Source organism: Mastomys coucha, unplaced genomic scaffold (assembly GCF_008632895.1).
Source record: "Mastomys coucha isolate ucsf_1 unplaced genomic scaffold, UCSF_Mcou_1 pScaffold20, whole genome shotgun sequence".
Classification (NCBI taxonomy): domain Eukaryota; kingdom Metazoa; phylum Chordata; class Mammalia; order Rodentia; family Muridae; genus Mastomys; species Mastomys coucha.
This window is the reverse complement of record NW_022196903.1, coordinates 43,327,358-43,397,461: the sequence shown is the minus strand read 5'-3', so window position 1 is coordinate 43,397,461 and position 70,104 is coordinate 43,327,358. Positions and strand designations below refer to the sequence as shown.

Sequence of the window (70,104 nt, the reverse complement as noted above, 5' to 3'; positions counted from 1 at the left end):
GACTTGAAAGCAACCAAGACGCAAGTGAGTGAATAGCAAGTTGAGTACATCCCAACAGTAGAGCATTATCTAGGCACAAAGAATAAGGAAGAAGCAACTATGAGAGCACTTAGCAGTGTGTCGCTGAGCAGAGCTTACTAGTAAAAATGTTGTTTCCTGATGAACATTCTGGAAATTTGAAATTATAGAGACAGTACAATTGTCAGTAGTTGCCAGGGATTGGACAGATGGTATAAGTGAGCTGAGCTTAAAGGACTTCTAGGACAGTAAAATGTTTTGTGTGATACTCTATCAGTGTATATATGTTCTCATGCACTGTCCAGGTCTGTAGCACATACACCAAGAGTGGAACAAGTGCCAGTTGTAGACGTCAGCTAATAATTCTGTATAAGCTAAGTGATATCACTCTGGTGGGTATATTGACAACAGGGAAGGACATGCATGAGTGAGGGTGTGAGAGATCTCACTGCCTCTTCCTCTCAATCTTATTAAGAACTTAAAACTTCTCTTTTAAAAGCAAGACAAAACACAGGGCTTATAAATGGCTCGGTGGATAAAAGCACTTGCCTCTCTTGCAGAGCACCTGGGTTCAGTTCCCAGCACCCACATCAAATGACTCACAACCATTGTAACTCTAATTCCAGTGGAATCCAACATACTCTTCTGACCTCTGCAGGCTCTTGCTTATTACAAACATACATGCATTCACATAAGTACAAATAAATAAAATGTCTTTAAAAATAAAAATTCAAAAGAGAAAATCAAAACTAAAATAAAACAACAAAACCAACAACAAAATCAGAGCCTGTTGGTACAAGCCCTATGATCCCAGCTACTTGGGACACTGAAGCAGGAGAACCACAAGTTCAAGGCCAGCTTACAAGGATAGAGAGAGTTCAGGGCCAGCCGGGCAACTTAGTGAGTCAGACCCTTCCTCAAAACACAATTTTTTAAAAGGAACGAAGGTGAGCTCAGAAGTAGAGTATTTGTTTACCAGGCATAAAGCCCTAGGCTCCATTCCTAGTTCAGAAAACAACAATTGGAGAAGGACAAGGGGAGTCTAGAACCATCGTCAAAGATGATGACCTAGTAAGGATTTGTGAAAAATTCAGACTACAGGCAATTAACTCAGGGATCAATAAACCTCTACACTACCTGCAATAACCAACTCAGAAAGTCTGCAGAATGAGGGAAGATCATAGAACCTGCTAGTGACCTAAGTGGGCCCATGACCCATGTCATCACATTGTGTGTAGCCTTCTCTCACACAGTGATGGGCTATCTCATTAGCTCTCATGATGCCTAAGAGGGGAAGCAGGTGCCAGCATAGAGAACTAGATTAAACTTTGGAGTATATGGATTTCAATTGCAGGGTCAGAGGATGTGGTTCAGTTGCTAGAGTGTATATTTAGTATACAGCAGGCCCTGGGTTATCTCCAGCACTCCATCAAACACATATAATGGCACATGCCGATAATCTCATCCAATCAAGAAGTGGAGGCCAGAGCAAACAGTTCAAAGCCACTCTGAGCTATGTAGCTAGCTCAAGACCAGCCTGGACTAAAGAGATACTGTCTAAGAAAGGTGGGAGGGAGAAAATGACTGCCATTCCAAAAGTCCTCTGTATTCCCTGTCCATTTGAAGTATGTGAAAATGCCTTAGAAGATGATCATGTGGTGGCAGGCCCACACGAGGAGTAGCTTTCACACAGAGACCGTTGTTATAGGAAAGTAGCTAAAAACCAAAATGTCCCTGGAGGTAGATTCATGGTCAGAGGCTAGAGGTAAAGACAAGCCTCTGAGAACTATTCTTTACCTCTTATGGTACAGCTCTTGTTGTGGACAAGATATCACAACATGTGACTGGGGCAAGAAGTCTTCGATCTAAGGTCTCTTAGATCTAACAGGGTAAGTTTTGTAGTGGAGACATCTTTCTTGCCACCCCACTGGTGAGAACTCCTCTAGCTTGAAGTCATCCGGCTTCCTCTCAACACCCTGAACTCAGCTCAGGAGGCTGGATGACTTCTGGCAGGCTCCGCAAAGAAGCCCATGCTCACAGCAGAAACAAAGCAAGAGGTGGGGGCCTCCCCGAACTCAGTCAGAGTCTGTCCCAGGAAAGGTGAGTCTGCACCAGGGAAGGATGTACCTGGGAGGGACAGATCTGAGTTGCACAAAGCCCTCAGCACCACTGAGTGGGTGCTGAACAAGTCGAGCTCGCTCAGGAACAACTGGTTCTAAGAGCAGCAGGATCTACAGGATGGGAAGGGTGCTTTGAGTTTCATAGGGTTGGTTGCAACAGCAAGACAGTTTTGTAGTACAGGCATTCCTATGGAATATGATTCCTGCACCCACACCCACCCCCCCCCATGAGTTAGATGAAGCTTCGTAGAAGTACTATAGAAAGAACCCCCTCCCCCGCAAAAAATGGCATACATTCCCCAAATACAAACCACCGAAAATGAAAGCTATTCCTGTGTCCTAAGTGAGTCAAATCTGGGGACTAGCTAAAAAGTGACAACCCTGAAGCTGTGGCCTCTTCAGCTCCAGGCACATCAGTGTCTCTCTGGAGACATTGAAGGGTACCAACGTGGTCTTCATGTTCTTTAAGTTCTTCCCAATCCAAGTTGTCCAGAGTCCTCTGATAAGATAAGGACTTTTCTTAACTTTGGAATGGTGAGGGAACCAGGAAAACAGATTCCCAACCTGAGGTCCCTGGTCCAACTGCATCAGAGACACCAGGAGGCAAGAAACACTTACTAAACATAAAGCTTTGTGACTAACTGTGGAAAACAAATGTAATACTAACACCAGAGAGGTTGAGTAAAGAGATGCAGAAGTCCTTAGACGACATAGGCTGTATAGTGAACCCCCACCCCAAAACCAGTGAAACAAAACAGCTATAGGAAGATGTTTGTGAATCAAAATCTATATGAAAATTATTTTAACTGTCCATAGATAATTCCCAAAATTTCTGGCTTGGGGAAGCTTTGCACTAGACAGATTTGGAGATGCCTTGGAGATCGCACATTGTCAGATCTTACATATTTGACTCCCTCCAACAGATAGTCCAAGTTTTATCATCTATGAATGAACTCTTTTCAAGAAAAGCTCCTGGCTTAGCTGGGCACATCCAGGTGTGTCTGTGTGCCAGAGGGAATGCAGTGCTTTCACTGCCAATATTCTTCCTCACAAATCTGTCCCAAGGTTTTTCTGGATCCTCTGCCAAACACTTTCACACTCGCCTCTTGGACAGGACTCCAAGATTCTGCTAGATTCTCATTCTCCAAATCTTGTGGTTGTTTCTTCATTTCTGTTGTCAGTTATTGAAGTTTGGTAATTTCCACATACAAAACAGTTAATGACACAGGACTATTGGGTAAGTCCTACTGAAGGCTGTGGGGAAGGGGAGGAGGTGTGTCCATGCAGTGTACTCGAAGACCCTCAGCCACAGACAGACTCTCAGTGTAGTCACTGAATGCCCCATCCTCTTCATATTGTGCCCACTGGAGGGATAATGGGAAGGAATTTACCTCCTGAAACAGTCTGAGCTGGGACAAAGAGGTAGACTCGGAAATGATGGAGAAGCACACGTGTAAGGATGCAGATTGTAGCCCTGGGATCACAGGAGAGAAAACTGGAAAGATTTGGAGTCTGTTTTCAGGTGTAGTTAGCTGAATGAAATTGGGGCGGGGGGGAAATGAGCTGGAACAACAGACTAACGAGAAAGTGTGCATTTGTGCTCAGGCACATATGACCAGGGAGTGCTCAGTGGTGTTTGATGAGTGTGAGGATCAGGCATGATCAAGACACTTATGAAAACCTCAGCTCTGGGAAAAAGAACAGCAGAGGTGAGAGGAGGTACTAGTCCTCCCTAGAATACACACCATACCCAGATGTGTCTTGCTTTACTTGAAGACACTGCTTAGAGGTCGATCCCTTTTCCAGTTCCCCAACTCTCTTCTTCCTTGTTTCCCTATGGTAGGTAGGTCCCAAAGTCACTGAATAAAGATTACAACTCTCAGGGTTTGGTCAGCTTCTCCTAGGGAAAGCTACTGTATGTAATTTCTGTTATGACCTAGAACCTCAGGGAAGTTTTACATTTGAGCTAAAGAGTGCATGAAGTGAACAGTCCAACATTCCATTCCTCTTTTGTACTTGGAGCCCTTGAAAAGACATATCCAAGCATGCTCGGCACTCCCCCAGTGTGACTCTAACTCAAGGTAGTATGGTTGTTTCTTCTGGTGCTAGTACTAATAATCTAGATGTCACCCCAAAATGATTGACACAATTCAATATCAGACAATGTGCCTTGGACTTTGCCTGATATTGTAGGTGGGTTTTGCCCAATTGCAGAAATGAGCACATGAATGAGGAAACCAAAATTGAGAGAGGCACAGGGTTTGGGAGAGGAAGATGGTGAGGGATGAGAAGGTTCCTACAATTACACCCCTTCTCTACGAAGCATCCTGGCTGGTGTGTGAGCTCAGGTAAGAAAGGGGTGGAGTCTGGAAGCCCCTGGGATGAAACAGCAGGACCAGGGTCCTGCATTTGGCCATGTCTCTGACCCTGTCTTCCTGGGAGCTCAGAGCTTTGACCAGCCTGTCACTGGTTCCCATAGCATAAAGGGATGACCATAAACCTACTCTGGTTTCCACAAAAATGACAGAGGATAGGTAATCCAGTCCTAGAGTGGCCTTCACTCACCAGGTCCCCAGTGTTGGGAGGATGGGGGACTAACTGGGTATCAGTATTTGGAGTCAGGGAGATGACTGGGTGGGTAGAGGCACAAGCTGCCAAACCTGATTTCAACTCCTGAGCCCACATAATGGAGGGAGGGAACCGATGCCTGAAAGTTGACCTCTAGCCTCCATAAGACATGATTGTATGCCCTCTAAGTAAATAAAATGTAAGAAAATATTAACCATGAGGAGGGGTATTCTCTTTAGGGAGCTGGCTTAAGACAGGAGAGATGAAAGAGGGAAGAAGGTGAACCCTCTTCTTTAACTCTCTTGAACAACCTAGAAAGCCCCATGTTATCTCCAGTTTCGAGATGTGTTCTAGACTGAGCACTTCGTGTGGTTACCCAAGGAGCACATGATAGGCTGCAGTCAACCTTTGTCTGAATCAACCTCTGTGCTCCAAGGCCAGCACCCTGTGGGGACATTAGGGTCAAAGCAGCATCCGGTCAGCCTGTGTGTTCAGGACCAGAAACCCTGGTAAACCCAGGGGTTATAAAAGAACACTTTGTTTATAAAAAGTAACGCTGAAGGAGAACCTTCAGGTATGCATAGAATCCAGATGCAGAAAAGAGAGATGGGGAGAGTCTGAGCTCAGAGAGCCCAAAGTGAATGGGAGCACAAGGCTTCCAAGGGGAGCAAGCCATGGGTCCTTCCCATTTATACTGTAGGCTAGAATACAAGGTGAATCTCAAAGAAAAGCCTTTGTCTCTGACACAATGCTGCCACATCTGATCCTCAGACTCAGAGGAGGACTCTTGAGCCCCGCAGGAGCCCCAGCTGAGGTTCATCCTGATGGGCAGGACCTGGACAGGCAAGTGTGACATTGGCAACAGCATCCTGGGCCTGAAGTGCTTCCTGTCCAGGCAGAAGGCTGTGCCTGTCAGCAGAACCTCCGCCAGAGCCTAGAAGGTGGGTCGGTTGGCACATGGACGTGGTGGACACCCCAACATCATCAGCTCTGAAGCCTCCTTGCCTGCTGCTTCATGCTGTCAGTGCCCAGGCCACACACTCTGCTGCTGGCCACCCAGCTGTGTCACTTCACCACATAGGGGCTTCAAGCACTGGCCATGGTGAAGCAGTGTTAGGGAAGCAGGCAATGGCATAGTGGTGTTCATGAGCAAGGGAGGAATTACCTGGCTGGCGATCCCCACAGGGACAACTGTGCACTGAGGGAGCTGATAGTGGAGTGTGGGACTGTGTGTGCACTCTGGACAACCCTGCCACAGTCAGTGAGCATGAGGCACAGGATGAACAATTACCAGGCCTATTCCTGAGCCTTGCGAGGGAGCTCGGCAAGGGTGGGGTGGAGAGCTCACTACTCCAATGAGGAGTATGAGTTGGTGCAGGACCAACTCGCCAAGGTGGCAGAGATGGTACATGCAGAGGCCCCTGTGCACCAGGCTTTTAGCCCAAGCTGTGGGAGTGGCAGAAAACCCCTAGGACCTGTCTGAAATTAGGTGTGGCTGTCCTGCTAGGGTCCTCCCTGCTGTTCTAGTCTCTGACCTACTGGCATCTACCCAGACCTTTGCCAAGATCAGTTCAACCTGATAAATTGCAAACCTACTTTGACGTATCTGCTGATGGCCATCTAGTGTCTATTTTGCATCTTGGGACTTAAAGATTCTCTTTTCCTCCCTCACCTCACTAGAATCAATCAGCTGGAACTCTCAGCCACACACTCACCCACCTCCCAGTTCAGTCAATCTGCCCTCTGCTCTCTTTTCTCTGCTGACCTCAGAAGGCCTGTCTTTCACAGGAAGTTTGCATCTCCTCTATGGAAGAGAGAGGAGAGGGGGGCTTTGTTCTCCCATCCTCTCTTCCCCCCACTACCTAAGACAGTTTAGGGTGTGACACTTTTTTGGCCCAGACTTGATTCTGTTCAACTTAGCCACCAACACCATCTGTGAAGACAATGTGGTTGAAAATAATAAACAGGAACTGTGTGTTGCCAAAGGGAGATTTGCTAAGAATAGCTAGATTTTTACATCCTTCATTTATTGGGTAGATGCCGTGGCTATTGTCTTATAAACATCATCCTGCCTCTTGTGAGATGTGAGACCCGAGGCACATTAATGCCTTGGTCTTAGGGAGACAAGCAGTGAGGCAGTGGGAGAGACAAGGTTCACGGTGTCAGGACAAACATGGTAATGGAAGGAAAAGCAGGAGTCTTTCCTGAAACGGTGGCAATTGTATTTAAAGTAGTAAAAGAGGACTCATAATCGAGTGGACTTGAGATGCTTCTAGATGGATGTTTATCAACTTGTGGGCTTTGACCATTGGGAAACACACATTTCCGATGGTTAGGAACCTCCAATAATGCATTCATATTTGTTGCTACTTCATAATTGTAATTTTGCTACTGAGCTGTGTCTCAGTTCCCAAGACCATCGGAAATAATGTTTTTTGGCTGGCTGGTGACCCACGGGTTGCAAACTGAGCTGTTCTAGATTCTTCTTGCTTGTAGACTCACACAGGCCGTGCCAGCACTGGACCTCCTTCTCTCTTTTAAGGATTTAGCCAATTTTCAAAGCCTGCTTAAGCTATACAGGCCAGAGTCTTCAGGATTTCTTTCTCAGGGCAGGAAGAGGGAGACATGAAGCCAAAGGGAATTCTGTGAGGAAGGACAAGAGGATCCCAGTGTGAAGAATAAGCACATGCTTAGTGTATCAGCACAGCAGACACTGTGCACCATTAACTCCTCCCACTCTTTGTTCAGGAGAGATCTGTACTGTGTGGATGCTCTTCACCATAGAACCTGAATCCACTTCATCCAGTATTTCAGCATCAGCACTTCTGACATTGAAGATCAAGGGTTCTGCTATAGAGGACCCATTCAGTGAATTGTCCAATGCCCTCTAAGAGCTGACTCTATTCCAGAAGTCTACCCTCTACAAGTCAGGAGCATCACAACAGAAATGTCTCCAGGAAAGGCATAATGTTCCCTGCAGGGCAAAACGCACCCTCATCCCCGCTTCCATTTGAAAACCCACTGCATTACAGTGGTGACATCATATTGAAGAGTTAGGATGTACAATAGATGGTCAGCATTCTGATGCTTGAGAGAGTATAAGAGCAACTCAGATTGCCAGCTCAAAGGGGAACCCTTAGTAAGGATGGGTGCTACCTCCTAAGATGCAGGAGACACTGAAACAACGACCTCTGTGTGACCTCTGTGTGCCACTGTGGCCCCAGCAGGAAGAAACCTTGAGAACCAAGAAGCATCAAAAGAGTCACATCCGCTATCATTGTCAATTATCACTGTAATTTGTGCTTTCAGTCCCTAAGCTCTGTGGGCTAGATTTTCCAGCTGTAACAAAGTTGTCTGTGATGTTTAATATTAATGTCAGCTTAACAGAATCTAGAATCACATAGAGACAAACCTCTCCGTATAATGGTGAGGGAGTTTCTAAACTGGGTTGAGGTGAGAAAGACCCACCCTAACCATGGGCTGCAATATTTCATGGGCTGGGGACTCAGACTGAACAAAAAAGGAGAAGGCGATCTGAGTACCACGGTTCATCATTCTCTGCTTCCTGACTATGGTCGAGACGTGACCAGTTGCCTCCTATTCCTGCCACAATGCCTGTTCTGACAATAGCCGATGGAATGTGTGTTCAAACTGTGAGTTCTTCCTTCCCTCCCTTCTCCCTTCCTTCCTTAATTTATTGCTATCATGTGTTCAGTCACAGCAAAGGGAAGAACTAATACAGTCCCACTGAATTCAGCTATGGCTGCTGCCAGGATGATGTGGCTTCCTTGTGTTCACAAACAAGCAGGCATGAAGAGAAACCTCACCCTGCTGGGGTCAACTAGCTCTGGGCAGTGAGAGGAAGTCATGCAGCTGTGGTACAAGAAACACAGAGGAACATATGTGGCTTTCCATCCCAGGACCAACTGTCCCAGGAATGAGCAAGAACAGCCACCTCAGCCTAGGAGGATTATGGTCACCAGGAGCTTGTTCCAATCTTTCAAGAGTAGTGATTTCTGTCACTCCAGCAGAAAGAACCGAGATGAACAAAGGCGAAAGCAGAAGGTCAAAGTCATTGAGAAGAGGAAATTAGGGAGGAGGGTACCTAGAGCCAACAGTAGTCAGAGTCAGATGGAATGCAGTGCTAACAACTGCAGTCCAGCCTGGAGATCTTTCCTCAGTTTCCCCCAGGAAAAGGAGAATCCTGAAAGAAGGGATCCCTAGACACATGTGAGTAGTAAATGTGCATAGATCATTCCAACTAACAGTGGCAGCCTTGAATGTTCATCAAGAAGAAACCTGTTGCTCAGCTCCAAGGCATACAGCTAGCTGGGAGTCACCAAAAGCAATGTTTTCAGGACTCACCTCACCTTTTGACATGAAACTTATTCCCAGGAAGCTTCAAGTCTAAAGCTGAGCACAGCAGAGATACTAATGCATCTCCAGTGCAGGACTCATGACTAACCAGTCTGCCCTGCAGAGCTCCTTGCCAAGCTGTTATGGGCTTTGTCAGCTTCCCGCCTCTCTACGATCCCTTCAAGAGAACACAATACCACAACCTAAAGCTTTCCTGCCCTTACTCTATTCATCCCTCTTCTGTTCTCTACAAGCATCATCCCCTTGTAAACCTGCAACTCTCCTGTCTCTTCCCACGTGCTTCTCAGAGCAACTGCCACAGCAGGTGCCACCCACTCAGAAATAGACCTAAAGAAACTCTATAGTGTATGTTAGATCCTACAATAAAAATATGCCACACGGCTTATCCTGTGCATCCTTCCCCATGCCCGGGTCCTAGTGTTACCTCTTCAGGCTGAGGTTCCTAGCAGGGATGTGGTTACTGCACTCACACAAAAGGGAATCTCAGGGAAGAGTCACAACTATCAATCATCCAGGCCTGAATCCTCCTGATCCTGGTTCAAAGACTGTTCCCATTCATTTTTCCTTGGTGTGATAAGATGTCTAAGGCAGACAGTCCTAGAGTTGGCAAAGTCCTATCGTACAAGTAATTTAAAAGACCCTTGGCCTTTTAAAAGATGTGAAAAGCTCACCTTGGTCAAAATACATAAACATTTCAGTGGCCTCTATAAATAGGCTCTTTCCCTAAATCAGAAAATTTGTCATCAGAAAGTGTAAAGTCATAATCCAGTTTATCTTTATTATCTGATTCAACTCATATTTATACATACATTTTCTAGAAGTTAATGTGTTAAGAAGTATATGGCACTCAATGGTAGTTGGATTATTTCTTGGCCTCTTGGCAAAGATTAAAATACAATATCAAAAACATATTAATTCTCAGACTTCATTATCAGTAGGTTGGAAGATAACTAAACACATATCCTATAGATCTTACCCTCAAAGTACATATGATAATGGCTGATCATCAAAATCTTCTGACCCTTAATACACCTTGGAGAAGACTTTATATTCATCATCTCACTGCAAGCAACTTCCAGTAGATCTTCTCAACCATGTACAGAACACCAGGAAAGAAATTTCATATACCCACGAAGCTGGGCACAAAGAGTGAAGTTGGAATGTTGAGGTTCACAACTACCTTTACCATGCTAGGCATGAATGTGAGTGTGTGTGTGTGTGCATGCGTGTGTGTGTGTGTGTGTGTGTGTGTGTGTGTGTGTGTGTGTTTAAATACCCTGGTTCTCAGGGCACTATCTTATTGGGCTTGACATTGACCTGAGCCTTGGGAACAGTAACAACCCTCACTCTATCCAACTTACACTGGTAAAGTGTTTTGATCCTTAATATCATATTTAAAACATTTCCAATATTCTCTTCTGTATTCTTTTTGTCTTCTAATTCCCTTCTGCCTGGCTTAACTTGACAATTTATCTACCCAAATATCTACATCATCAGATGCATTTATCCCTCAGCCTTCAAAGTTATGAACCTTCTTTGAGAGGATCTACCCTACTAGTCCTTCCTCCTCTCATCCACTCCCACCTCTGTCTGATGGCATCCCTAAATTCTCCCCAGGCCTTAAAACTGCTCACTTGAGCTCATTTTAATGCCATAATTTGCCTAGTGTTGATTTGAATGGACCCACCCATGAATTTGAATGCTCATCATAGTTCTTTTTGATACTATTGGCTAATTTCAACAGATCTTTCACCTGGGTCTCCTGGTCTACACCAGTTTCTTTGTTATTAAAAGCACAAACTCGCCCCTTGCACTTTTTAAGTATTCTTTTAAGGGCTTTGTTCTTTGTGTTATTAGTATAATCATAAATGTTCCCATCCCCTAGGTCTTCCTTCCGTGTAAACAGCACAATCATATATTTCATAATGTTTTCTTCAAAACCTGCCTCCAGTTGCTCCACCACTGCCTCATCTTCCTGGGTGAACCGTCCCAACTGGAGCACCAGAACAAAAATTTTCATGCCTTCTTCACAGAGAAGCAAACAGTCCTTGATCTCCTCCTTTAACCTGGAAGGATCCTTTGCAGTACCAGGCATCTGGATGAATGAGGGAGTGTCCACAACCACAACATCCTGCCAGTCCAGTGTCCTCTTGCCACTCTGGCTCCTGCTGGTGACCGGATGAGCTCTGAGCTGAGAGCAGAAGGCAGGTCTCCCCAGGATAGTGTTCCCAGTTGCACTCTTTCCAGCCCCACTCCTTCCCAAGAGGATGATGTTTAAGAGTTCTGTTGCAGAGGAAATTGGGAAGGACTCATGACTGTGGGATGACGCAGGTTCACCTTTCCAAGTTATTCAGAGCAATGGTTTCCTCATTAAACTCACAAGACATCACTGAGCTGGTCTACCCCTCCCATGAGTCTGGCTTCCCAACTCATGTGGCCTAGGGACTCAACAGAGGGACTTAGACAATTCTCTGCCCAGTGCTCATCTATGAACATAGCATATCTCCCATCTCTGAATCTACTCTGCTCCCTTCTCCAGGACCTCTTCTTAATCCCTGGTACCTAAGAGAAACGATGGCCTCTTATCTTTGCTAGCTCTGCTCCATACATTTCATTTCTATTTTCTGTCCCTTCTGTGACTAAGTCTCCCTGTTGCCAACTCCTGATAACTGTAATGTCTTTACAAAAGGTCTTTGAGGTATTTGAAAATCAAGTCTATACAATTGGATTTTCAGGAAAAAGCAATCACATATTCTATCAATAGAGTACCAATTGTGGTGGTTGTCTCATACTAAAATTCATTTAAAGCATGATGAGCCTTACTGTGTCTTTTACTAATGAGCTGAAGGAACTTCCTGGTTAAAATAAATGCCTGATAACACTGTTCTTTGTGGGTTTGGTGATGGAGGAAAGGTTTCCCTATAAATGGTATTTGCAGATGCAGAGAGATCCGATTACATTTACTCTTTTGGTGGTCCTAATACCTTTTCACTTAACCATGTTTCTTCCCAGTGGTCCTCCATTATGAATTCCTTGTCAAGTCGCTATTGTCTACTTTAAACCAAAGACAAAGGTGAAAATCCCATCTTGACCTTCCTTCCAGGAACAACTAATAATAAGCTACTTGTGCTGAACCCAGCCTCAGAGTTTTGCCTAAAGGTTTAAAATAGAACAATTATCTGAATCAACATATGCAGGCACACTCGCAGGCCTCCCCACCCACTCCCAAACTCACATTATGTATTCCAATCCTTACTTTTGTACTTATAGAAAAGATTATGTTGTCAACCCTCTCTGAAATCTGATCCAACCTTCCTGCAATTTTAAGCCCTATTTCCATCAAGAGGCATGCTCAGCCATTCCTATTTCATTCTTGAAGCTGCTAATGTATTCTCTCTTTCTTCCCAGCCATCCAAACCCTACCTACTTCCCAAAACCTGTTTCAAATTGAGTTTCTGCAGATGCTTTCTCCTGGCCTTCCCACTTCCCTGCACTTCTTTAGGTGGCTCCCTGCTCCCTGGAACATGGCCCTCCTTATGAAAGGGCAATAAACAGCGATACCCACTTGGAGTACTGATCTTCCTGCATAAGAACATTTGAGTTAGAAGAGAACAAATGAGTGGTAACGGGAAAGATGAGGTCAATAGGGAGTACTGAGAAAATGAGCAGTCCTTTCTCCATAGGAAAAGAGCTGGGATCACATCATCAAGCACCACATACTGCCATCTACCACAAACATGGAAGCTCTGTCCTTGTCATGTGTCTTAGCTCCTAACTCTCTTGCTCTAGTTTCTTCTTTTACTTTCTTAGTACACATATATAAAGGTGTTCATGTGTGTTTAAATGAACATGTGTGTATAGGTATACATATGTATATATGGCCTGCATGAAGATTCTGGAGAACAACTTCAGCTGTCATTCCTTAGCCATAGTCTAAGTTGGTTTTTGAGACAGCCTCTCACTAGCTGGGAGCTTGCTAAATAGATAAGGATAGCGGGCCAGGAAGTCCCAGAGAGCCATCTGTCACTGCCTCCCCAGCCCTGAGAATGCAGCATTCGCCACCATGCCTGGCTTTTCCGACAAGGGTTCTGGGGATCAAACTCAGGTCTTATGCTTGTAAGGCATGGCGGTCATCATCTAAGCCCTACTTATACTTTCTTATAGTTTCCCATCTCCAAAGCAGTAAAGAACAGATAACCCAGAGGGAGTTCTATGTTAAGAGAATAGAAAAGCAAACCAATGACTCGAAATTGTCATCACAGAGCTGAGTACTAAGTCCCAACAATAGCAGACTGCAAAAGCAAGAAGACTGGGAGAAGTTTCCATGCAAGAGAGGTGAGGTAAGGGTCAGGAAGAAGAAATTAAAAGCTAGTTCTAAGAGTGTACATTAAAAAAAACTCATAACTTTAGGACAATTTAAAGACAAGACCATACTATACACCTGCTGGCTGATTTTGAGACAGAAACAGGGTCACATAACTAGCCAGGCAGGCCTTGAACTCACTAGTCAGTCAATGAACTTGAACTTCTGGTCCTTCTGAGTCCCAAGTGTTGGAACTACAGTTATACATCACCATGCCCAGCTGCTGGCCTACTGGGGATCAACCTTAGTGCATGCTGGGTAAGCACTGTGGAGTTATAGCCCAGCCTGGACCTTTTCTCATGCTCTCCACATCCTTCAGCTCTAGGTCATGCTTTATATCACAAGCACTGGATACAAAACCATTTCCTATGTTCAACCATACCTTTCTCTCTGATGACACAAGGCTTGTTGCTGTGGCACTGCACCATGCTCTCGATTTGGTTCAGTAGTTTGTCCACCTGGCCCTGCTCCTCCTCCACAAATGCTCGGTAGTTGAAGATTGTGTATCTTCCTTCAAATTTCTGGGTGAGATTATAGAAAGAATCATTTTCCTTTTTAAATTTATCCAGAGCCTGACCCACAAAATCTTCTTTCCTGTTAAAGAGAATAATTGTGAACCTGGTGAATTTTTCTCCAAATATACGTTTGATGATGCTGAACACATCGTCATCACTCTTTAAAGAAGAACCCAGTGGTGTCACCAGCAGAAAGGCATGGGGACCTGGAAAGGTGTAATCCTTGACATCAGACTCATCTAGCTTCCATGATGAGATCTCTGGAGAATCAATAATCCGAACTGTCTTCCCTTTCCAGTCCCTGCTGTGGGATGCGAAGGCCTCAGTGACCCGCTGCTTATCACTGAATTGAGTCTTAAAAACCTGCTTCCCTAGAATGGTGTTTCCTGCTGCACTTTTCCCAACACCACGCTTTCCCATGAGAAGGACCCTCAGCTCTGGCATTTCAGTTTTACAGTCAGGTCCTGTGATCTGAGGCTGCCTCTTCTTTGAACCTATGAGACAAAAAAAATAAAAATAAAAATAGATCCAGCATCTCATCCTGCAGTTGAATACAGTTGTGAACAGTTCTAAAAGGCCTCATCCCTCTGATGGAGGAGGACTCTAATCTCAGGCAGAACCCAGCCATCCAGGTAGGAGCCATGGAAAGCAGGAATGAACTAAGAGGAATACAGGAAGCCCAGGATTTTCCAGGAGAATGACTACATTAAATTGAGCTTCCGCTGGCCCTCATTCTTCAAAGGTCTTATAGCATGAGGTCATTGGCTAAGGCAGCAGCTGTGAAAATCTGATTATAAAATGCCCCTTATTCTTATAGCCACACAATAAAATACTCAGTTGTATCCTTAGTCATCAGAGAAATGCAAATCAAAACAACTCTGAAGTTCCACCTCACACCAGTCAGATTGGCTAGGATAAAAAACTCAGGTGACAGCAGATGCTGGAGAGGTTGTGGAGAAAGAGGAACATTACTTCATTGCTGGTAGGATTGCAAGTTGGTATAACCCCTCTGCAAATCAGTTTGGCGATTCCTCTGGAAATTGGGCATAGTTCTACTGGAGGATCCAGCTATACCACTCCTGAGCATATACCCAGAAGATTCTCTAACATGTAATAAGGACACATGCTCCACCATGTTCATAGCAGCCTTATTTATAATAGCCAGAAACTGGAAACAACCCAGATGTCCCTCAACAGAGGAATGGATACAGAAATTGTGGTACATCTACACAATGGAGTACTACTCAGCTATTAAAAACAATGAATTTATGAAATTATTAGGAAAATGGATGGATCTGGAGAATATCATCATGAGTGAGGTAACCCAATCACAAAGGAACACACATGGTATGTACTCTCTGATAAATGGGTATTAGCCCAGAAGTTTGGAATACAGGAAGAACAACCCACAGACCACAAGAAACTCAGGAAGAAGGAAGACCAAAAGGTGGTCCTTTAATTCCTTCTTAAAAGGGGGAACAAAATACCCATGGAAGGAGATGCAGAGACTATGGAGCAGAGACTGAAGAAAAGACAAGCCAGCCTAATATAGCTATCTCCTGAGAGGCTCTGACAGTTCCTGACTAATACAGATGTAGAGGCTCACAGCCATCCATTGAACTGAGTACAGGGTCCCCAATGATGGAGTTAGAGAAAGGACTGAAGGAGCTAAAGGGTTTGCAGCCCCTTAGAACGAACAACAATATGAACTAACTAGTACCCTCAGAGCTCCCAGGGACTAAACCACTAACCAAGGACTATACATGGTGGGACTGATTGTTCTGGCAGCATGTGTATAGTAGAGGATTGCAAAGTCGATCATCAATGGGAGGAGAGGCCCTTGGCCCTGTGAAGATTCTATGTCCCAGTGTAGGGGAATGCCAGGACCAATAAGTGGGAGAGGGTAGGGTGGCAAGCCTGGGGAGGGGAGAGGCAACAGGGGCTCATTCTTGTTTTTGTTTGTTTGTTTGTTTGTTTGTTTGTTTTTGGAGGGGAAACTGGGAAAGGAGAAACCATATGACATAAAATAATAACTAATAAAAATAAATTTAAAAAAAAGAAAAAGCTAATCCCAAGGACAGGTAGGATTTTCAAAGAAAGACATTCAATACCAGTCATCTAAAAAAATAAAATTAAATTAAATTAAATACTCAGTTGTTGGTTTGGGTTTTTTAAACATGTATGAAACTCAAAACCATGCTGAATGTAAGAAATCAGGCATAAAGCCTACGTTCTCTATGATTTCATTATCTGAAGTTCAGTACAGGACACACTAATCTATGTTCATAGGAGTCTGGGGAGTGGTTCTCCATCAGAGGAGGCTGGGAGAACTGTTGTTCTTCACAGAGGAGAGAACATTATTTATGTATTCACTTTCTAGTAACACAAAATATGCTTGACCATTCGTGTTTATTGTTGCAATATTTACAGTAAAATAACTTGCCTAGACATCCATCAACAGATAAATGAAGAAAATGTGATATGGGGTCTAGGGAAATAGCTCCGTTTCTAAAGGACTTTCCTTATAAGCATGAGGATTCTAGTTCATTGCCCAGAACTCCCCAAAAAATTAAAAATTTAAGTATGGTGATGCACAATTGTAATCCCAGCACTGAGAGGCAAAACAGGTAGCCAGATAATCTAGTCTATATGTGAATTCCAGGCCAGGAAGAAATCCTGGCTCAATAAAAAATTGCATGGTGCCTGAGGTGATATATGAGGTTGTCCTCTGGTCTGCACATTTACACACATACACAAACATATTCACATGTACACGCACACACACAGATGTGCACATATAAAAATGAGAACACCCATCCACAAATGTGATATATATACAACATTGGCATGTTATTCTGGCAGAAGCAGGGAGCTGGGAAGGGGAATGAGGGCAGGCTCCCCTGTGGAGGCAGGAGTGTAGAACATAGGTAGAAGGGAAAGAGATAAGAGTGGAGAGGTTTAAGGGATATGTATATTGAGGAGATGCGGGAGTGCAAAGAGGATTATCTAAAGCAAAAGGGTAATGGAAAACCTTACAGAAACCTGCTGTCTTACAAACTCTTCCCAAGAAAAGACAAAGGAAAAACATAATATTTCCCACTTGTTATTTCTTTCAAAGGAGGGCTCCTTCAGTATAGAACAGCCCATATAGTGCAGTAGATAGAAGCAGGTACTTGGAAAGAAGGCAGCTGGAGATGTTGTCTCTTTCTCAGCTGATCATCAGTGTCACATGATAGATGCCAGCACATCCAGACCATGACCATATTCAGCATGTCTGATACAAACCTAGTTGATGTTGTGATCATAAAAAGGGCATGTGATGGATGTTATGCTAGAGGGGATGCTTGAGAGAACACATGATGTTTGGAAAGGATATAAATATAACCCAATGGACAGTGGATGATGCTGGATGGTATAAGGTATGCCTTGCCATTCTTTACTGGTCATCTTTGGGCTTTGCTGACACTGGTCTTTGCTGATGATGCTGGGTGGTATTGGTATGCCTTACCACTCATTGTTGGGCTTTCATAGAGAGAAATGCACCAAATAAAACTTTTGGCGGCGTTCTGGTGGCCTCTTGCCACTTCCTCAGATTCTAGCCTATTGGCAAAGCCTTGCCATTTCTTCTGGATTGGCCTGCCTTTGATGATTCATGAATGGTGTTTATGAGTCCTACAATTGCTGATTCATGAATGGTGTTTATGAGATCTGCTATTGCTGATCCATGTTGATGTTTTGCTAGAGGACTGGACTGTAAATATACTGATAATAAAGATTGGTCTCACCCCCAAAGAACCATTTCTAAACAGGTTTACTTACCCCGTGTCTTAATAACTTTTCTTTTCCACTACCTCTGATGGGTGGTGGGCTAGAGGGGAAGTTGAATGCTTACTAATGTAGGTTGGAAAAAAATTAAGCCAACATGCTCCCCATCAGGAATACTAAACTCATGTCCAGGAGGAAGAAACTGAGTTAGGTGGAAAGCCATGGAAAGCCAGGCTGGCTCCATAGAACAGCAGAGGAGGCCAGGGACACTTGCAGTGTGCAGCACCTTGACCACTGACTACCGCTTCTGTACTGATCCACACATGTGATCTAGGAGCACATATGGATACCCACAGAGAATGGGTCTCCATGCATATTTTGTTTCATACTTGTTAGTTTTCCCACTTTTCTTTGGATGGGCAGAGCATTAGAAGAATGCAGATATGAGTCTAAATGTTTAAGTGATCCACTTACCACGCAGATTGTCTCCTTCATACATCACACCATTCCCACAACCCTAGAAAATAAAGGGGAGGATGACACACACATGCCTAAAGGAGGTCATCTTTTCACACAGTGACAGATGGAGACACAGTTGGAGACAGTATAGCTGCTGATGAGGAAGCAGTTTCGGTAAGGTCCCGTCCTTGATTTCCTTCAGGCACCTGTCCAATTTTCAACCTCACTGATGCTGTGGGGCAGGTTCCCAGAGATGGAGGCATTTCCAGTGCCCCATTATTCCCTTGCTGCCCCCCAGGATGAGGATAGAGGCTCTGACATAAAGTTAAATTGAGAATAGCTCACCAGTTATGGAAAATCAAACACATAATTAATGTGAAAACAGTACCTCTCCGTAATGAAAATGGATTGTTCCTAGAAACTTCCTAGGCTCCATGTTGTATCTGCTAATGCTCTTGCCAACCAGAAGCAGCCTCTGCTTCCCCACCTGCTCCCATCCAACGTCTTTAATGCATTTGACACTCTCTCCCTCCCTCCCCCCTCCCTCTCTCTCTGTCATGTTTCAATATAAATATGCTATGTATAATACAAAATTAATAATCTTTCATACCCAACTCATATCCTCTTAGTGATGAGTCTTTGGGTTCTTTCAAGTTTTGCTATTTCAAAAGATGCTGTGGTAATCATGCAAGATAGTCTACTGATTTAGGGCTATCTGCCTCCCACCAGTCTTACCTGGACTCTACTGCTTTCCATTTTTAAGGGCTCAAAATATGGCCCAGGGCTTTCCATCATCAACAGTTCAATTGCATCAAGAAGCTTGAGCACCTGCAGTTCCTGCTGCTCCTTGTCTGCCTTGTTGTTGAAAGTACAGCATCGTTGACTTCCAATGTCTTTAATCAACTCCCTCAGAGACTTCTTGCTCTCGATGTAGTCCTGTAGCGAGTCTTCACCCAGCTCATCTTCCCGAGTGAAAACCACAATCATGTGTCTGTAGGCTTTAGGACCAAACTGACCCTGGATGCCCTCAATGGTCTCCCTGTCCTCCTTTGTATAGTGGCCAATGGGAGTGACCAGGAGCAGCACACAGGGATCAGCTAAGAGCTCCAAACACTGCTGCAGGTTCTGCTGCCTTACCCCTGGACAGCTCAGTGAGGAGAAAAGATCCGGGGTATCGATGACAATGACCTGCTTCCCTCTTACTGACACACTTTCGCTCTGGCACCTGTTGGTTACCATGTGATCAATGAACTTGGACTTGAACAAGGCTTTCCCCAGAATGGTGTTTCCTGTGGCACTTTTGCCTGCGCCCTGTTTCCCTAGCAGGAGGAGCCGCAATGTGGATGGTCCCTGGCTCTGCTTGAAGCTGCCCTCCTGACCCCGGCTGGCACTGTTGAGACAAGAGCAACACTTGAGTGTTCTGCCCATGGCAAGAGGAGAGAGGACAAGAGGAAGGTTGTCTTCCTTGTTCCTGAGAATTTAAACTACTCAGTGGGGAGGCAGTTCAGCTGTAAGGCTTTGCTTCCCAAGTGTGAGGCTCCTGAGCTCAACAGTAGCAGGTGCTTGTAATCATGGAGCAGCAGCAGAGACAGGTAGTCACCCTGACATCAGTAGCCAGCTAGTCTAGCTTACAGTAGGAATTGAACCAAGGGCTTTGTGCTTTCTAGGCAAGCTAAGCCTCATCTCCAGCCTGTGTGGTCCTGATTTTATATAAAGTTTGATATTTACTCTAGAGGGCTCCATGTACTCAGGAAATTTTAAGGAAGAACACGAATTTTCCATAAGCTCATTTCAGAAGTGGTCAATGTTAAATGTGTGCTTGCTTCATATAATTCTAAAAGCTGGGACAAAACATGCTAAGACATTAGAAGTTATTGGGATGAAATGAATGTAGTCTGGATGTAATTCAAACTCAAACTTGAGGTCTACAGGTAAAGTTTAAATGCATCCCTCAAAGTTGGAAACTTCATCCAACATTCCAGCAGTGCTGAGAGATGAGACCTAAGAGATGACAAGGGCATGAAGCCTCTGTCAGCACAGCACTCACAAGTAGATGTCATTTGGTGGGAGTGTGTTATAGAGTATGAGGAAAGTGAGTTTGTGGTGCTGAAGAGACGACCCAGTAGTTAGGAGCACTTGCTGTTCTTGCAGAGGGCCTGGGTTCAGTTCGCAGCACCCACATGGTGGTTCACAACCATTTGCAACTCCAGTTTTAGAGGATCTGATCCCCTGTTTTGGCCTCTGCAGGCACTGCATGCATGTATTGCATACACATTTTTAAGTAAAGAAATCTTTTCAAGTAAACCTGTACCCCCCCTGCCTTTTATGTACCCACATTTCCCTTCTCCTTCTCATCATAGTTCAACAATATGAAGGCCTTTGCCAGGTGTGGACCCCTTGATCTTGGATTTCCCAGCCTTAGCTATTTGATGACATGAGCACATAACGAACGAATAAGACAATCCACTGGGCCATCAAGTAGATGGACAACCAGCACTTCATCCTTGTGGAAATGTTAACTAGTGACTAGAAGTGGTTAGAAGGGTAATCTGGCTTCATGAAACAGTGCCCCCAATGCCATCACCACAATCACACCACCTTCTCACTCCAGGACAAAATCTGTGACTTCAGGGTGAGTCCCCTGCCACCATTTGACAGAGCAAAGGAAGATCTGTTTTGACAGATGGTTCTGTACATGTGGGCACCACTGACAGAGGACAGCTGCCTCCCTGTGGCCCAGTCTTAGGCGTCTCTTGAGGACATGTTGGAAGAATATTCTCCCCATGGGCAGTGCACCTTGTTCAATTACACTAAAACAAGAAATGGTCAGATGTGCAACGATTACCAATCCACGGGCTCCAGCCAACCATTTGGCTAGATGGTGTGGAGTTGGAAACAACATGGCTGCAAAATCAGTGCTAAGTTGGTCTGGAAGAGGAGTCTGGAAGGACTGCAGGGAAGACAACCAGGAGAACTTCTGAATGCTCATCAAAAACTGACCTCAGCAAAGGAAGAGCTCGATCATCAAGTTGATAGGATGACCCATTCTGTTGGTGCCAGTCAGCCTCTTCCCCAGGCACCCAATCATCAGCCAATAGGCTTATCACAGTGGACACAGTAACATGGATAGAGACTCTACATGGGCCTGGTAATATCATAGTATACAGTGCCATCTCTCCATAGCCAAGATTCATGAGTCAGGAATTCATGGGTAGAAATCAAGTGGGAATGACACCACTTGACATCAGCAAAATCTTTGCTTCCAGGCCCCAAGAGCTTACACTCTGTTAGCACAGAGGTCTTGGTCACAGGGAGCAGAATGTTTCTACCAGAAGACAATCATCACCCTATAAGGCAGCTAAGAGTATAAGTCCTTAAGTCCTTCTCTGTCTTCCCCGGATGCCGCCCAAGGGTACCATGAGGTCAGCCATTGGAAGGAGCTTCTGTGATACAGGGATTCATCTCACATCAAGGCGCAAGTGGTCACAGAGAAAAGAGATCGAGAGGCCCCCAGAGCCCAGCAAGGGAAGACATTTAGTCCTAGGCAGTGAGTCAGTCAGCATAAGAAAAGGATAACAGGCCAGTTTGGATTAAATGTACATAAGCTCAATACATGACTAACTGGATCTTTCTGTGAAAGGACTGGAAAATGTTCACAGAGAGAATACAGGACATAAGACACTACCCTCTGCTTCTCCAGGAGACCAACAGTCCCAATGACACCCATTGACTTCCTTCTGGAAGTTCAACCCCCGAGACACTGCCTGCCAGATCTTGGACCTCCCCGTCTGCCACCCTTCTGTCTCCCCCCTTAGGTGTGAAGCCCTCCCCCATAGACCTCCTAGTGGGCAGCTGTTCCACATTCTTTCTTAGGAAGGGCAATACATCCCAACTGGATCTGGTCAGAGTAGCATGATTCCAGCCAGGGGAAATCCTTTCTAGGGCTCTTGAATTCCAACCCAACACAGGGCAGACTGCCTTCCATGGTCTAAGCTCATCACACACACACCCAAAGCTATAATAGCACGTGCGCGCGCACGCGCGCGCGCGCACACACACACACACACACACCTGAAACATACCTTAGTCTTTCCCCCTGTCCTATGGATGTTTCACAGCTTCTGGGCTCTGCCTGGCTTCCTGCAGCTGCTCCTTGGTGGGATGAAGTCGCCATCTCTACCCTCAGGTCAGTGGAAGCAAATCCTAAAGAGGGCCAGCAGTCACACAGGGAGAGTTAAAGATTTACCAGGCCAACCCAGTCTCCCTGGCAGGAGGATTTTCAAATGTTTCTAGGAAGAAAGAGGTTCTAGAAGCGTGTATTACATCAGGAGAGCCTGAGAAGGAGCTCAGAGCACACAGGAGGAACAAGGAAGGGGCTTAGGGAGGGGCCTGTGGGAACACACAGGCATGGGTCTACTGGAGATGCCCTGGGGTGCCACCATGTGGCAGAAGTGCTCTGGGAGCACAACCATTCACACTGCTGCAGATGGAAGATGGTACCAGAAAGGCCAGCTTGGGTCTTGTCCTAGTAAGCTTCAGCTGGGAACGTGACACAGATCTAGAGACAACTGAATGATTGTCCACAACAGACTGGCCCGTGGTCATGTCTGAGAGGCATTTTCTTCATTGCTGCTTTATATTAGAGTTGATTGTGGTGGCCTATGTCATCCCTCGGCAGGTGGCCTGAGCTGTGTAAGAAAGGCAGCTGAACCAGCCATCTATTGAACTGAGCACAGGGTCCCCAGTGAAGGAGTTAGAGAAAGGATCAATGGAGCTGAGGGGTTTGCAGCCCCTTAGGAAGAACAACAATATGAACTAAGTAGTACCCTCAGAGCTCCCAGAGTCTCAACCACCAACCAAGGAGTACTCACAGTGGGACTGATTGCTCTGGCAGCGTGTGTATAGTGGAGGATTGCAAATTCGATCATCAATGGGAGGAGAGGACCTCGGCCCTGTGAAGGTTCTGTGCCCCAGTGTGAGGGAATGCCAGGGCCAGAAAGTGGGAGAGGGTGGGGTGGCAGGCATGGGTAGCTGGGGTTTGTTTTTGTTGTTTTTGTTTGTTTCTTTGTTTTTTAGAGGGGAAACTGGGAAGGGAGAAATTTACATGTAAATAAAGAAAATATCTAATAAAAAAAAAAAGAAAGGAAAAAAAGAAAGAAAGAAAGGCAGCTGAGCCAGCCAGAGGGAAAGCAAGCAGCACTCGTTCATGGTCTCGGCTTTAGCTCCTGTCTCCAGGTTCCTGCCTTGAGCTCCTGCCCTGGCTTCTCTCCTGCAGATTATAGCTTGTAGACTAAAATCAACCTTTTCCTTCTCAAGTTGCTTTTGGTCTTGATGTTTATCACAGCAACAGAAAAGCAAACTAGAACATGTCTATTCTTTGCAAATACCAAAATCGGAAGTTTTGGACGAAGCTAGTTTGGGAGTAAATCCCAGCAGATTTTCCTCGTGGCTCATCCCCACCATCATCTCACTCAGCCTAGACTTCTCACACGATGTAGGTAAAACAACCAAGGAATCATTTGCTTTCTCCCAGGAAAAAAAGTGTTCCGCCATTGATAAGTAAAATATTTCCCCCAGCTAGCAAAAAACAGAAATGTTTGAACCTGGGTGTTTTCAAGTGACTCACAGAACTCACAGTGTCCCAGCAACCAGATCTGTACTTCCTAAGCAAGAGGCACACTGAGAAAGACATGGCTCCCTTGTTAGAAATCTAAAGTGAACCGTGCTTACACTATAAGGATCCTGAAGGGTTTGGGGAACAGGGGACATACAGACTCATACACTGACAAAGAAAACTGCCCCACACCCACACCCACTCACCTGACCTCCTTAATAAAGAAGGTCCACTCTAAGAACAGTCTCTGCCTCCCCTGGACATCAGGTCAATGCATAGAAAACCACCTCATTGAAATGTTGAGGTGAAAACTGCAGACCAGCACATGCCACAGGTGCCTGTGAGGCTGAGCTAAGGGCTGGCAAGCTCCTGCTGCTCCAGAACTGAGAAGCCACAGACTTAGAGGTGGGGGGTGGGGTGGGGTGGCGAGAATCTTGAATGAAATACTAAGCTTTGGAGGAGCGCTTAAAGTAAAAATAAAGTTTCATAACTTCTTCATGATTTAGCAGGTTGATGCTTGATTTGCTGAGCTGGCCTTTGTGCAGAACGATCTTTCCACAAGCATTGATTTTGCTGTGCCCTTTCTAGTTTGGCTCTAAGGAAGGATGGGGTCTCCTGCCCTCTAGTGGCTGTGTGTGTAATGACACGTAGAGCAAAGGAGAACCTGTAAGGTCCTGGCTGACTCTCCTAGCTCTCAGTAGGGACAGGACAGAGAGGGACTATAAACTAACAGAAAATGCAGAGGGAGAAAGAGGCAGTCATGCAAGGAGGAGTCTATGATGACAGGGAACTGTGTTAGACACAGAGGCTAATCTTTGAGTCATGCACTTTAATCCCAGCACTTGGGAGGCAGAGGAAGGTGAAGCTCTATGAGGTCTAGGCCAGCCAGATCTACAGAGTGAGACAAACAAACAAAACGAAAACACAAACAAAGAAGAAGCATTTGAAAGGATCCCACAGTCTCCGGTCAGGGAAGCCGCTGAGCCTGCCACAGTGAAACTACCTATGGGATGTGAGCACAGAGGTATGTTGGCAAGCTGTGGGAACAAGGGAGAATATGTGCTGTAGTCCCTGTGAGGTGCAAAAATAACCTTCATTCTGGTATTTGTGGTGGTGGTTGGGACAGCCATGCAGTGATGGCAAATCTCTGACTGGGGTAACTCTCTTGTGAAATCCAAGGGTAGACGGGCTGCAATTCCAGGCCACCATTGCATATTAATGTATGAGCTAAGGAGTTCCTTTCAGCTCCTTGTGGAAAACCCTACTTCCCTATTGCAGTTGGCAGACACTAGCTGGGGCTACATGTGGTAGAACCTATGAGCAAGAAGAAGGATCGCCTACTGTAATCTGGAAGGGCAAGAAGCTATCCCTCCAGGCAGTTTCTTGCATTTTTTGTGTGGTGTGTCTTTTCTTCTCCCTCCTGTTCCTGTCCTGGCACTCAGTGCTGCTTTTGAGAATGGGGGGAGCAGAGCATGTGACTATGACATCTCCTCTGCCAGTTTCTTTCCTGCCAGGATTTCTTATGCAAGGGACCTACTAGAAGTAAAGTTTTACTTTCTCCAGAGTGGCGAGTTCTCCTCTCTCACACACACCTGATTTATGACGAGTTTGGGTTTGTGAACATCTCTTCTGGGTCAGTTTAGTATAACCAACCAGAAGGCTTCCAGTGAAGCCTGAGACCATTGCATTCTCATGGACAGGGAAGCTTCCTTTCTTTGGGAGAACCCAGAAAAAAAAGGTACAATTTCAGTAAATGGGGTAAAGTTGACTCTTCTTTCCCTCCAAGAGCCAGCCCTCAGGGTAAATGTTGGCCTCTGGTCAACCCATAAGGCAAAGTGTGTGCTTTTATTCCCTTTAACTGATCCTTAGAATTGGTCTATGTTTAGTCTCCAGACACTGATCTTAAAAAGCAGTCAAGCCTCTTCCCCCAGCATAAGTGAACACCATCTCTAGTCAACACTAACCAGTTCAATTCATTAGCCTAATTATCACTAACTAACTTTACTTTGAACCCTTTTCCTTCACCCAGCTGTTCTGAATACTTAGGTTAAGCTCTGGGTTGTCAAGGTACAAATTTTCTATCTTGATTTTACTAAGCATATATGCTTATTAAGTGTGGTCAACCTGTATGTTCTTTGGGTTTCTTCTTACAATGTTCAATAGCATTCACCCCACATGATTGCTTATGTGTCATTTGTGTGTGCAGGTGCAAGGGTTAGCTGTATCCATGACTGACTTGGGGTTTAAATATCTATTTTACTTAGCAGGTGAGAAGCACACGTGAATATTGAGGTCAGAAGACAACCTGAATGGCTTGGTTCTCTCTTACCACGTGGGTTCTGGGGATTGAACTCAAGTTGGCAACAAATGCCTTAACCCACAGAGCCATCTTATCGGCCCTAATGTTATATGCTTCTATATGCAATAGTAAAGTATATGTTGAGTGATATGATGTCATGATAAAGTTTCTCCACTCTCAAAAAGAATTTGATGCAAGTGGCCTACAAATATACAAGAATGCATGAAAATATTCAGGCAAGCTGGAAGAGGCTCAAATTAACCAAGCTATCTGGAAAAGGCTACAGGCTGGGCAGTAAGCTCCAGGTTCCAGCTTTCGTGAGTGGGTGGGCTTTGAGGATGCAGTTGTCTTAGATCCTGTAAGTAACCCCTCATCCATATGCCTATAAACAATTCCAATAAAACTCACTGGTTCACCCAGCTGGACTCTGGCGGCATCCCTGCTTTGGTCCTAGCTTTTTATGTGAAAGTAGACATTTGCCTCCCCAGGAGAAGTATCGCATAGCAGGCAGTAACAGAAAATTATTCCTATTAGTGTCCCATTTCACGCTCCAAAAAATGACACCTAATATTTAATATTTTAATCAAAGGAAACCTGACTTCTCACAGGACTACTATCTTTTTTTCTACCCCTGTCACAAATAATAACTGGTACATGGGGTGGGGGGGGGAGGGAAGAATCATTCTGTTGGAAGAGAATTCAAAGAGATGCTCTATTGTTTTTCAATTTCTTACATAATGTGATTGTCCATTTATTCCCCAAACTAGAATCTGGTGAAATACCAAAATAAAATGACAGATCAAACAGCTATCCTCAAATAAAATTGAATACAAAATAAACATTTTATTCAAAAATAGATATTTAAAACAAAATAAAATAATAATTAGATACAGAGAACTAACCTCTTCTAGAGTTATAGCTAACTACTCCATCAGAGATCATAGATAGCTATGTAATCAAACTGTCCAGAAGAAAACTAGATTTAAAGACTGTATTATTTAATTTCCTGTTGGGGTGATAAAAAAAATACTGTACCAAAGCAACTCAGAAAAGAAAGAGTTTATTTGGCTTAATGCAGAGAGGATGTATGGAGTCTTGAATAAGAACGGCTGCCATAGGCTCCTATTTGAATACTTGATCAAGCAGTTGTGTTTGGGAAGGGTTAGGAGGCATGGCCTTGTTAGAGAAGACAGAGCAAGGCAGCCTTTTTTTTCTCCAAGAACCATCAAAATCTGCACTAGGGGGCGCTATGTTCTTCAAATACCAGCGTCCATGCCTGTGAGATTTCTACATCCTTCATAGCCCATTCATTGAAGAATCCCAAACAAGTTGCACTTTAAATAAGAAACAAAGGGTTAGGGGTGTAGCCCAGTGGTAGAGCACTTGCTTAGCATATGAGACAATGGGTCAATCCACAGACTGGAAAGAAAAAAAAAAGGAGTTAAGTCAATTCCATCATGGAGTTGCAAGGACAGAAAACGAACAGGTCTGTTTTCCAAAAAACACACAAAAAAGAGTCTACAGATTTCGGGGTCCTATAAAATTACGAAAGCTAAAGACTGTTCTCACTCCAATTTTTTAAAAAAATAGACCATCAATAATAACATTGATTAAATGTTTACAGTACAACTAATTTAATCAATTGTTAATATGATTTTCTCATATTATCAAACTCCTCAGTCAGCTGAATGATGGCCAAAAAAACCAGTCAGATAGCAGACAACTGACTAGGGTGTGCCGGACCCTGCTAGGGGCAGTGTAAGTCTGGCTCCACACTTTGGGAGCTCAGAGTTGTTTGGGAGTTGTTGTGGGGGGCACAGCAAACAAGCAGGCAAGGGCAAGTGCTGAGCAGTTGGGCTTTTTTGTTTTGTTCTGTCTTTTCATCTTTTGTCATTTTTGTTCTCTCCCATCAAGATTCTCTTTACCAAAAGCCCAAAGCAAAATAGCCAAAGGACCATGGACCACACAGACCATTCTCCAAAACCGTGACCTCTTCTCTTCCCAAGCTGATCCCACCAGTATTTTGTAGTGATAACAGGAAGCTAAATTCCTCCAGCTTTAGGACTGAAGTGCCTCACCAGCCTTCTTTGAGCCGTGTCCTGGGGCTGAACCATCATTTTATGAGTGTGAGAACACTGTGGACATGACACACCTGTAAATGTATTTCTGGCTTTAATTTGCTAATGTTTTACTGGAGAGTTTGTAATGACAGTCCTGAGTGAGACTGGCCTACTTTTCCTCCACTGTTCTTAAGGGAGTCTCCTTGCCTGACTTTGGAAGTGTTTCCCACAGTCTCTGCCACTGTACAGGAAAGCCATTTAATGAGGTTGTGGAAATAAAGATCTTATTTTTCTACTAAAATTTCAACTCTTCTGGGTAATTGTGATCTAGCAAATATTCACACTTGGTCCATTATAGGAATTTTTACAGTTTTCTAGAAAATTGTCTGTTTCTTGTAAATGTAACATTGTTTGATGATTTGTCCATAGAATTCTGTGGTGTTTATAAAAGCACTGTATGCATGCATGGCCATGCTCCACTCTGCTTCCTAACACTGTGTGGGTGCTATATTCTTCTCTCTCCTCTCTACCCCCATAAAAGGTTGTCTTTTTTTGTCTTCCCAAAGAAGTAGTTTTGATGTATTCTATTTGATACTATTCTATTCTGTAACCCATTATTTCTATTGCAATTTTTCTGTTTCTGTTTTGGCATTTTAATTTTTTTCCAGTGCTGGAGAAATCAAACCAGGGCAGGTGTTGGTGATCTGCCTCTGCCTCTTTTTGCTAGTTTAAACTGGATTTTTGTTTGTTTGCTTGTTGTTATTGCTGTGTTGATGGAAGTTCTAGCTACTAACCCAGGCTAGCCAGGAACTTGCCCCTCATACCACCCTCAGTCTCTGGAGTTCTGCAATACAGATGCGCACCACCAGCCTGCCCTTAAGCTGAGCTTTTCACGTTTAGATTCCCAATCTTTCTTCTTTTCTAATGAATGTATTTATAGCTAGCATTTTCCTCTAATTACTATTTTAGTTATCTCACACATTTTAATGTAATATTCTCAGAGTTACATGTTCATAAATATTTATAATCTTCATTGCAATTCTTTTCTTTGACCTGAATTATTCCCTATGTTTTAAAATCATTTACTATACAGAAGCTTTTATTTGTCATACACGAGAGCCTACCCAGGAGTGACACTTTGGGACTCTTGTCACCTGACAGAGCTAAAGGATCGGGTCTTCTGAGCTCAAGGAAGCCATGCAGATGGTGGGAAGAAAGAAGTCGCCTCATGAGATACCCTGATGAGAACAGTGACCAGTCACACCAGCATCTGACTGGGACATCCACAAGCGGGACCACAGGGAACAGGGGAGCAGAGTGGCGTCAACAAGCTCTTCTCCTCACCCACACAGACCCATGGTGGAAACCTCACAACAAAAGGCAAGATAAGGAGATAAATGCACACAGATTTATTTTATGTAAGCTTTATGCGCCATGGGAGCCTTCAGAAATAAGAAACGCAGGGAGGCCTGTTGACTGTCCATTCAGACAGTCAGTTCTGCTAGAATGTGACTAGAGAACAAAGGGTTGTTCTTATCTAACCATAACAAATGGCAGCAAGACCAGTTCTCCCCGGCAAGTCTATGGCTCTCTATTCCCCTTGCATAGGGAGGACTCCTCTGTAATGAGGTGTTATGGCCTACTTTATAGAGATCAGAGATTCTTTTTGTGGCCACTTCAAGGAAGTAAGGAGAGGGGGAGGTGGAAGTGACCATCTGCCAGCTGTCATTTTCTCAAATGTTAAGATACCACATTAGGGGGTGATGTCCCCATCAAAGCCACTACAGTTATTTTGTGATCAAAAACTGATGCAGTGTAGGGTTAGATTTTTCTAACCTACTTTAATTAGGATTTTTTTTAACACTTCAACCTCCCATCTAGCCCACCTACCAGAGGTAGGAAAAAAAAAAGATTAATAGGAAACAAGGTTTGTAAACCCATTTAGAAGTAGTTCTCTGAGGCGATTCCAATCTTTGTTGTCAGCATATCAGCCGTCCAGTCCAAAACTTTAAACATGAATCAGTAAGTAGCACCAGTCCAGTTCAATTGGCAAACACCAGACATGAATGCATAGCAGCAGTTCCATCCAGAAGACATGGCTAGGCTTAGCACAAGTCCATGGAAGCCACAAGAAGCGGCCAGAATACCACAAGGTGCATTTTTCTCTATAAAGTCACAACAGGTGAAAAATCAGTGAAGAGCAACAAAGTGTTGCAAGGTGAGCCAATGCAACAGCATCCTCTCGCTGTCTGTGGGGTTATATTTATATTCTTTCTAAACACTGCACACTCTCCCAAGTGTTTGCTCCAACAAAATATCGCATGCCCTTCAGAAAAACACCATGTACCTATTCCAGTAAAACATTCTCTCACAAGCCTGCTTCAGCAAAACTTCCTCTCATAAGACATCTTCCAGCAAAACTTCACATGACAAACTGAGTTTCCAAAGAAACCAGAAATTTCCAATTCAGGAAATTTCCAGTCCTGGGAATCATGTAACCTTCCCTCCCACACTATCCCTGTAGAAAATTGATGGTATGCTGATACAGTCACTCTGCCCATCAGCCAGTTCCCCTCTCAACTCTCAGGACACCTTGTGGACCTCCATGCCACCCTCCTCAGGAGCCTTCCTTGCCAAGGCTTCTACAAAGACTCTTTTGAAGCCACATGCTAATCCTGGAGCACCCTACCTGTCCCCTAGCATTTCTCCAGATGCCAGAGAGGACCAGTTCAACCCCTCATCAGGAAAATTCCAGCTTCTTCTTACACCCAAGGCCTCTGTCCAGGCTGTGCTCAGTTCATGGTGGTTATGAAGTGGAATAGTGACTACATGGTCAGAAGCAGCTATGAAATGCTGCAGAGTCCAACAGCAGTCAAGGGCATTCCCTTATGGTTTTCCTGAAACAAAGTCTGCTCTCCTTGAATGCTGCTAGAAACTGCTGATGACTGAAGGTCTCATGCCTGAAGGAAAAAAGACAATGTGCTGCAGAACACCAAGCATTTGCCACAGGGCAGAAGTAATGTCTGTTTTAGTGGGGAGCTGCAGGTGAGCCTTTGGAGCGGAAGAGGAACACCATCTTGACACCCCTGCTGCCTCCTCCCAGAGACCCAGCTGCACAGTTGGGCAGGAGGCAATCTTCACATTCCTGAGGGCCTTGGACGAAGCCTATCACCAGCCCATGTGGACCTCTGCCCTTCACACGCTAAACATCCTTAGCCCAGCAATCCAGGACCACACCCAAGGGGGGAAAACCCACAATCAATTCTTCTGCCCAGCTCTGGTCGAGATCAGAAACAGAAGTTCAAAGTGGTAAAAACCTTAGTCAAAGGCATACAGACCCTGGCCCTTACCTCTAAACTCAACTCTGAACCCTTGTTTCCAATTGAAAAGAACTCCTGTGCCTCCACTGAGGGTCCAGCCATCATTTGGATCCTTTCCCCAAATGTCATCTATCACCCATGATCCCAGTGACAATTCTTCACTGAAGACCCACAGCTGACCAGTATCACACAGAACTAACCATCTTCTGTGGACAAAAGCTTGGGTCTTCAAAGGCCTTGTCCCACTCAGTGCGGCATCCAGGATCCAGGAAGCAGAGCCAGAAACAGTGATGCTCACTTGGCAGTCTGAGAATTATTAGGAAGGTTCCAGAGAAAAAGAGCAGCTGCAAAGAGCACAGGACAAAGGAAGGGTGGCACATTACATCTCAGCACAGGACAAAGCAAGGATGGCACATTACATCTCAGCACAGGACAAAGCAAGGATGGCACATTACATCTCAGCACAGGACAAAGGAAGGATGGCACATTACATCTCAGCACAGGACAAAGCAAGGGTGGCACATTACATCTCAGCACAGGACAAAGCAAGGGTGGCACATTACATCTCAGCACAGGACAAAGCACGGATGACACATACATCTCAGCACAGGACAAAGCAAGGGTGGCACATTACATCTCAGCAGGAGACCCTCTTCTGTTCAGCTCCCCTGGAAACTGAGCACAAGCTGCAACACAGAGCTCCTTGCCTCTCCTGGTCAGCTTCCAGTTACCAGGTAGGGCAGGGTTGCAGCAACCTCCAGGCCTGGGCAGCTGTAAGCCCTGAATATATTAGTTCTCATTGGTATGACCAAATTCCTGCCAAGAAGCAATTTAAGGGAGGGAAGTTTTATCTGCTTATAGTTCAAAGGAGTCATCTCATCGTGTAGGGAAGATATGGCAGCAGTGGGAAGGTGCATCAGGAAGGCTTGCTGGCAGGAACAGGAGGAAGCTGGGGAGTATGAGCCGAAGCTTGTGGCCTAGGCAATTATTCAAAAATAATAAGTCTCAAGAGTTGTTATTTTGGGAACTTGGGTCCAAGTAAAAAAGGCCCATGGTTACACTAGTGAGATCAGATCACCCACCCAAATCTATGCTGGACTTCTCCACTCTGCCTCAAAGGCTGAAGAGCTGCCTCAGGAGGTGTGCACCTTGAGACAGTCAAAGGTTTTTTTCAGTTTTGCTGACTATTAGAGTGAACTGCCACGCTGAGAAAAACAGCCAGCCTATGGAGGCCTCCCCTGAATTCCACTAGGCTGGCAGACCCACCCCATGCAGAAATCACTGCGCACTAAAAACTGCTCCAAACAGCATCAAGCCCTAGACTTGATGAAAGCTGACATGAACCAGTCCAGCTGATGGGATTGCTCTATGTCTCTCCAGCTGGGTCAGCTAACCACATGTTTCTGGTGAATGTCCCATTGTCTGAATCCCTTCCTGGCCTTTGACTAGCATTCCAGCCTTCCAGGGCCCTGACAATGATGGTCTCATTTCAGCAGGAAGTTACTGAAGAGAGTATATCACCCTTTATTCTCAACAGGCTGGGATGTTAGGTCGAAAGAAAACTCCCTGGCATAGGGGACAAAATGGCTACCCAGAATGCCTATTGGCATACCAGAAAAGTACCTGCTAAATCCAAATAGACCCAGGTCTACTGTGGTAGTTTAAATAAGTCTGGCCCCCATAGACTCATGTGTTTGAATGCTCGGCCCATAGTGGCACTATTAGGAAGTGTAGCCTTCTTGGAGGTAGTTTGTCACTGTGGGGTGGGATTTGAGGTCTCATAAGCCCAAGCTATGCCCAGTGTGACAGTCTCCTCCTAGGTGCCTTTGGATCAAGATGTAGAACTCTCAGCTCCTCCAGCACCATGTCTGCCTGCACACTGTCATGTTTCCTGCCATATTTAGTCCATTGCATAAAGGACTGAACCTCTGAAGCTGTAAGCCAGCCCCAATTAAATGTTTGCCTTTATAAGATTTGCCTTGGACATGGTGTCTCTTCACAGCAATAAAACCCTAACTAAGACATCTATCAACAGGTAGATTCATTATCTGAAACCGTTTTACAATATAATTGGGTATTTGACCTGCTCTATGTGGAACAAGGAGTTTATTGTGTGGCTTTGGGGGAAAATTATTGTTTCTATTCAAACCATTCAGAAACCATTAGACATAATTTGGCTATACTTAAAAAAGATAAAATGCACATACACACTAACGCAAGCACGGGTGCACACACACGTATACACACACACACACACACACATGCACACACATATACACACATAAGAACCTGAGATGAAATAAGTGACTGATTCCATTTCTCTTTTGGGGTCTCCTCCTGGATAGTAACTCTGGTGTCAGCTATCACAGGGCCTTTGACCCTTCTGTTTCTGCTAATTGTTATTGACCCTTGTATCATTAATGCCTTAAGTAGATACATAAATTCCCATCTGTGTATCACTGAGCTGATGGTTATTAGATCCCAATAGAAATAGGTACCCACCACACAGTCAAGGATTTGACTCAGGATACAACTCATGTGTGAATGTAATGGCTAAAACTATCTTTTAAGTTTAAATCATCATGCTTAAGATTTATAAAACAAAATGCCTCTAACGTATAAGCCTCTTTTGCCCACAGACAGATAACTTTCTGGAATTCTGGGGGCTGTTGTTCATGTAAGATAATAAGCCATATGTTTTTTGCTCTTATAAACAAGTCTGGTTGCCCCAACAGGACAGGGTATGCTTGATCACACATTGGCTGAGATAGCTGGGTGGTATGTAGGCAAGAGGTGTGTCAGAAAGTATGCTTGCTCCTGATGGGATGAAGGTAGAAAGTGCATAGCCTTATGGGCTTTGACTTTTTTAGCCTCTGACTAGTGTAAATAGGTCCCATAGTCTGCGAATATTGCTGTCCATTGTCCTGGCCAGTATTTAATAAAACTTACCTCAAATATGTTTTTTTAAATGACAATATTAACTATCACAGTGGCCATATGCACCATATCTGTAAAGGGATAAGGGACACCAAGAGCACACACAGACATTCTCTCACTTGGGGTGAGGACAATGGGGCTTTGGTGTATCTGAGGACACCACTGAGGCAAGAAATACAGACGAGGACTAGGAGTCTATTCCAGGAAGGACACCTATGTTTTGGCCCAGAACCAAACATTTCTTAGCTTCTCATTCTTTGTGTCTTGTATCCCAGCCCATTCCCATAAAGCGAGGCTGTGCCAGCCAGGTGAGGATGGGCCCTACTGACATGGTCAATCCCCAGGACCGTGACAGTGGTAACGGTACTAGCGGATAGACCCCCATGAAGGTACTGAGTTGTAGGCAGCCGCTTGGACGATAAAATCCAAGAACCTAGGAGAGCTGTAATACCTAGGTACCTTAAAGAGCTGTAACACAAAAGAAAATTTCCTGAGTAAACTGCGAGAGAAGAAGTCTAAGTGTGTTCGTCGTTATTGCTACCATCCGGGCAGCAAGGCGCTGTACACTGAGTCCTCTCTTGCCTCTATACCCCACAACCTGCCCAAGGGGGGACAATCATTTACATCTCCTCTTCTCTACCTAGAGGTGCTTGAGCCTCCTCAGATGGTGGACATGGATGGACACAGCTCCCCAATGTGGATGGCCTATTTTTAAAATGAAGCTTCCATATGGAGTCTGGGGTTGGACTCATGGCTTCACATACAAGATCCCAAAAAACAGTGATGCTCTGGACTAGATCACACACACCCATGGGTGCAAACACATATGTGTATGCGCACATGTACACCACACACACACACACACCACTGCTCATCCCCTGGGATTTGCCCACCATCCACTCAGCTCTGTTTTCCCCATATCCTCACACTGTGGGTGATAGGTAGGGCTCAGTGAAGGGTTGTAATTCAGAAACCATTCATGTCTTTGCCAGGCCTGTGACCATGTCTGAAGTTCACAAAGAGGAACTGAACTGGGTCAACAGAGGCTGGGCCATAGCTGCTGCTTCTGCCATGGGAGCTACGGGGGCAGAGTAAGAAGAGGCTGGGGCCCTGCTTTCAGTTTAGGCAATGTGAATGGATCACATCAACGCCGACTATTCCACTCCCCATCCCTCCTCACCTTAGAGCCAAGCTTCAAAGGCACTGACCAAGAGCCACATCCCACTCATGACTCTCCTTGGCTAATGACAGAATCTCAAGTACTCCTCAGCCATGATTGGGCCCATACCCTACACACTAACGAGGCCTGATGGTGGAGGCCCACCTGACAACAAGGTACTGCCTAGCACTTGTATTAGAGAAGATGTGGTCTGTGACAGGCTCCAGCTTAGGGCAAGGGTGTAAGTGTGCACCAATTATCTATGACTTGCTTGTTCTCACCACAGCTCTGAGTCAGAAAGCAGGCTCTCTTAGGGCTGCAGTCAAGAAGAAATGTGACTGGCCAAGTTTTCCTTTGGAGATGGCTCACTCTGGAGTACAATTTCCTGACTCACCTCTCCTTGGTGGCCCAGCTCTTGGGGGCCTGTGGGCATCACCTCAGAGCTTTTGAGCAGGTGTTGTCCCAGTTGGGGCTGAGAATGACTGGAAGAAGCTGGGACATGTTAGCCAGATGAAAACAGCAGTCCCTAACGGGACAGGGAGGCCTGGACTAACTCTGCTGGAGTTTATGATCTGCCACCTATAGTCTTTGGCTACTATTCCACTTTGAACACAAGAAAATGTGACCTTGAATGAAACTCCCCCACAAGTGATGGAGGCTGAGATACAAGCCACTACCCTCTTCCCATCCATGTCCCCCAAGGACCGCTCCACATACAAGCTGTTGTAGAGAACATTTATTTGAGTCACCTCCTCCAACAGAAGTCAGGAACCTTTGGGAATATCCAACAATTCATGTGCACTCCTGTATAGCCACAGTCTATGTGTGCAGTATGGGGGGGTGGGGTGTCCCTCCAAGTTGCAAGGACCTGAGACCTTGAGCATCCATTATTGATCCAAGGAGTCAGGCCACCACCCAATACCATACACCTCTAGCTAACCCGTGTAGACTCTCCCCTTGCACACAAACCTCCACCTCAGATGACCTCCAGCATGTGTTTCATCATCCAGTTGATAGGTATCTTCCTGAGAGGCCTTGGGCTAGACCCACTAGAGGTTGAGAGAGAGATGACCGCCCCTTGCCCTCAGGGAGCTCACAGTCTAGTTGGGGACTCAAGGTGCACATGTGCACACACAACACGTATACATACACAAACACAGAAGAAACAAGCACAAGACTATACAGCACATAATACTCGGGGAGACACCATGTGTTAACACGAGGACTGTTAAGAAGGAGCGTGGGCTGCGTGGGCTGGGAGGCTGGGCCCTGGTGAGTAAGTGGGTTTTAGAGCTGGGGGAAGAACATTTTAGAACAGTATAGGGGAAGGCATGGCACAGCTACAGCGAGGAAGAGACAAGCTAGGCAGTTAGCTGAGGGGCATGGTGAGGGTTCCCCTAAGTTAGCCAAGGAAAAGAGATACACGGAAGGTCCCAAGGTATGGGTAGTGCCTCCCCCTTCTCTGATATCTCTTTGAGTACTCAGTGACCCCAGAATAAGGCATAGGGGTTCAGTAAGAACCTAGAACCCAAACTGCATGGGGAATACAGGCAATAAGACCCCCAAGTCAGGAATCCAGAGGTTTCTACCAAATCCTGATAGAAAAGGAAGCCCCTCCCCCTTTCCTAATGAATGGCTCATTCTAGGGAGGAAGAGAGACAGTTGTGGGGTCTCGACTGACCTGCTCGTGTGTGAGGATATGAGTCCTTGACCAGCAATGGCCCAAGAGCCTCATTTCCTAGTTGTCCCCTTGCTTACTTAGGGGATGCACACAACTCCTCCACTGGCTTCTCCCACTGCTTAGACCCATGGGCACCATGTGTAGGGTTCTGGTGCCTCTCTACCCTCACCTTCCCAGGTGATACCTGCCTGGAGCTGCAAGCCTGCCCAGCTAGGAGGCCTGATTGGTTGCATATGGCTAGTGGAAGCATGATTCCTTCTCCGTGGAATAGACACAGAGAAAATGATTTACCAACCCTTCAGCAGGCCAACCTTCCCTTGAGACTCCACAGTGCAGTCAGAGCCAAAGCTGAGCAGAGGGCTCCACTGTAAATCCCTACAGCCTGTCAGACACAAAACGGGGAAAGGAACCAAGCCCAGGAGCCAGTCTTGGGCAGTGTTTGGGGAGGGAAGTCTGGCTCCAGAAATCCAGGGTACTGTCAGATTGCAGAGAAGAAACTGGATGGACTAAAAGGAACTCAGCCTCAGAATTCTTTATTCCCAAACAAGAGGAGACCAGGAGGAGAGCATCACACTTGTGTGGAGTAAGGAAAGGATGGGAGGTGGAACCCCCAAGAGCTGAGGTCTTTAGGCTGGAGTCCAGAGGCTCCCGAAACTGCTTGGCACTCTGAGAGTTCCATGAGTATGTGAGTTCTAGGACAAGCAGCCTCCATCCGCTTTTAAAGAGTCACAAGCCCCTGAAGTGTTAACCTTTCTAGCCCGGAAAGGGCATGGAAGCCTTCACTGCTGTTCCCATCTTGAGGGAGGTTTTGCCTCTTAAGCCAAGTCCGCCACCATCCCGCTGCAATGGTACACAACAGTCCTTGCCTCCTTTTCCTTGCCCTCCAACCAAGTGGTGAGCCAGGCTGGAGGAGAGAAGCCACCTCTCCACACAGGTGCTATCTGCCTCCACACCTGAGTTGAGGTCTAGGACCAGGAAGCCAGACGAGGCTTGCCCAGCTGGGACTCAAGTCAGATCTGGGGAGTTTTCCCACCAAGGCATGGAATCAGCCTCCAGTCTCCTGCTCTACCATCATGGGGCACCTCCAGAGGTAGGTCTTCTGAGGAGACAGGTTCCCAGGCCAGGAACCCAGGGCCTATGAGACTCCATTTTTAGTTTCCATGCCCAGATGCGCCCTGCAGGTCCTGGGCCATGAGGTCCTGTCTGCTTTGTATCTGTTCACAGAAGCAGAGACCATAGTCAGCATATTATAGAAACAAGGCCTTGTCTACCAGCCCGTCTGGACTACATGGGCACATTCATCTGACCCACTCTTAGTCTATCTGGGACCTTACGAGAACCCTCTTACCACCACTGCCCAACAAAACACTGCCAAGATTAGCCTGTTTACACCCGACATGCCTTGGGTCTGGGTACTTGAGTGACTGACTAGCTTCTGATCTCCCAGGACCTCGTTAAATATTTTCTGTCACTAAATACTAGCTCACATTACACTAACTACCAGGGCAGAGGCCAGTGATTCCAGAGGAGCCATGTGGCATTGAGGTAGGACAAAGAGCAAAGACAACGAACTGGAATCCAAGGGCTCAAGGAACAGAGAACCACTCAGAGCCCCCAGCCTCCTAACTTCATGTCCCCACACCTGTCAAACCCAGGGATGCTCTGCCCATGATAGCCCATCACCTGGCCCCTGGCCACATGCCCAGGTTCTCCCAGCTGCATTTTCATAATTCAACAATAAGACTGGAGGGTTTCCAGGTCTAAAATGGGAACCAAAGCCCAGACTTGACCTACTATAGTAACACTAATTATTTGCTATCATTTGGAACAAGTTTGGGCGGATCTTGGTCTCCTTGTTTGTCAAATGGAAGGAAAGGCGAGTCCCTCAGAGTGACAACTTGTAAACATGGGTCTTAACGCAAGCCCTAGCTAGCAGTCTTACCAGATGACTTTGGTCATCTTGGCTGAGGCCTCCCTTCTCATTATGTGAATGAACCTCAAGGCTCTGTTCATCCATCTGTCCTCCCAGGGCCTCAGTTCTTCTGAATCACAGAAAGCAAGAGCTCACTGCACTCATGACAAATGTCTAGTGTCCCTTCCCTCTGAACACTGTCCATTGTGGAACAAATCCTAGCCCTTGCTGCCCTGAAGCCATTCTTCTGCACCCCAACTCCTCCTACAGTATTTCCATCCCTCTGGGACTCGGTACAAAGCCATGAAAGCCCCTTAGGTGAAGCCAGTCACCACAACAACCCAAAGCAGGCTGTCCCAACTGTAGCTCTGTGCAGACACCTTGATACCTTGTCCCAGGCACGAGTATGGGTTTCTAAGTGCCTGGGCCTGGGGGTGGGGGTGTCCCTCCAAGAGTGGAGCAGAGCACAACCCAACTAGTACAACTCTCTAGACAAATGGCTTCCCCTTCTGATAACAGTGAAGTCTCATAGCACCCCAGGGAAGAGCGAAAGTTTCTCATCTCCATCTCCAACTTACAGATAAGCAAACTGAGACGTGGAGCGAAATGGCTTCTCAAGGCCACCAGGCAGTGAGTGCAGGAGGCTGAGGCTTTGGGGACTGAGCAAGTCTGGGAACCATGGCAAGTGGCCTTCTCCAAGTTGCTTTTAAGTCTGACGCGCTGGGAATGAAGATAGGTAAGCAGTAAGTCATGGAGACCAGCACAAGCCCCACCCCCCCAGTCCTGACCTAGACAGCCAACAGTACACACCCGCTCCCCACTCCCATCACCCGCACACCTCAGGGGACTCTGGCCAAACCTGTGGGTCTCACCTGCTCTAGGCAGCCGGAGGAGGCAAACTACTGCAGGTGCCCAAAGCAGATACATGCAGCCAGCCAAGGGGTCCAAGGGCAGGAAGAAAAGGAGTAGGGGTGCCCCCGAGGACTTTCAACATCCTAAGCTGGCCCCGCCCCCTCCCAGGAGCCCATCCAGACAGGGGACTGCAACTCAGCACCCTTGGATGTGGCTTCTGGATTGGAGGCAGCTGGCGGCGGCAGGTCTCCCACAGGTCATAGCACATGGCTCAAATGGGCCCCTTGGCTCTCTGGCCCATGGCCATGGCTGCGCTGGTGGGTCTTGAGCGAGCCCTCACGCGCGAAGCTCTTGCCGCAGCGAATGCAGAAGTAGGGCCGCCGCTCCCCGAAGACACCGGGACGGCGCGGGTGCGGCGTGGGCATGCGCGCGTGGGTGCGCTGGTGGTTGAGCAGGAAGCGCGGCTCTCGGAAGCAGCGACCGCACTGCGCGCACTGGTGCGGCTTCTCACCGCTGTGGATGCGCTGGTGCGTGAGCAGATTCTGCTTGAGGCTGAAGCAGCGGCCGCACTCGGGGCAGGGGAAGGGCCGCTCGCCGGTGTGCGTGCGCTGGTGCACCTCCAGGTTGTGTTTGACGCTGAAGGCCTTGCCGCACTCGGGACACACGAAGGCGGCTGCGCGGCCAGCTCCCACGTGCGCCTTCTGGTGCCGCACCAGGCTGGGCTGCTGGGAGAAGGTCTGCCCGCACAGCGGGCAGCGGTGGGACTGTTCCTCCGCCGGGTGGTGAATAACCAGACCTTGATCGTCCCCCAGACCCTCCTCCCCGTCCCCTGTAGGGGACCCTCCCCTGGAGGACACCAGCTCTGTCATGGGCACTTCCAGATGCAATCACCAGCCCCTGGGGAAGCAGAAGCGGAGAAAGGGATCAAGGAAGACCCCAGGGTCAGCCATTCTCCAGCCTGAGGAATCACCCACCACCCACAACCTCCAGTGTTTGCCCATCTAGTTTTGGTTTGTTTGGTTTCATCACAACCAAAACCGGTTCTGTTGTCCCTGGCTCCTCTCAAGAGCCACCTCCTTCTAGAACTCTTCCCTGACCTCTCCAGCATCCTCTTGCATTCGGCTGCCCAACTCTATGTCCTTTCTCATCACCCTGGAATAACCTCAAGAACAAAGAGCTACCTTCTGTTACAAGATACATCAAGCCCTGTGCCTTTGACATACAAGACATGGGCTAAATACTGCTGGAAAATTCTCAGGAGCAGCTTCTCTAATCAGATGACCAAGCATACGCGGTGACCCAAAACCCTCAGGAAGGAAGGTCACCAATGGCTTAAAGCAGGAAGTAAAACAACGTTGCCCTCCCCCCCCATAAAGATGAAAGTGACCTCCCTGGGTTAACCATTAAAAGTAGCCCCAGTGTTTAACAAGATGAATCATAAATTTGAAAAGCTGCAGGTCAATGAACCGAAGCAAGAGATCCCAAGGAGACGGGCCTGGTCCAAAGGCTGACCTGACCATCCATCACCCCAGTACTGGGCTCCCAGCATGCCTGGTGTAAACACTGTCTTCCCAGGCCACTCTGCCTCTCTGAAATAGTTCCCCACTACCCTCACAACATCCTTGAACAAGGAAAACAGTGTTCCTGAGCCCAGGTTTGTAAATAGAACAATTGAAACTGGGTGAAACCAACATACTTGTCCAAGGTCACACAGCAAGGTGAGCCAGAACTAGGCCCTAAGTCTCCTGACTGTTGAAATTGAAAATGTTTCAATACACTAGCTGCTCAGCAACTATACATCCCTTGACACACACACACACCTACCAACACCCCAGCTACCACAAACCCATTCATTCTCAAAGGCTCACCACCGCTATAGGGCATGGGAACTTGCTATCACTCCCATGCCTTGTATAGCAACTGGGACCTACTCCATTCACTCCCTCCATCAGAAAAGCTTGTTTAGGATTCCCTTCAAACCTCCCTTCGGGTCTTCCCCACACTTCCACCCTGCAGGGTGGGGGATCTCAGAGACACCCTCTGTCTTCCCCTACCTTCTCGCCAAGGTGGAACTGGCACTCACCCTGGAGAAAGGGATTAGAACCCATTGCCCTGTGGCTCTACCCATACATATTCCCTGCCCAGATGTCTGTGCTGGCATTTGCAAAGAAAGATCCATCAAAGTCTCCTTGGCCAGTCTGAGCCTGGTCCTGTCTTTTGGGCAACCTCCCCACTTTCCCTACTAGACCTCTGACCAGGGCCTGAAGGGTCTAAAGCCATGGTTTTCCATCCCTCCCCCATCAGGTGCCACACTCACAGCCCAACCTGCTCCCCTTCTGCAGTCTGCAGCAGCTTTTTCCTCAAGAGTCTGAGCGGCCCAAGGAAAAAACAGTTAAGTCTCCCGCAGCGCTGCGCCCTTCTTCCCCGCCCCCATAAAACCGAAAAGCCTCCTGCCGCGCTGGTCTGGTCAAACCCCTGCATTAATTCCAAGAGCTCACCCCACCCAGACTGTCACAGCCTTGTTAATTCAGGGGTCCGAGAAATGTGACAAGCTGTACATCACAACCCCGCCCCTAGGAACATAAATAAGCCGCCACCCAGCTTCCGCAGCCCACCTTGTTGGGGTGCCAGCCCCATCTCTTGGAGGAACGCATGCAATCGACCCACCCCGTGCCCGGAGCGCCCCCCGCGGGACGGCGGGATCCTAAGTAAACAAGTAATTAAGTCCCGACACTGCCACTCCCAGAAAGGACTTGCACGGCTCCAGGCAAATACGGTAGCACGCCCGCAGTGACCTGGCATCAAGGGTCCCCCACTGGCCTCGATAAATACGGTAACCTCCCTCCTGATCCTGGGACTCACGTGGCGCCGCCTCTGGAGCCCTTGCCTCTGCTGCAGCAGCGCCGCAGTCGCCAGCTTCGTCGCAGCCGCACAGCAGCCCCGTGAGGCTGGGAGGTCTAACGCGCCAACAACCTGGCTGGCCGGGAAAAGGGAGGCAGCAAGCGCTGTGCCTGCCTGGGAAAGAAAAGGGTCCAGATCCCGGGGCCAGCGTTGCCTTGCAGGAGGGGTCACCCCAGTGTCCCGACAACCCCATCCCCGGCCATTCTTCTTTACGGAGGAGCAAGATCTTCATCTCCCTCATCCCTTGGCAGAAGCAGGCTAGCTAGGCTTTGGACCTACCCTAGCTCCTGGAAGCCGGCTGGAACTCTGGGACCAGTACGCTTTTCCGGAAGAGCAAGAAGGGAAAGAAGCAGGGGACCCAGTAAAGAAGAGTCTCAGAGTTAAAGCGCCATAACTATGGGGACTATTGTGATCAAGCCAAAGCTATCCCCTAAATGGACTGTTGTAATCCCTGGAGAAGTCCGGCATGGTGGCATGCATTTAATCCCAGCACTTAAGGCAGAAGCAAATCTCTGGCGTTTAAGGCAAGCTTTATCTACATATTGACTTGCATGCAGGCCAGTACTATAGCGAGGTTCTGTCTCAAATGAATGGTTAGTGAGTGAATGAGTGAGCGAGCGAGCGAGCGAGTGAATGCACAGAAGCAGCAGGTGCAAGAGGCAGCACTGAGTCCCAGGTTCCCATTGCCCTTTAATAATACCTCTTGCCTATCCATATCCTTGCTTTTTACACCACTATTTCCCATGTATTATCTCGTGGGAACTTCCAATTATAAACTTCCAATCTATAAAACAGGATCATAACATTGTTATTATCATATTTTATAGATGAGAAAAGATTTTTAAAACGAAACCCAAGGTGGCTTTCTCTAACACCCACAACTTTAAAAGTGGTAAAGGTCACATAAGAAATCTACCGGGATGGATGTTTAACCATACCAGGGCTAGTTATGAGTTCCTATGACATACACAACTTGACCTCTGACAGACACACCTCCTCCACGTCCAGCTCCTGCTGCAGGAGCTGTCAACTGCCAGGGAAAATGGGTTTCATATCTTAAGCAGGCCACAGGAGAAATGGGGACACTTAGGGAAGACCAAAGTTTTCAAATAGAGTAATATATGGAGGGACAGGACCAAGCCTTTAGCAGTATTTTCTAGGTAAGCTATGCCAGTATTGAAAAGGAAAGCACAGCTGTGGGCAGGGATGGGAGACAGGGGATGCCAGCTGAGTCACTTCTGTCCTCCCACCCCACATGCAAGCACCTGTCCCCAGCCCAAGCCCAGCTTAATATGCTGTGGCACACACAATAGTGTGGCAATGTGATGACATTCTGCATACACAGCCATGCTTGCTTATCCAGGCAGGACAGTGGCCCACATGTGGCCACCACCATCATGTAAGAGTCACGAAGCAGTTAGAGATTAACAAAGGCCTGTGGATCCTTTCTGCATCAATGAAACAGCTAACTCAGCAAGCTCTGTTCAGGCCTTGTGCTGCATCCACCCTCAGGCCCACCAGACAGACAGATGGCTCAGAATATTCTTGAGGCTCCTGCAGATCTTTGTGCTGGTCGTTCCTTGAGTGTCACTTGCACATGAATAAATCTCCAGGATTTTCACCTCTCTCGTTTCCTTCCAAGAGATCATTCTGTCCCCAGATATCAGGCCATGGTCCCCACTACTTCTCACCAAATTGCCTGGCGTTGTCCCCACCACGTTGCAAATCTCCAAGAGCCAGAACTGTGAGTTTAGCATCCCTGTACCCCTAGATTCCGTTGTGACAAGTCTTTTCACTGTCTTTTCAGTGAATAATACATGTTTACATGTACGTCTGATGCCTCCATGGGCAGCCATAGGGAGAAGAGAATGAGGAGCTCCAAGCTAAACTTCAGATCCAGTTACAACTTAGAGGGGTATTAGGGGCTGAGGGAACCTAAGTATAGATGTAGGGCTCTGTTTGTGAAGTGTCACTGTTGCTGCAAAGTTCCTTCTTCACAATGAAAATCCAAGACATGACCTATAACAGCAATTCAGCCAAACTTTTAAATGCATGGCAGATGAACTGAATGTGGAGAATTGGTTCATCCCAGCTACCATTTAGAGACAATAAGTCCCTCCTGTCATCAGTGGTTCTCAACCTTCCTAAGGCCTTGACCCTTTAATACGGTTCATGTTGTGTAAATAAATGCTACTTCCTAACTGTAATTTTCCTACTGCTGTGAATCATAAATACCCAATATGCAGAATATCTGATCTGCGGCCCCAAAGGGGTCACAACCCACAGGTTGAGAACTGCTGCTTCAATGGCTCAAGGGTTAATCCACTGGTGGATTCATATGATGGAATGTTGGAGGCAGGGCCTTGTTGGAGGAGTAGGCCTTTGGGTGGGAGGGGTTCCCATGAATGATATACCTTGTCCCTGATTCTTTACTGCCTTTCTGCTTCCTGGCTGCTTTAAGATAAGCAGCCTCCTTTGCAGGATACTCCTACCACCACGATATTCTGTCTCACCTCAGGCCCAAAGAGACGGTGCCAGGTAACCAAGGGCTGAAGCCCAGCCATGCCCTCAGGATAGGAGGGCCTTCGCTGTTCTCAGGTACTCTCACAGCAACAGGAAAACTGAGTAATGAAGCTCCTCATAGAGACGGAGCTCAACAGGGAAAATCCTTCCCCCTTTCCATAGTGCAACTGCTCTTCAGGTAGCCACACATTCATGAAGTTTAGAGTCAAAATGGCAACTTCCTAAGGCATGCTTGCTGTGTGCTGCATCTGCCAAGGTCCCAAAGTCTCAACCCCAGAGCTGGCACTTTATCCTTGATCAAAAAGACAACAAGACCCCACCTTTCCCTAGATTCGGGCTGTGGGTAAAGGGACAACGACAGGTGGAGGAAGGTGTGGGAGAAGGCAAGGCTTCTAAGCTTTTGCCAATAGAAGCATTATCACTGCTAGAGTGCATTGTTGCTTCATGGAGCTGTTATGTAAATTTCAAGTTGAAACTCAGGAACCAGTGTGTGTGTGTGTGTGTCCGCGCACACGCATGAGTGCACTCGTTTTTGAAAGGGGTCCCATATGGCCCAACTCTGCCAGCTTTTCCACCAAGCCTCTCTGAGGAAAGGTCTGCTCTCTCTCCAGATCAGGTTACCTACCGGGCAGCTGCTCCTCAGGACTCTGTATGCTACCTCCACCTTCCCTCCATCAGCTTCCCATGGCAGATGGACCCTGGGCAGTGTACTCCAAACCCTGGCAAGGAGCCTGACCCTGCCTGCCCTGTGCTGTCAGGCTTGATGTATTTGCTTACCGAATGCCAGTCTCTCTTCACGTACCACCTAATGGCAGCCTGCTCTCACAAAAGACAACGGTTCCAGAATCCAGCCCCAACCAGTTGATGTGGCCTTTAGCAGGCTTGGGCCCCTGCAGGCTCGCGTTCACTTACCTGGCAGAAGACAGGACAGAACCCTGGGGGTCTTGTTTGCTTTCTCAGGCTGGCTCCCATGTACCCCTCCCCCTTAATTTCTGCAGTGCAGTGCAGTATCGCATTGTAAACCTCTAGGACACGTATGACCTCGTCTCTGGTTTGATGCCATATCTTTGATATTCTCTGACCCACTTTACAAAGAAAGGGAATCAGAACTCAAGTGGACAGCTCTGTGTTTTCCTTTGAGGAGCCAACAGGCTTGACCACAGAGCTCAGGCTGATAAGATGGCCTGGATGGACCTGCCATCAGTATAGAACAGGACTGGTGAACAAGCCCAACTACCTACCCGTTTTCCTCCATGTCAACTGGCAATGTCACTGCTTAGCTCGAATCACTGACCATGAGGAATTAAACGAGATAATGAACAAGAAAGCCTTGCTAACAAGGCCAAGGCTGAAAGCCATTTTCTTAATAGTTGAGTACACAGATTGACAAGTTGCAGGGAGTAAGACAGGGAACTCTGCAGGTTCAGTTTCCTGTTGGTTCTCAAGAGCTGATCAGCACGTCTCACCCAGTGCAGGACTCAGCCCAGTTTAGAATCAAAGAATTTGATCAACAAAGAGCAGTCCAGGCTTGATGCAAGGTTCCACTGCCGCTGTGCTCCTCAGGAGAGGTGCAATGGCTGCAAGGGCCTTCTGGAGCCTCACCCGTCCGTCCTTTGATAACACTATAACTAGAGCATCTCCAGAATAAAAGGCTAAACTAGTCTCATTTAAAGTGGTGCCCAGAAGCCAGGCCAGACTCTGCACTCAGCATCCTCGGGAGTACAAGCCCCAGGGAACCCGCAAGTGTAGTTCTCCCTCCTTCACAACTTTACAGGTCCCACCTTCCTTCTGCTTCCAGGGTATCCTGCCCTGGTACTCATCTCCTGGAAGGAGTGTAGACCCAAGGCTATGTAGCCTGGGCTGGAGCCCTGGCTTCTGTCAGATACCCTTCTTTAGAAGGACATTGAGAGGTGACTTCAGGGGATGGAGGGAGAGGGGGACAGAGGGAGGATCAGTGTATGGGAAGAGACACGCAAGTGACATGAAGATGGGAAAACAGAAAATTACCCACCAGCCTGGGCAGCGGGTAGGAATAAAACACAGATGAATGGTAACAGCCCCTGCACCTGTCACACACACACACACGCACACGCACACGCACACGCACATGCACGCACACACCCTTATCCTAGGGAGCTCGCACATCTGGGCTCCAGTAAGGATGATTCAGAAAGAACAGTGACACCATGTGGAATATTCAGTCCTTCATTTTTCTCCAATACCAATATGGGTGAGGACCCAAGTCAGTCACAGAAACACACACACTTGGCACAGACAGCCTGTTCTTGCATAGTCACTTCCCCAAGCAGCCAAACTATGGATGAGACCAGCTAACTGCACCACAACCCCCAATCATCATACACATTGCCAGTTAGGCCAGTCTCGTGTATGTAGTGCCCCAAGCAGCAAGAACCTCAGAGTCTGGGCCCTCAAACCATCCAGCATAGCTGCCTGGCACTGTCCTTCGTGCTGGGAAAATAATTACCTCTTCTTAGCCACAGCCTTTGTTCTATTGTATCCTGGACTCTGTGACAGTCTTTTCCATGGGGACCACGCCACTGACCATCTTGTAGCCTATGTGACAGGCTAGTGCTACCATTGATCAGATCCAGGTCATTTCACACAGTGGCTTTCCTAGGGCTTCCAACAGCCCCTCACAAGGTGGGGGATAATTCTGAATGGTAGACTAACAATCACATCCCATCCTAGACACTCATGGCTTTGTGCTCACCTCCCCTACTGGGCACTTTTCGGGGTTCCTTTGAGATGCTTCTAGAATACCACCCTCAGGCCTCAGAACCTTGATGAGCCTAACTCGAGGAGCACCTCCTACTCCTGATATACACCCTACAGGCACACACTCCACCATCAGCTGCCCAGGGCACACTATAGCTCCTTCTCTGGGCTAGGGTGTGGTGCCTGAGCTCCACGATGGACACGCTGATGTTTGAGCAGATGCTGCTTTTGACGGAAGCTGCGGCCACAGGCTGTGCACAGGTAGGGTCTCTCGCCTGTGTGGTTGCGCCGGTGCCTCGTGAGGTTAGGCTTCTGGCTGAAACAGCGGCCGCAATCTGGGCAGGCATAGGGCCGCTCGCCCGTGTGGATGCGCTGGTGGATGGTGAGGGCTGACCACCATGAGAAGCTCTTGCCGCACTCGTTGCAGATGAACTGGCGCTGTTCGCTGGGCACAGCCAGGGTCTCACACTCCTGGCCACACAGCACTCCCTTAGTACCCTGGAGACCTTGAGGCTTCACAGCCACACTCTGGGCAATCTCAGCTTGTGACTCAGAGCCAGGCACACCACCCCTGACTGCAGACTGCGAGCGCAGTAGTTCCGCAGCAGCGTGCATACGCTGGTGGGCTCGCAGTGCTGCACGACTGGGGCAGCTCTGGCCGCAGCTGGTGCATCTTGCGGCCTGGGCGCCAGGCAAGTGTGTGCGCAGGTGCTTGAGCAGGTGCTGCTTCTGGCGGAAGCTGCGTCCACAATGCGAACAAGGGTGCGGACGCTCACCGGTATGGTTTCTTAGGTGCCTAGTGAGGTTGGGCTTCTGGCTGAAGCGGCGGCCACACTCAGGGCACGCGTAGGGGCGCTCACCCGTGTGGATGCGCTGATGGATGTTCAACGATGACCACCATGTGAAGCTCTTGCCGCAATCATTGCAGATGAACTGGCGCTGTTCACTGGAACCTAAGCGGCTGTGGGCTGTTGTCCGGACACCATGCTGGCCCCACCAACTCCGGGACAGCCCCAGCAAAACCCACTCGGGATGCCCGCGTGGGGATCCTGGGCGCAGGCGACAGGCCCAGCGACGTGCAGCAGCATGCCGGAGCATCTCATGTAAGTTGACACGGGCACTCAGGCGGTTTCGGGCATGTGCTCGCTGGTGGATGCGGAGGCCCACTTGGTGCCGAAAGCAACGCTCACATTCTGGACACGTGTGAGTGGCAGGCCGAGAGTGTGTCTTCTGGTGCTTGAGTAGGTGCTGTTTCTGACTGAAGCGCCTCGTGCACTCCGGGCAGCAGAAGGGCCTCTCGCCCGTATGGTGGCGCTGGTGGCGCACCAGGTTGGGCTTCTGGCTGAAGCTCTTGCCACACTTGCCACAGAGGTAAGGCTTCTCGCCTGTGTGTGTGCGCTGGTGAATCTTGAGGGACGACCACCAGCTGAACCTCTTCCCACAATCCACGCACACAAAGTGACCCCCACCCGCAGAAAGTGAGGGGCTCAGAGGACCTGGAGCTGTCCCTGTAACTCGAGCAGCCAGCGGTGCATCCTGCTCAGGAAGGGGGACCCACCGTGCACCCCCAGTCTCCTCTTGTGACCCCAGAGCCAAGGGGCGCCCCATGGTCTGGCGGGGTGGGAGACCACTCTGCTGATGAAATATGTTTTCCTTGTCCTTCTCTGGAAGCGCGGCCTGAGGTGACACAGTCTGCAACAGCCACTCTGGCTTTTCCTGCTTGACCCTTGCCAACCCACCTCCTGCAGAGGCAAAGGGAGAAGTCAGAAGACATCACACTAGAATGCGAAGAGCCTAGAGAGGAAGAGGGCTGTGGATGGGTAGGGACAGCTGAAAGAGTGAAAGGCAAAATTTTAAATAAAGGGAAGAACGTGGGAAAGAAAGAACAGGGATAGGGAAAGACTTGCAGGACCCTATATGGACAGTCAGAATGTGGGTGAAGAGGAAGCCCACAGGAGAGCAAACACTAGAGCACAGCTGGCTTGTCAAGGCCATGGGCATGCATACACTGCCCTGCCTTCTCTACCCAAGGCCCAGAAGATTCGGAGACGTTAAAGAAACCAAGCAGTGATGCTTCCTAACCCAGAGAGAAAAGATGACCAGTGCTCAAAGTTACCACTTTAAACGTGTGTGTGTGTGTGTGTGTGTGTAGACACATGCAAGACAAATATGTGGAGATTAGAGCACAGCTCTGTGGTGCTGATTTTCTCATTCCATGAGTAGGCATTGAACTTGGGCTATCAGGTTTGCCCTATAAGAGCACTTGCTGAGCCACCTCACCGTCCCAAAACTTGCTGTTCTTTTTCTAAGCATTTGAAACGGGGTGCTTTCTAGGCAAAGGCATGCTGAGTCCCTCAGTGGTTAGGGGCACCACGCCCTGAGTCATTGACCTTTCCTCTCTACACTGGCAGGACCCTGCTCCAATACAGTAGCCATGGAGCAGGAGCACCCCACTGGTAAGACCCTCCCTCAATTTAGCAAGTTCACCAAGAGTAAGTAGGTAGGCCCCAAAGGCCCCGAATGGGAAAACGTATTCTGAGCCCTTTCAATAAAGGCAGTCCACCAGAGCTTGGAGAAACAACTACCAGCCACACCTTACACCCAGGCTCTGGCAGTAAGGAGCTATCGTGAAGGCCTTGTCAGAAAAGACAGTACAGATCTGTGGATTAAAAGCCAAGACCATGGCTCATTACAGAGGCATGGGTTCTGAGGTCCCATCAGTGTCTCTTGATGTGGGTCCTGGTCACAAAGCTGGGTTTGATTTGTAAGAATTTATGGAGCTTGTAACATGTGCACCTTTCAGTGGGTTACACTCCTGTAAGATGCTCACACCTGATAAAAAGGAGGTAGCATGAAACAGTTGTGAGCCAAGAGAAAGATTTGTGAACAGCAGGCCTCACAGCAGCACAGTCAAAGAAGTAGAAAAGGGGTGTTAATGAAGTTAAAAATGAAGACTAGCAAAAGTACAAAAGGATTCCCCAAATCCTAAAACATCAGGTATCGCCTCTACATCACTAAATCTTTAAATATAGAAAGTAATTAATTTTACCAGAAAATACAAATTAAAATTGATTCCAGAGTAGGTTAAAGGGGCTGGAGAGATGGTTCAGTGGTTAAGCTGCTCTTCCAGAGGACCTGGGTTCAGTTCCCAGCATCCACAAGGCATCCCCTGCAACTCCAGTCTCAGGAGATCTGATGTTCCCTTCTGGTGTCTATGGGCACTGCATGCAGGTGATTCACAGATACATGCAGGCAAAATACACATACACATAAAACAACCTAGCACAGCAGTGCACACCTTTAATCCCAACACTTGAGAGGCAGAAGCAGGCAGATCTCTGTGAGTTCAAGGCTACCCTGGCCTACATTGTGAGTTCCAGGACAGTCAGGGCAATGTAGACCCTGTCTTTAATGTTTTTTTAAAAAACATGTTAAAAATAATTTTAAATAAGATCATGGCTTTTTAAAAAAGATTTATTTATTATTATACATAAGTACACTGTAGCTGACTTCAGATGCACCAGAAGAGGGCGTCAGATCTCATTATGGGTGGTTGTGAGCCACCATGTGGTTGCTGGGATTCAAACTCAGGACCTTTGGAAGAACAGTCAGTGCTCTTACCCACTGAGCCATCTCTCCAGTCCAAGATCATGTTTTTAAAAAAACAGATTGTATAAACATTTAAAAGAGGCTAATGTAAAAGCTGAATTCTAGCACCAAACCAGGTTATATATAACTTGGCTACATCAACTCATTCTATAAAAAGTTCAAAGGATGGCTTGGGAGATGGTTCAAAATTTAAGAGCATGTCCTACCCTTCCCAGAGGACCTGAATTCAGTTCCTAGCACCCATGTAGAGTGGCTCACCACCAGCTCTAACTCTAGCCTAGGGGCCTGACATTGTCTTCTGTCTCTGTGGGAACCTGCACGTGTGCAGCATATACTCACAGACACGCTCATCACTCATAAATATCTTCTAATTTGTAAGAAAGAACTGTTCCCAGCTCTGGAACTGTTCAGTAACTAGGAGGGAATAATGACAGGCTGGGAATTGGGAGCCGTCTGTAAGACAAGCATACAAGAATGGGGATAGGCAGGACATTGTAGATTTACTGTTCCTAAAACAAACACAGACATTTGCAAAGCAAGTTCATGAGAATCAGAGCTGATATATTATAGCCTAGCAGGGATTTTCCCCAAATAAAAGAGAGGCCGGCTTGATCTAATTCCTGAGATTATTTTATTAAAAGAAAACAAATCATGTGGGGTTGTAGAGTGATTGCCTAGCAGCCATGGGGTCTGTGATTAATTCTCCAGCATTCTTTTAAAAAAGTATGTCTTATGTCATTTTCAATAGATGCAGAAAAGCCATATGATAAAAACATCATTTCAGAAGGCAGGAGGGAAAGAATTAGCAGACTAGGAATATAGGGAAATTCCAGTTAACAAAAAAATGTGTACTAAAATTACAGCAAGTATCCTATTCAACAGCAAAGGACAGAAGACCTTCCTAAGAACAGAATAAAGATACTTGTTATCATTGATAATATTTAACCTTGTCCTTGAGAAAACAGCCAAAGGATAGGGGGAAACACAAAGATACAAGTGCTCAGGTGTGCCAGAGCGTTCACTAACAAGTGGGAATGCTATCATTCAGCAAGACTGTCAGGCACAAAGCACTCAAAATCGCTTTGTAAAGACTGACAATAGCCATTATAAAATAGCTGTGAATGCCTTAAAAAGCACATAAACCACTAAACTTTACTGAAGAAACAAAGAATTTGTGCCATTAGTTTTAACTGTCACTGGAGAAGAGAGTGTTAATGAACAATTGTCTAGATCAAATTGACCTGTGGGCATGTCTGTGGTGGGCTGTCTTGATTGTTAAAGGAGTTGTGAAGAACAACCCTGATGCGGGAGGTGCCACTTCAGGACCCGGGGCTCTGGACCATAAGGTGAAGAAAGCTGAACTGAGCGGCAGCAGCAGGCAGATCCAGATTGGGACACTTTTACTCTCTCTGTGCTCTGGGACGTGATGTGACTAGCTGACTGGCTTCCTGCCGTGGCTTCCCCAATGATGACCTGGAACTGGCACTGTAAGTCAAAGCCCTTTCTTCTATATATTGCTTTGGTCAGGGTATTTTATCACAGCAATAGAAGAGAAACTTGTAAAGACCACCAGGACAATATATTCCAAAATGAAAAGGCAGGTAATACTTCAATTTCAGTTAAGTTAGCTTAATCCCATTTAAGTTAGTTTATAATTATACATTATAGCATATCACGTATATAGTTTGGTAAGAAAATCCTTAAAAGGAAATTTTTGGCTACAATATTAAAGGTTAAGCTGCTACCACAGAATTCTAACACTGTCAGAAGACTAAAGGCGGGCAAAGACGCAGAGCAGCAGAGACTCATTCCTTGAAAGTAGGAATGAAAAATGGCAATTTCTTCAAATGACACTTCAGCAATGTATTAAAGAGCTAAACATAAGCTTATTGTATAATCCAGCAATCAGTGTTTTAAGTATTGACCCAAATGAGTAAAAATAAATAAATAAATTCCAAACAAGATGCTCTTGGAGGAGTGAGCAAAGGGCGGAGTGGGGGGAGGGTGGTAGATACTGCTATATGTACCTAAGGAGTGATAATTAGTAATAAAAAGAAATCCACTATCAGGTCATAGAAAGATGGGGGTCTGGGGAAACCTAAATGTATATTGCTAAGTGGAAGAAGCCAATCTGAGAAGGCCACATGCTGTGTAGTTCCAGCTACACAACATTCTGGAAAAGGCAACCACTATAAAGAGGGAACTGGTCATTCAAGTTAGAGGGAGAGAGAAAAGAGAATCAGCTGGGTGCTCTGTTTGGGTCAGTGACACTACTCTATACCAAACCCATAGAAAGTCCTGCTCCAAGGGTTAGTGTGCATGTACACTATGGGCTCTGGGTTGTTACTATGTCAGTAATGGCTCACCAATCACACTTCACTAGCACATGTCAGCAGGAGAATGGGGGGCCTCCACTCTAGGTTTTCTGTTATCTGCTTTGAAACTAAAGTCCATTTAGGTGAGGAGATGCTTGACCAAAATCCTGCTGTGCTGAGGCTGCTCCATCATAAACCTAGTGAGCTGACACTGCTAGCCCAGGTACTGCACTAAAAGAAACTTTAAAGAGCTAAGGACATCACACACTAGACAAACAGGCTGATGGAACTGAAGAGTGGGACATAAGACTCGAGGTGGCATTACCAGTCCAGGGTGGAAGACTGACCTGTGTCTTAGTGTCAACTGACTTTCCGTGGTAGTATGAATGAGAATGGCCTCCAAAGAGGCCATATGTTTGAACATTTGGCCCTCAGTTGGTAGAAGGAAGTGTGACCTCATTGACGGAAGTGTGTCACTGGGGACAGGCTTTGAGGTTTCAAGAGACTTGTGCCATTCCCAGGACTTTCTCCTCTCTCTCGGTTACTGATCAAGATGTACCCTCAGATGTGCCCTTCAGCTGTCCCTTTACTCCACCATTATGGACTCTAATCCTCTGAAACTATAAGCCAAATTAAATGCTTCTTCTTATAAAGTTGCCCCGGTCATGATGTTTTATCACAGAAACAGAAAAGTAACTAAGACACTTTATTTCAGGGGAAAATAAAAGTCAGTTCCAAATAAGTTTAGGTCTTCCCTGTGCTTGCTCATGAGAATTCATTTTAATGAAGCCATGCTTTAGAATGAAAGGAGTGACCTCAATTATATACTGTCAGGACTTGAATACCCAAGTATAATGAGTTGAATTGATTCTAGGACTGTCCCCTGACCTGCACTGGAATCTAGACAAAGGAAGCAAAGGTATCCAAACTGGCAGTGAATCTGAGACGAGATCAGTCCCCGACTGACATGCTGCCAATTAAAGTAACCCAGAGACCCCTATGTTTAATGCCTTGCCTAGTTAGACTTGGCTTTGACATCCAACCAAGAAGATGACCCTGGGCAGAGCTTTTCTCCATCCACCCATTGAAGGGTAGAGAGGAGTGTGGACAGCACAGGCCCCTGCAGGTCCTACAGCTGAGGAAGAGAGTGTGCTTGAACCTCACCTGCCCAGAGGACCATTCCCTTGGGCTCTGGCCTAGGGACTTGTCCCCATTCGTTATAACAAAGTGATGCTCTCTGTTGCCCTGACAGGACTGCTACTAAGAGATTCAAGGGCCATTCTCCAGAGGGGGCTGTTGCGGGCCTACAGAGGGCTCCTATCGAGAGCACATGACCAGGTAGGAAAATTTTCCACCCCAGGCAGCATGTGCCTGGGAAATCCCCAGACTGCCTGCTGTTTGTCATCATAGCAGCCTGCAGAGAGATGAAGACCTTGAACTCTGAGTGACCCCGGGATCTATAGTACTCTGGATTCAATAAACACCAGCATCTCTTAGCCAGCCATCCTACCCAGAGAGCTCATTCTCCAAATCTGACCAGCCAGAGAGTCTTCAAGCCCCAGTTCCAGCACCAAAAACACACCCTGATTTTTACCCAGCCTGCTGCATATCTCCACTGGCCTGGCTTTGCCTTTTTTTTTTTTTTCCTCCCAGCATTAATGTCCGTGTTTTATTCTTTGTATGAGCTTCAAAGTCCTTGGTGCCCACAGTGAAATTCTACATCCTAGAAGATTCTAGTTGAGGACATCAACTTAGGTTTGGCTCCAAGGAGGGCAAGGGGTCTCAAATGGGGAGGCTGACTCCCTTACCTGAGATGCTGCCAGCCAGGTCACTCTCCATCCCTGCGGGCCTCCTGCTGCATCAGTGCCGGTGAGGCCTCAGTCCTGCCACCTGGGGTGTAAGGTGGGAGAAAAAAGAAAGAATGGCCAATGAATGGCACATGGAACAAACCATTTCCCAAACCCCCCTCTTCCATCTCATAGCTCAGGCTTGTTTTGGGGGCTGTTTTGTTTGTTTGTTTGTTTTTGAGTTCTATCCACTCCCTCAGGTAAAAATGTGCAGATGGGAAGGTTAAGTGCAAAGAAAAACTGGGCCCAAGAGAGGCCTTGGTGTGCCCAGAGACACAAAGATGGCTAAACAGCTGAAATGGATAAACATCCTAGTCCCCACACTAGAGCTTCAAGGCCCACACCCTCAGCATGGGTAGAGAGTGTGTGAGCAGCATGCCACCAGAGAACCAGGTACATCAAGTAAGGATAGATATGGGAGAACCTGTTAAAGAAGACACCTGGAGAGGCTGAGGATGCGACTCCACGTAGCAGAGTGCTTACCATGTGCAAGGCCTGGAATTCAACCCCAGCACTATCACCAAACCGAAACAGCACCTGGAAGGCAGACTTTCTTTCTCCCACATGTCTTAAGTCAGTGGGACACTCTTCAAATGCCCCAGAAAAAAATCCCTCCAGGACATCTCACTGCTGCTGCAGCTGCTGTCACTGATGCCACCAATGCCACCAAGAACATGCTAGCTCACACTCCCTAGTTCATGATGTAGCATACATTGATCTTACTTCACATTCATCTTTTGAACATTCCCAACTGCTTCTCTTTATCCCTGGGTATGGCTTGAGGCAGACCGTATAGCTGCTTGGATGCCCCAGTCTGTGCTCCTCATTCCTATCATCTCTACCTGTCTCACTCTCGCTTCCTTCTACTGCTTAAGTGTCACCTTACCCTGGGACCTCTGTGGACAAGCTAACTCCCCCTTTGACCATTTCTTTTCTTTTCACCACCACCCCCTATATTTAGGAGGGTAAGGCAGGGTCTTGTGTAGCCCAGACTAGTCTTGCTTATCATATACCCAAGAAAGACCTTCCATTTATGACCTCACATTTCTATCTCCCTACTGCTTCGATCACAGACCTGGGTCCAGCTTTTTTTATGTGGTGCTAGGGCTAGAACTCAAGGCTTCTAGCATGTTATTAATGCACCCTACCAACTGAGCTACATCTCCAATCCACCCCCGACTCACCTCCAACACTTACTGGTTTGGGCATTTTCAAATATTCTGTCTGGCTATGAACCGTGGCTCACAGGTGGGCTCATGCTACACACCACAGAGACATGACTCTCTCCTAAGGTTGGGGTCTGGCTTTACCCACTAATACCACCTTAACACAAACAGGGACTGTGTACTTAGCTACCCTATGGCAACTCAAAGCTGACTTCACACTGGCCCGGACTCGGGCTTCTTGGTACTTTGATTGGGTTATCTTCAATTAGAAAACCAACTCTGGGCCCTAGAGACCCAAATAAAGACTAGCCCTTCATTTAATAATCCCTCAGGCCACTTTCCTGAATCTGCTTTGGGAGTATTTGTCCAGGCTAGAAACCAGTGCCCTGATTGGAAAAACAAACCCCAGCTGTGAGGAAGGGAGGACACACCTTTCTTTTCCTCAGAGCATTTTCTTTAGACACTTGCAGTTGCTAAGCTCTGGCTCTGTCCTCTCTAAACAGCTGTAGATCCTTCCAAAACTAAATAAGCCTCTTGCCAGTTTGACAGCCCACTAAGGTCTTCCTCAAGGGTCTGGGAGTCATCCACTGGAGATCTGAACAGAAGGGAAGCCCACAACCCCATCTTCCAGGGGGGACGGATGCCTCCCTCTGGCAGGCTGGCTGGAATAGAAACTTATAAAAATAAGATGTTTGTTTTTAATTTGGATAAGGGCAATTATCTAACAGATGGTACCCAATGACCAGGTGGATTCCTAATGAGCTGCATGCAACATGTGACATCCTCCTGCTTGAGGGACAGCCATGATTTGTTGTGAGAACATGTGTGTGCAGTGGGAGGCATCTGCCTGAGCTAAATCTAGGGCTGGAGTTCAACTGTCTGGCAATGTCACCATTCTTACTAATACTTATTCAATGAACAAAACAAACCTCTGCCTGTTACCCCTGTGGAGATCTCTTGTGGGGAGGCAGCAGATTTTGGATGCAGCTCTGTTTCCCCCACGAGGATCTGAGAAGAACTCCCAGTGTGCATCCTCCTAGACACTGAAACCCACTGGTGGGCAGAGGCAGGGGAGTAACAGGAAGCTAAAGGCAATCCCTACCTGAAGAGGACTGGAGGGAGCTCCCTCTTGCCCTCTACCCACTGCCTCCAGGTTCCTCCATGTGTGTTTCTGCATCCCACACCTTGGGGACCACCTCAAGAGGCCTTGAGAACTACAAACAGAGAGGTCACCTAGCCATGGGGAGACCCAGACAGAGTGTAGGTCAGAAATGCAGGACAAGGTGGGAGTCAGGTCTCACCTACTCCACACAGTGCAGGCCCTAAACCACCCCGTCAGAGCCCCACCTTACCTGCTCTGGCTTCTAAGAACTGATTCAAACCAGAAGGGCTTTGGTTCCTGGTGACCCAGCCTGGGCACTACCTTAATATGTCTGTCCAGGCCACAGCAGGCAGGGACAAGTGTGGGAACAAAAAGAAGGAGACCCACACGTGCTCAAAGGAGAGAAATACGGGGGCAGGGGATATGGAAAAGACAGAGATGGGGGAGGGAGGCCATGGCTTTTGAGACTCACTTCCTGTATGTTCAGATGTTTCATGTCTGCAGAACATCCTAGGAAAACCAAGTCCAAGGCAGGCCCTGCACATGGACACTTCCTCTCAGGTCCTCTGTGCCACCACAGACCCTTACCAAGTGTGTCTCTTATTCTATCTATTATTCTACCACACCACTTACCTTTCTCATAACCCAGCTGACAAGAGTGAGTAGGTGAGCTGACTGTCCACCTAGCAGGACACAGAAGCTAAGAGACAGGTACACACACACACACACACACACACACACACACACACACACGCACGCACACACGCACGCACACAGACGCACGCAGGCACGCATGCGCACACGCCTTCCTATATAGCCTCAAGAGACAGGGACACGGTTGGGCTATCACAGGGAGCCTGAACCTTAGTCCTGATGCTCTCTTCTTTCCACCCTACCCACGAGTACCATAAGGATAGAACACACAAGATAAAGCCCTGGTCACTTCCATCTTCCTGTGGCCTGCTCAAGCCAAGATACCCACACTGGGTCAGGTTGTAGTTTGGAAATGAACTCCCCTGATGGGAAGTCCCCAAACCACCAGCTGCTCTGCCAACTGCAGAAACACGAAGAGGGGATTGTGGCCTGTAGCAGGTGGTGGGGCCTGGGATTGCGGAGATTACAGGGGACTTTGGTGTCAGTGTAGACTGAAGCACACGAAGTGCAGAAGTAGGAATGAGGCGAGGCCAAGTGCTGGCAAGCACCTCAGGGAACTATCAGGTCTCCTTACTCATCCCTCCCACGGTGCAGGACCCTACCCAGGAACGGTAACGAAGTGGATAGTACCTCACATCTCCTTCGCCAGCAGTAAAGCAGGACTTCCAATATCAAAAGCCCAGCTACCAGCTTTTCTCAGCCCAGAGGTCCCACAAAGTCTCCGTCCTGTTGAGCTCTCATATGAGGTACCAATGACCCCTTTACCTTCCCAGGTGACCCAAACAGGTGAGAGTCTGCCTCGGGGTCCTCCCCATGGATAATCCCCTCTACCCCACTTCCCTTTCTAACAGACACATCTTTCCTAGAATTCACTGACCCTACCTCTCCTCAGAGCACCCCACCAGTGACAGACAGCCTTCTGGGGATACCTGCCACACTGCACAACAGCCCACAGTGTGCTTTCCAGGTTCAGTTAGTCATGGCCAACCTCACGTACATAAAACATTTTGAGAGAACCAGGAAACCTCATGACATTTATTTTAGTACACTGTCATAACTGTTATATTGAATCATTAATTGACCTTACCCTCTCTCTGTGTTTCATTTATAAATTAAACTGTCAGTTGTGTATGCTAGAAAAGACTGAATATGGTCCAATATTAGCTGCAGTTTCAAACAGCCACTGGGAATCAGGCAACACTGGCACAGGCAACATTGTCCCTTAGACAAGCAGAGGACCGGAGGGCTCCATGCTAACCGAGGAAAGCATCTTAAAACACAAGGCATGCAGCTGGAGAGGTGACTTAGATACTAAGAGCTCTTGCTGCTCTGGCAGAGGACAGGGTTCAGTTCTCAGCACCCACACGATGACTGATAACCATGTGTAACTCCGGGCACTGGACCTGACTCACTCTTCTGATCCATAGGCACTGCATGGATGTGGTGCACAGACATGCACATAGGCAAAGCACTTAGACACATGAAGTAAACATGAGTCTCTTTTTAAAAGACACTTTTCCACCGGGCGGTGGTGGCACACGCCTTTAATCCCAGCACTTGGGAGGCAGAGGCAGGCAGATTTCTGAGTTCAAGGCCAGAGTGTACAGAGTGAGTTCCAGGACAGCCAGGGCTCTACAGAGAAACCCTGTCTTGAAAAAAAAAAAAAAAAAAAAAGAAAAGAAAAGAAAAGAAAAAAAAAGATACTTTTCCAACAGTATATAAGCATGCCAATGTGAGGCACATCAACACAACTGTCTATACTGTCCACTTGTGACAACAGAAACGGAATCAGCCATGAGATACATCTTCTCAAAGCTGAACGGAGTCATACATTCCTGTAACCCAAGCTTTCAGTAAACAAGAGCCCCCAAGTTCAAGTCCAGCCTGAGCTACATATCAAATTCAACACTAGCCTGGGCTACATGAATCTCTATCTTTAAAAAAAAAAAAAAAAAGAAAAAAATTCTTTGAATATCCAGAGCCATATTAACACAGCAATTCACTCGCAGCTCATGCAGAGTGAGATCCTCCAGGGCCTAGCCCACACAGAAGCAAAGGCCCTTTTCCCTCTACCAACTTTAGGTGAGCTGTGTTACTCCAAGTCTGATTCATCAGCCCACACCCAAGGCCAGCAAGGTCCTTCCAGGTCTCCACATCACACCTAGAACGGGAATCAGGGACCTGGTGTCCTGGGCCACCTGTCACCAATCCTGAGTCTAGATCTCACCATTTCTCATCTAAATGACTTAAAAAAACAAAACGATTTTGATTAAAACTATTCAAAATAAAATTTTAATGAATTAACAAAACAAAACAGCTTAATGCAGCAGTTCTCTACCTGTGGAACACGAACCCCCTCGGGGCTTGAACGACCCTTTCCACACAGGCTGCCTAAAACCATATTGGAAAACACAGATATTTACAGTATAATTCACAACAGTAGCAAAATCACAGTTATGAAAGCAGCAATGAAAATAATTTTATGGTTGGGGGTCACCACAGTATGAGGAACTGTATTAAATAGTCACAGCATTAGGAAGGTTGAGAGCTGGGAAAAGTGGGAAGAGTATTTTGACATGCAAGCCAGTTGACCTAAGCTTGATACCCAGGATCCATGCAATCCACATGGTAGAGTGAGAGAACCAGCTTTCAAAAACTGTGTCCTCTGTCCTTTGCCTGTCTGACACACTCTCTCTCTCTCTCTCTCTCTCTCTCTCTCTCTCTCTTCCTCTGTCTCTCTCACACACACATTCAATGAATGAATGAATAAATAATAGTTTTAAAGTTTTACAGATTTTCTTGTCCCTTCAAATCCATCTGCCACCAGAACCCAAACTGATTTTTCTTCTTTCTTTCTTTCTCTTTTTCTCTGTCTCTCTGTCTCTCTCTCTGTCTCTCTCTCTGTCTCTCTCTCTGTCTCTCTCTCTCTCTCTCTCTCTCTCTTTCTTTCTTTCTTTCTTCTCTCCCTTCCCCCACACAAGACATGGTTTCTTTGTAGCTCTGACTGTCCTGAAACTCACTCTGTAGGCCTGGCTGACCTCAAATTCAGAGATCTGCCTACCTCTGCCTATCAAATACTGGGATTAAAGGTGTGGGCCATCACCACCACCCAGCTCCAAACTGATTTTTCTAAAACTGCAATTTTGACATGGTACTCCCTTAACATACTTCAAGAACTCCCCGACACTGACAAAAATGTCTTGGCAAGTCCTTTCAAAATATAGTCTTTGGTTAGCTTTCCCCATTGTCCCCAATATCTAGATTTGTTATGTCCTCACGCACCTGCATACCTATAACTTGTCTGTCTTGGAGTGACCTTGCCCATACACCCCTCCCTGGTCCAAATCAGGGGTCACTTTGCCAGAGACAGACACCTTTTGGAGTCTCATCATCTGTGCTTTCTGTTGCCACTAGAAGACCAAAGACATCCTAATACAGGATGCCTGTATCTCTAGCACACAGCCCAGACTCTAGCCTTGTAAACCATCACAAAACACGGTTTTGAGGGCTCATTTACATAAACGTCGGTCACAACTGATTGGTAGAAGCACAGAATCACGGAGCCTTGGAACTGACAGGAGACAAATGCTACGGAAATGTTTTTCATGTTATTGCTTAACACAACTAAAAACCAAAACCAAACAAATAAAAATGCAGATCCTGGACTGTCACTTGCCTCCATCCTCAGGTGACCACACCCAGCTTCCCACAGCTGCTAGAGACCATTCGGACTCGGTTTCACCAGACACCACACCCACTGAGGCTGCAGTGGTCATTTTACTTGAAAGAAGTCTCAGTAACCACCCCCCCAAGACGCGCACACAGTTGTAACTTCTGCGTGGTTTCCTCTTGCTTGTTTTCCACCTCCATCCTCATCCCGGCTCACGGAATCACTCACATAGGGATGCCCCTACAGTCTTTCTGTAGCCAACACTGGGGTTGCTGCCCCCAGAATCTCTTCTACACGGGGTGCGGACACAGACAGGGAACTCAGAACAACCAGGTGGCTCTGGAGGGGCCGCCTCTCGGCTCTCTAACGGTCCTACCCTCCTGACCTTGCCGCCCTGGCCTGTTGCCCTCCCAGCCAACCTCGGGTCCCTCCCATGAGCTGGGCAGGGTGCTGGTGATGAAGAAAATTGGGGCCCAGAGCAGAGGTGCACGCGGGACCCGGGGCACCTCAAGGCCCCGGACCATCCTTCCTCTACAGCCCGAGACAGCGGAGCGGCACGGGAACAGCGGCCAGGAGCTGGTCCGTCCCTGCACCACCCCTCCCCGCCAGAATTGCACAGGAACTCGGAGGGAGTGGACCTGAGAAATAAATACCTTTGACTTTGTGGCTAAGGTTAACGGGAACTGCTACCCAAGGGGCGACTTGGGTACCGGCTCCGGGCCATGGCCAGTCCCGGGGCAGGCGGGGCAGGCGGGCGTGCGTGATTGGCTGGTCGCCCTGCACCACCCCGCTGCGGATTGGCTGCGCGGCTCAGATGACACTCCCGGCCCTATTGGAGCAGCCCGCGGGGCGGCCCCTTTGTTCTCAGAGCCAATAGCCAGGGTCTGACCTCGCCTGCGGCCGCACGGCCCTGAGCAATGAATCAGTGAGCTGAACACCGCTGGGGTGGGAGAGGTGGTCCCCGACGCTCTGTGCCCCACGACTGCGCGTTGTTGCTGTGCCTGTCCACCTGGTGCCTCCGATCTGCCCACTTTTGAGCGCTCTGCCTCACGCACAAGAGCGCATTGACAACTGAACTCGCGGCATAGGTGCGGGGTACCGCGGTAGCAAAGTGCCATTTGGTGTCCTAGCTTGGAAGCCATCGCAGGCCACATAGAACACATCACTTTTAGGAGCCTTCTGGAGAGTATGTCTACTTTATTGTGGCTCTTTTTCTTTACTCCCTGAAAGCTGTGTTTAGGTGGCGTTGCTCACTCTTGCCTGTTGCACATTGCAGGGCTCTTTTGCCTCGTGAGTGTACAGTGAGCCATCACCAGCCATCACATCAGCAGACCACACTGAGTCATGATAAATGATGTTTGGAGCTGTTTGTGAGCGGCTTTGGGAATCATTGCATTCAGAGGAGTTTTTTTCTAGCCGAGAAAACAAGTCTGAAGAGATTACCTAGCCGCATCTAATTTCACTGCGCACTAAGTAAGGTTCAGTTGAGTGAAATATCTTCTAGCTGCTAACCAGGTCCGGACTGCCAAGGAGGGTGACTGGCTCCTTGATACCTCCAGGAAAGTGTTTTCATTCCCACCCTTTCCTATACATCCGATAGGAATTCCTCCCACCTCTGCCTTGAGTTTAGTCACAGCTGGGTAGTCACGGTGGGGTCAACTGGAGAGAAACTGCATTTTCTCTCCAGAGCTACTTTGAAGGTGCAGTTGGGACCAAGGTGGATGTCCTGTAACCCCTACCAGGGCACCAATTTGTAACTGATCAAGCCTCTAGCTTGATCCAGCTGCTGTTCAGCTGTTAAGCACAGTGGAAACTGGGGCCAAGTTTCTAGCCATTTTCCACTGAATGCAGAGACTTTTCTGTTTCTGGACTTTGGTATGTTTGCCTGTGAAATAGATGAGCAAGTCCTTCCACCTGCTTATGTACCTTTCTAGATTTCATTCCTACCTCTCAGAGCAGTTTTCTAGTTTCTGATCCTCCACCAGCTAGTGTGGCCCAGGAACAGCACTTCCAATCTAGAGTGACAGACTGTCCAGACTGGCATTCAGGACCAAGGCTGTTCTAGACGTGGAAAGAATAAAGCACAGTAAATGAAGGCTAGCCTGCCTTACATGATGAGATAGTGTGTTCAAGGCCAGCCTGGAGCTGTATTAGACCCTGTCTCAAAAAAAAAAAAAAAAGGCAAACTAGGTGTTGATGCACATACATATAGACATACACAGTGAGTCTATATTATAAAATGTGTGTATGTGTATGGGGGTGCATGTGAAGGTTAGGGGATCACATTATGCATCTTCAGGCACCTTCTACCTTGAGAGGAGGTCGCTAGGCTAACTGAAGTAACCAGCAAGATACTGGAATCTCAGTGCCTGTGGGATTACAATTGCCACCCACCATACTCAGCTCTTGTTATGGCCTCTGGGAAGCAACACTCTGGTCTTCATGCTTGCAAGGCATATATGTTCTACAAACTGAGCCATCTCCTCAAACCCAGTATTCTGTAACCAAAACCAGCACATTAATTTCTTATTTTATACAGTGGTAGTCAAGGCTGAAAGGGTGAGCTGGAGAGATGGCTCAGCAGTTAAGAGCACATGCTGCTCTTGCAGAGGACGTGGGTTTGATTCCTAGAATTTGCATGGTGGCTCACAACCATCCGTAACTCCAGTTCCAGGGAGTCTAATACCTTCCCCTGGTCTAGCCTCCATAGGTACCAAGTACACACATGTACACAAACATACATGAAGGCAAACACAACACACACACACACACACACACATCTTTAAGACAAAAGGAGGCAGAAACAGACAGACAAGAGTCTCAGGCTCTAGAATTAGCATTCCAGGGCCATGTGCAGGTGTTTACATGAATTTGAAGGGAGAGCAAGGGCACCCAGAGTGGCCCATCAGGTGGGATCAAACAGAACTTAGTAAAATCCATTCACGAAACAGTTTTTATAATACACTACTCTGTTTGGGAATTGGTGCAGAGATGACAGGTGAGAGGGCCTGTTAAGTGCCTGACAAGAATAGCAGCCAGCTGTGTGTGAAGCTATCAATGACAGATCTGCATTCCACAGACCAACCAGGGAGGCTCTGCAAGACAAAAATCAAACCACCACCACCTGAGCTTAGGGAACCTGCTGACTCTGAGCTGACCCCAGAAAAGGCTGACCTCATGTCTGGGGGGATCTGTAATCAGTGTTGGGGAGTGTGTGGGAGCTAAAAGCTGTCTCTGCTCAGAACACCTCTTTCCCCTTTCTCACAATGCCCTGATGAGGCTACGGATATAAGCAGAGCATGTAAGGTCACCACCCTTCAAACGAGGCTCTCAGGACGTGACACGAAGGCTGAAGTGGTAAGAAAAACAATGAGTCGGGCAGTGGTGGCATACACCTTTAATCCCAGCACTTGGGAGGCAGAGGCAGGGGGATTTCTGAGTTCGAGGCCAGTCTGGTCTACTTCTGTGAGTTCCAAGACAGCCAGGGCTATACAGAGAAACCCTCTCTTGAAGAACCAAAAGAAAAAAGAAAAAAAGAAAAACAATGATAGTCCTGGGTCTAATATTACAAGACCGTGGCTCCAAAATAAGCACCTTTGTTCTCTGGTGCTTTTTGCCCAACATAGAATTTGCTGGAGTCTGGGTATACCTACCTCTGCCTCCAGCAAGAACTGGGAGAGGAGTACAGAGGAGCTCAGCTGCTTTCTGAGCCCCATGCCTGACTCCTTCTTTTTAGGAAACAGAGTGATGTTTCCTCCCCCATCAACACAGCTCTCACAGAAAAGAACACCACCAGCCATTAGTTCTAAAACCAAATCTTTATTCTCTAGTTTGTAGAGGAGGGTAAATGGTTCTGTTTTGATCCAAGGAACAAAACAAGACCTAGGAGGCAGAAGTTATAGGAAAGCAGAATCCAATCATTCTAAGTGAGAATGTCTAACAATTAGACTCGCCTGCCCTACAATGGAAGCAGTGCCTTCTGGAGGTAAGAGTGCTCCAGCACCCAGGTGCATGAGTGGGGGCTGGCATCTACACCCTGGAAACCTTAAAACGAAATCTACCCAGGACCTTCCCTGCAGCCAAAACCCCAGATAGTCTTTCACATAACCCCTGAAGCTCTGAGAAGAGTTGGGGCGGGTCAGGGGTTTAAACAAAGCCACCAGGAAGGCCTATACTTGGAGAAGAGTGGGCAGATAAAAAAGCCAGGCTGGTGAAGGAGTAAATATGTCCCAGGAGGATAATATGCAAGAAATAAATGGAATTGCCACATCTGGGTACTTATGCAGGAGGCATTGCAGAAGGGTTCTGGTAAAAAAAGAAAAAAGGAAAGAAAGAAAAGAAAAAAGAAAAGAGAAAAGAGCTCAGCCTCACTTCTGCTGCTGCTCTAACAAACCAGCAGGTTCGCCAAGGTGCAGCCAGCCAGCCCATTTTCCTTGCCCAAGGATTCATTTATAAAGATTATACCACACCTACTTCCAAAATAAAAAAAATGACCTGAAGTAACTCATAATAAAGACTGGGGACATTAAGGCGTTAATACCAGAGGATGGAATGGCTCCCTTTCCACTGGTGTCTAGTTGAGGACTCAGAGGGTAGATGGGGCTGCTATTGCTATTTTTCCAGGGTACAGGGCAGTCTGAGTTGCCCCTTAGAAAAACCAGCTGGCGGCTGACCAGCTCAAAGCCAGGTCCTCGCATTCTAAAATGGGTTCCCTGGATACCTGAGGGAAAGTCCATTCCTAAACAGAGCCCAGATCACTGTCTCCTCCTATCCCTCTGGGATCTTCACCAGTTCCTCTTAGGAGCATCAGTGTAGATACCCCACCCGGGCCAGGCTTGTCTCCCTAAGCCTACGGCCCCTCTCAGGCATCGTGCTTCTTCTGGTGAATCAAGAGTCGGTCCTCATCATCAAAGGTCTGTCCGCAGATGGCACAGCAGAAGGCACCATCCCGGATGTGGCTCTTCCGGTGTGTGATAAGGTTGGACTTCTGACTGAAGCTGCGATCACAGTCGGGGCAGGCATAGGGCCGCTCACCTGTGTGGATGCGCCGGTGGGACACCAGGTTGGACTTCTGACTGAAAGCTTTGCCACAGTCAGGACACACATAGGGCTTCTCGCCTGTGTGGATGCGCCGGTGCGCAGCCAGGTAGGGCTTGTGGCGGAAAGCCTTGCCGCAGTCCGGGCACACGAAGGGCCTCTCTGGTGCATGGTCACGCCGGTGGGCTGCCAGGTGGCTGCCCTGTGAGAAACGGCGACCACACTCCTCACAGGCGAAGGGCCGTTCCCCCGAGTGCACGCGTGAGTGCGCCACCAGGTGCGTCTTCTTGCCAAAGTTCTTGCCACACTCTGTGCAGGTGAAGGGCCTCTCCCCTGTGTGCTGCCGCTGGTGTAGCCTCAGGAAGCGCTCAAGCCGGAAGCTGCGGCCGCAATCAGTGCAGCTATGCAGGGGTGCAGGTGCCTCAGCCGGGGTCCGCGGGGACCCCAGGGGCACCCCAAGTGCAGGTTGTGCCATCGGCTCTGCTGCAATCTGGTGACTTCCAGTGTGGGGGGCAGCCTGTGCTGAGACCTCCGAGCGCTTGTGGATTTTGCTGTGGGACAACAAGTTGGGTTTGTGGCGGAAGCGGCGGCCACACTCGCTGCACGGGTAGGGCTTCTCGCCGGTGTGTATGCGCCGGTGCGAGGTCAGGTAGGGCTTGTTGGTGAACCGCTTCCCACACTCTGGGCACTGGTGTGGTCGCTCGCCAGTGTGCACCCGGCGGTGGGCGATCAGGTTGGGCTTGTGGCGGAAGCGCTTGCCGCAGCAGGCACACTGGAAAGGGCGGTCCACAGCGTCTCCACCAGGCCTGGGAGCAGTCACTGCAGGACGTCCTCGCGGGCGGGGACCCAGGGCCTTGGCTGCTGCCTCCTCCAAGGCCTCAGTCACGTGCACCCGTTTGTGAACAACCAGCTGGTCCCATTGAGCAAAGCTCCGGCCACAGTTGCCGCATATGAAGGGCCGGGCCTCGGGGACAGGGGGCTGGCACCTCCGCAGGTGAGCTCGAAGCTGTTTTTGTCGCCAGAAGCGTCTGTCGCATTCAGGACAAGTGATGGGCCGATTTGAAGCTGAGTGAGCCCGCAGATGCAGAACCAGGGCTACCCAGCCTCGAAAGCTATGCCCACATAGGTGGCAGGTGAAACCCAGGTCAGGGACTGCAGAAGCATGAACCTGAAGATGCAGCGCTAAGAAGGGGGCGTGGCGAAAGCGCTGGTTGCACTCGTGGCAGGGCAGAGGCAGCCGGGCCTGGCACCTCCGAGTGTGAAGCCACAGGGCCACCCAGCCCGGGAAGCGCTTCCGACAGTGGGCACAGCGATGGACCTTGCCTGGGGCTTGGCCTCCTGGCTGAGCTACTGATTTGCCCTGGTACCTCAACCCTCTGTTGAGCTGGGAGGGTTCCTGGGAGGGCCCCGAAAAGAGCCAGGGCTGGGCTGGGCCCATAGCCATGGGGCCCCTGCAGCGCCGTTCCAGCATCGGTTCTTCCTCTGCTGAGGGTGGAAAAGCACAATCACTGCAGGAACGAAGCCCAGTTTCTCCCTTCCCACCCCGAGGAAGAAGAAAGCTTCCCTCTAGGAACTGCCATCACTGTTCTATCTTATGTGATATCTTTGTATCTTTATTGCCCTGAAAACTTCCAGAAGGGAGACATGTTGATACTTCTTGGGATCCGCCCATGGTATCTACCTTGTGTCAGGATGATTACAGAAAATATTCTTGAGTATTCCTACTGTACCCTACCTATTGCAAACGCGATGTTGCCCTTCCCTGTGGCAGGCACCTCTTCTACCAGAGCTCCCTACTTGACACATGAAGCAAGTGTGAGGCATAAAACAGTGGTAGAACTTGCCTGAGGTGACACTGTACACCATTAGCAAACCAAAGTTGGGGGGAGAGGATCTTGTGAACACCTAGCCCAGTGTGTGCTCCTCATTAACACCTATGTATGCAGGAGATCTCCTCAAAAACCTTCTGACTAAAACTTCGAGGAAGGCCTCCTCAGCTCAGCTCTAGGCCTGAAGGGAACAGCCTTTCTTCAGACCCGGGGGGTGGGCAAGGTGCCTCCGCTAGCACAGACTAATGCCAGGCCACCACCTGTACAGACTACCCACGGTCTGCCTGCCAGCCTTCTCCACCCACACCCAAGCAATTGCAACTGGGACACTGGGAGGTTGTGGGGGGAGGCAGGGAAGGAAAGCACTTCTCAACCCAAGGAACACCCACATTCTGCTTCCCCTCCCCTGGGGTTAGGGAGAACCCTGGCTCAGCACCTCTCAGGGGTGGCTAGGGATTACTGGGGTAAAGAATGGGGTGGGAAGAAGAGATTGTAATCTCTGTCCCTTGCCTGGTCCTGCCCAAACCGGGCCGAGGACTGCCCCATCTTCAGCTGTACCCCACAGGAGAGTGCAGATTCCCGAGAGCCTCCTACACAGAGTCAGTTCAGGGGTGGCAGTAAGACTTCCCAGGAACCTTTCATGTCTGTTCATGGCCTCTATCCAGGCACAACTTTCTGAATTCCTTTACAACCTGC

General features: G+C 47.6%; 4 protein-coding genes across 12 annotated transcripts in view; all 4 read right to left on the bottom strand.

The window, feature by feature from the left end:
• Nucleotides 1–9,939: 9,939 nt before the first annotated feature.
• Nucleotides 9,940–32,187, bottom strand: Gimap8 (GTPase, IMAP family member 8). 3 transcript variants are annotated; one of them, XM_031381810.1, is made up of 6 exons: nucleotides 31,679–32,187; nucleotides 22,268–22,388; nucleotides 18,921–19,575; nucleotides 18,201–18,243; nucleotides 13,829–14,455; nucleotides 9,940–11,366 (listed from the first exon to the last, which is right to left on the bottom strand). In XM_031381810.1, exons 2-6 carry the CDS (start codon nucleotides 22,357–22,359, stop codon nucleotides 10,729–10,731), a joined length of 2,055 nt encoding a protein of 684 aa, XP_031237670.1. In that variant the 5' UTR covers nucleotides 22,360–22,388; nucleotides 31,679–32,187; the 3' UTR covers nucleotides 9,940–10,728. The 3 variants fall into 3 exon arrangements, with proteins under 3 accessions (XP_031237670.1, XP_031237669.1, XP_031237671.1); XM_031381809.1 differs by lacking the exon at nucleotides 31,679–32,187 and adding an exon at nucleotides 22,509–22,560; XM_031381811.1 differs by lacking the exon at nucleotides 31,679–32,187 and having other exon boundaries at nucleotides 18,921–19,410; nucleotides 22,268–22,549.
• A 4,113-nt stretch (nucleotides 32,188–36,300) lies between these two features.
• LOC116098883 (zinc finger and SCAN domain-containing protein 2-like) lies at nucleotides 36,301–43,229 on the bottom strand. 4 transcript variants are annotated; one of them, XM_031381853.1, is made up of 4 exons: nucleotides 43,200–43,229; nucleotides 40,040–40,916; nucleotides 39,746–39,887; nucleotides 36,301–38,469 (listed from the first exon to the last, which is right to left on the bottom strand). In XM_031381853.1, the coding sequence occupies exon 2, from the start codon at nucleotides 40,886–40,888 to the stop codon at nucleotides 40,277–40,279; it is 612 nt and encodes a 203-aa protein (XP_031237713.1). In that variant the 5' UTR covers nucleotides 40,889–40,916; nucleotides 43,200–43,229; the 3' UTR covers nucleotides 36,301–38,469; nucleotides 39,746–39,887; nucleotides 40,040–40,276. The 4 variants fall into 4 exon arrangements, with proteins under 4 accessions (XP_031237713.1, XP_031237710.1, XP_031237714.1 ...); XM_031381850.1 differs by lacking the exon at nucleotides 43,200–43,229 and adding an exon at nucleotides 42,882–43,059; XM_031381854.1 differs by lacking the exon at nucleotides 43,200–43,229 and adding an exon at nucleotides 42,635–42,649.
• Nucleotides 43,230–47,632: 4,403 nt separating this feature from the next.
• Nucleotides 47,633–63,314, bottom strand: Znf775 (zinc finger protein 775). Its single transcript, XM_031381820.1, has 3 exons — nucleotides 63,196–63,314; nucleotides 55,912–55,993; nucleotides 47,633–49,921 (listed from the first exon to the last, which is right to left on the bottom strand). The coding sequence occupies exons 2-3, from the start codon at nucleotides 55,940–55,942 to the stop codon at nucleotides 48,330–48,332; spliced, it is 1,623 nt and encodes a 540-aa protein (XP_031237680.1). The 5' UTR covers nucleotides 55,943–55,993; nucleotides 63,196–63,314; the 3' UTR covers nucleotides 47,633–48,329.
• A 3,027-nt stretch (nucleotides 63,315–66,341) lies between these two features.
• Nucleotides 66,342–70,104, bottom strand: part of Repin1 (replication initiator 1) — a 5,042-nt gene continuing 1,279 nt past the window's right edge. For 2 of the 4 annotated variants that reach the window (XM_031381794.1, XM_031381798.1), the window contains exon 3: nucleotides 66,342–69,064. In XM_031381794.1, coding sequence (XP_031237654.1) covers nucleotides 67,404–69,064 — 1,661 coding nt within the window. In that variant the 3' untranslated portion in view covers nucleotides 66,342–67,403. The remainder of the gene's footprint in view (nucleotides 69,065–70,104) is intronic. The other 2 variants (XM_031381796.1, XM_031381797.1) reach the window with 1 other exon arrangement.

Excerpts from the sequence above, each read along its gene's own strand:
- Gimap8 (XM_031381810.1), bottom strand. The coding sequence starts at position 22,359 with ATGGCGACTTCATCCCACCAAGGAGCAGCTGCAGGAAGCCAGGCAGAG. Across the intron at positions 14,456-18,200 it reads TGAAGGAGACAATCTGCGTG|GTTCAAAGAAGAGGCAGCCT; the intron begins GTAAGTGGATCA and ends TTTGTCTCATAG. Across the intron at positions 11,367-13,828 it reads TTGTGTCATCAGAGAGAAAG|AACTCTTAAACATCATCCTC; the intron begins GTATGGTTGAAC and ends CCTCTGCAACAG.
- LOC116098883 (XM_031381853.1), bottom strand. The coding sequence starts at position 40,888 with ATGACAGAGCTGGTGTCCTCCAGGGGAGGGTCCCCTACAGGGGACGGG.
- Znf775 (XM_031381820.1), bottom strand. The coding sequence starts at position 55,942 with ATGGAGAGTGACCTGGCTGGCAGCATCTCAG. Across the intron at positions 49,922-55,911 it reads CCTGGCTGGCAGCATCTCAG|GAGGTGGGTTGGCAAGGGTC; the intron begins GTAAGGGAGTCA and ends TTGCCTCTGCAG.